The sequence below is a fragment of the Camellia sinensis genome, chromosome 4 (genome assembly GCF_055761805.1).
Source record: "Camellia sinensis isolate YWXY chromosome 4, ASM5576180v1, whole genome shotgun sequence".
Taxonomy (NCBI): Eukaryota; Viridiplantae; Streptophyta; class Magnoliopsida; order Ericales; family Theaceae; genus Camellia; species Camellia sinensis.
The window spans coordinates 175,273,543-175,345,631 of record NC_138964.1 but is presented as its reverse complement, the minus strand read 5'-3'; the positions used below and the strand labels follow the sequence as shown (position 1 = coordinate 175,345,631).

Below are 72,089 nucleotides of genomic sequence, written 5' to 3'. Positions count from 1 at the left end.
AATTAGTATACAGTATGATAGCATATTTGCATTCATTCATCTGTTTTGCATGCACCGGGCTCGGTGCATCATACTAACTGCATTGTATTTTTAATTCCAAATTGAATACATGTTAGCTGTAGCATTTCATATGCCATGTCTAGAATAGCCGAGCCTGCTATAAGTTGCACTCTTGCATGTGTTGCATTAGGCATTTCTGTATAATTAGGATCATGCATGGATTTCTAATTAGCTTCTGTTTTGGCTTGGAGTACTCGGTAAGTTTTATGCTTTACCATCTTTGCATGCATGTGAGTGACTGCCATGAATAGCATGCTTACCATGAGGCTATATGCTTATGTGATATAACTGCCTGAATGCCTGTGGGTGAAGGTTGGGTTATTTGGATTGGAACAATTCATCAATTGTGAGTTTTAAGCCCACTAGATAGTGGCAAAATCATGTTTTCTAAGCCCACCCGAGGGTGGCAAAATCTGCATTTTAAGCCTACTTGCGAGTAGCAAACCACTTTCAAATAAACAAACACGAGATGTTTTGTTCCAATTCAGACGATCCAGTCTATACTTGTATGCTGTGCGCATCACATAGTAAATCTAGGCTAAATAACCGGAATAAGAACGCATAATGTCTTCAAAAATAGATATCATGGTTAGTAGAGGCCGGTCTTTGATCGGGCGAGCGGGGGTGCTCACGAAGTGACCTTCCCCAATCGTACCCAAGTTCCCGAGCCGAGGCAACTTTGGTGATGACGGACACGTGGCCTTAGGCAACGAGTCAGGGTTTCCTAAATTTCCCCAAAATAAAATATTTAGGTGGCGACTTTGTATCTGGCAAAGCAGTCCATGTTTGGCACTTCTTTCAAAAAATCTATTTTCTCAAAACGATTTGCCGGATTTGGACTCTTTGGTTCAGATTAAGAACCGTGACAATTTGAGAGTCCTAAACTGTAGTGAACCCCAATATGAACAGAACGGGACTCATCCTCCCGGGGCGTTCGGGGACGTCTACACTCTTGTGTAGTCCCATTTGGTAGCCTTGTGCCTTAGGCCCTCTCGCATGTTATGCTTGTGTTGTTTAGATGATTTGGCATCATTTCACATGATATTTCAGTGCATATAGTGTTGTTGCACTTCCATGTTTGTCACTTCTTAATCATGTTTGAGAGCTATGTTGTCATGCTTAGTTGATGAGCCATTGCATGTGCACGCATTATCTTGCTTTTCATGCCATTATTTCATAGCATTTTGGCCACTGTTTTGAGCATGATTGAGGTCTGTCCATATTCAGTTTAAGTCCGTATAGCATGTTGTTGCATTGCATTGTGTTCGCTTGTTGTTTACATGTTATTACATTACATTGTTGTTTGCATGCTTATGTTGCATTGCATTGTGCTTGCATGCCATTAGCATTGCTAGGTTGATTATGTTGCATTAGTATTGTTCGCATGCCATTAGCATAGATAAGTTGTTCATGTTGCATTGCATTGTGTTTGCATGCTGATGTTGCATTGCATTGTGTTTGGATCGGGCGTTGATCCAAATACGAGAAACGAGGGACGTTTCATACTTGAAGTGATGAAACGTGCCTCAATTCTCGGTCGCCGACCCTCTTGATCATGCATGATAGAGGTTAAGGCCCTTATGTGTTTTCTTTGTGCATTCATTCACATTGATTCTGCAATCTTGGCTTCTCGGCCATCGTGCATTGCGATGCTCGGTTGGTGGCCCGAGAGTCGAGAACTACACTCCCTTGAGCTTAAGAAATGATAGGGAGGGTGGTTGTGCACACATATCTTGCAAATACACTGCCATGCCCCTTCTTGTTCTCTGTTGCAGCAAACCGGAGTTGTGCAGAATTTTCTAGTCGGCAGACCAGTAAAAGTGGCTGGCCGACCACTTTTTCTAGTCTGCAGCAAATGTAAGTGGTCGCCAGGTGGTCTACACCACCAATAAGTGGTCGGCAATGCTCCTGGAGGTTCCATATGGAGTAGAAGCTATCTGGAGCTTTGTGCAGTGTTTTGAGAACAAATGCAAATAAAGGCAAGTTGGGGCATCGCGATGGATTTCCAAACGAGGCCACCGAGCTTGCATGCACTTCTCGCCCTAAGGACCTTTTCTTTTACTGCTTTACTTAGCTTCTTTACTTAGCTAGCTAATGCTTTGGTTTTGTAGTTAATTAGTGAATACGCTTAACTATTCAATTTGTGTTGTGTTAACTAATTAGTTAGCTTGTCGGTTAATTAGTTTTAATTTGTAATAATTAGTTTAATTAGCTTAGATTAGCTAGTTAGCTTATTATTCGGACCCTCCGTCGAGAGGGCACAACTGTTGTAATAAGGGTGTGTGTGTGCGATGCATGTTTTCCAACCTCCATTTCTTTCTCCCTTTTACTTATCCGCTTTTGATGGTTAGTTTAAGGGCATATTACGATTAGCATCCTTATGCTTCGCATGCGTGCATCATTCATCTGTTTTGCATACACCGGGCTCGGCGCATCATACAAACTGCATAGTATTTCAATACCAATTTGAATACATGTTATCAAGTTGCATTCACATGACATCTTAGAATAGTCGAGCCTATCTTAGTTGCATTTTGCATGTGTTGCATTAGGCATTCTTGACATGGCTAGGATCATGCATTGATTACTAACTAGCTTCTGTTTTGGCTCGGAGTACACTGTGAGTGTTTATGCTTTAGCATCCTTGCATGAGTGTGAGTGTTGCCATGACAGCATGCTTGCCATAAGGCTACCTGCTTAAATGATTAACTGCATGAATGCCTGTGGATGAAGGCTTCATTGCTTGAATTGGAACAATTCATCGAATGTGTGTTTTAAGCCCACTTGAAGTGGCAAATCACCATATTTTCTAAGCCCACTTGAGGGTGACAAAATCCGCGTCTTAGCCTACTTGCGAGTAGCACCTTCAAACCATTTTCAAACAAACAAACATGAGACGTTTTGTTCCAATTTAGGCGATCTAGTCTATACTTGTATGCTGTGCGCATCACGTAGTAAGATTAGCTAATTAACTGGAATAAGAACACATGTGTTTTCAAAAACAACATATCATGTTAGCAGAGGTCGATCCTTTGATCGGGCGAGCGGGGGCGCTCATTGCATGACCTTCCCCTCTCGTGCCCAAGTTCCCGAGCCGAGGCAACTTTGGTGATGACGGACACGTGGCCTTAGACATGAGTCAGGGTTTCCTAAATTTCCCAAAACAAAACATTTAGGTGACGACTCTGAAATCTGGCAAAGCAGTCCATGTTTGGCGTTTTTTGATTAAAATTGATTTTCCAAAACAATTTGCCAGATTTGGACTCTTTGGTGATTTATCAGTCTTACATTGCACTTTGTGAGATTAGATTCAGAACCATGACAGGAGTCCGAACCGTAGTAGCTAAGAACAACGATTCGCACCCTCGCGCGCGGAGAGGAGTTCCGGGCGGTCCACAGTTTCTGGCGACTCTGCTTGGGATTTAGAAAACTTGACTTGAACTCATGATATGTTATTTTTTTTATACTTATGTGTTTCTTTGCATTTTATTTGCATTGGTGCGCCTAGGACACCGTGTTTGCTGTCTGCTATTCCTGAACGATTTGCTAGAGGCTTGCTTTGAGAAGTGTGCCATAGGGCTGACCGGTTGCGGGCTCTGCCACGATGGGAACACAAACCTCGGTTTTTACCAGGGACCCTTTTTGATTATTCGACCTAATGCATATCGGAAACTGTAGTGACCATTCCAAACTAGGACAAGTTACTTACCCGATTATAGGTTGTTGAAACCGCTGCGTGCGTAGTAAATCCCTAGCTCCTGACAAGATAGGACAGGGAAACCTTACCCCTCCATAGGGGTGTTTTGGCTCTTACTTGCTTGATATGTGCTGTCAGAGTGTGTCTCTACATGTTGTATGTATCAGTTTGCAAGTCTGGGTATCAGGCCTGTGGGCACCAGTATTTGAGGGAATCAGTTTTACCAGAGGGTATCAGATTTGAGGTAGTGATTTTGGGGCAGAATTTAGTAGAGAGCACAGTCATTCAGCTATGCTCAAATCTGTTCTGGTGAAATTAGGCTGAGGTGCTGTCTGTTTTCTCTTTTGCTAGGTAGTCTTGGAACTATAGCTTCAGACGGCTCTAGTATCCCCCGAGTACACCGGATTTGTGTTGATAGACTTTGTCAGGTCAGAGATTGAATTCAAGGGCAACCAGTGTTCCTTCGCTGAGGCAAGGCAAAGAAAGGCCAGTCAGGGCTCACCGATTCATCTGATCCTACAGTCACCAGTCACATCACCTCTGTTCAAACTCAACAGACCGTGATGGCACAGAGTCCGAAAGAAGTTGTGGCCATGACAGCGGCATTAAACCAGGGAATCGCCATGCAGGGTGAGGCCAATGCTGAAATACAACGCCTATCTGGGGCACCTACCACACATCCAGTCTCGGAACCCCAATTATCTCAAACCCATGAACCCACTACTTCTGAACTGTTGAGAATGATTGAAGACCTTTAGAGAACAGTGGCAGATCTGGCCTTTGGGATATTGGCTCCGTCATCACCCACATCGCATGCTAGGAGTTTCACGCCAAAAGGCTCCCCAATCTTGGGACGAGCTGCCTTTGAAGAAGGCCAATCCCTTGGCAAAGTGGAGGCAGGTGGTAAGAACAAGGTAGGGGCAGGCATTGGTCCCCATGAACACCTTCAATGGGTTGTTGAGGCTTTGAAAGCCGAAGGGCTGAATAAACAGCAACTGATTGCAGTTGTTGCAAAGATTGTGGATGACACTTTTACCACTCAGAATGAAAGTAGTTTGAGTCAAGGGGCAAGCCGGGAGAAGGGTCGTTGTACCAGAAACGTTCCTTTCAGCTCTAATCCTGCACTCGGAAGAGATCAGCAAACCAAGTCAGCACCTGCCGACCCCTTTGCTAGTGCATCCAGCAAAAATCCATAAACCTCGAAATACCAACCCCGAGGTCAAAAGGTCTTCCATGCCCTCTATATGCCTTTGTCCAAAGCTTTCCAAATCCTTGTTAGACAAGGCCAGCTCAAACCCCTTAAGCCTCAACCTCTCTCGAACCCCCTTCCAGCTAAGCATGATCTTGCCCAATACTGTGCCTTCTATCAACAAACCAGTCATGGCACTGACATGTGTTTTCGTCTTCGCCACGAAGTACAAGATTTGATTGATAACTAGGTCATCGCCGCACCAGGTCCTGCAAAGTCTATCGGCATCGGATCGATGAACTTGGGGGATAGTGTGATGTGATCGGAGGGATGAACCACCTACGGATGGCACTCAGTTTACTCCAGATTTGGGGACTGTTTTGAGCATTTGCGAATGCTGTTTATTTTACTTTCTGACTTGGGTATTGAGTCAGTTTTGTTGTGTTGTATTGAGTCAGTCTTTTTGTGCTGAGTCAATTGAGTTTGTCTTGTTGTATCGAGTCAGTCTTGTTATGTTGAAGTCAGATGATTTCAGGGGTGTTACCTCAGACTTCACTATATTGTTTTGTGTTTGTCTTTTACACTCTTTCTTTTGAGTCTGTTTCTGCCATGGAGCCAGTTGCGCTAGAAGATCTGAATGAAACAGCAATGATTTTCACTCTTTCTTTTGAGTTTGTTTCTGCCTTGGAGCCAATTGTACCAGAAGATTTGAATGAAACGACAGAGTTTTTCATCTACTTTTCTGTGCCTTGAAATCATTGCATTGACCTAAGTTTTTAAAAACTTTTTGAACACTGTGGTGAAAACAAAGAGGAAGAAATTCCTCGGGATTTGTAAAAATTTGACCAACTGAGAGGAAGAGAGGCGTGCTAAGCCCTTAATGAATGAGATCATGTTTGTTAATGTGAGTACTGAGAAGGATCCTGGCTTGATCTAGATTGGTTCTACATTGTCTTCCCCGCGAACGATTAGTCGCTTTCTTAAAAGACTTCAAAAAATGTTTTGTGTGGTCTTGCGAAGACCAGTGTAGAATTGCTCTTGAGATTGTGCAGCTTAGGATCGCTCTCAGCCTTAAGACTCGACCCCTTTGCTTTCAAACCTTGAACTTGGATTTAGAATGTTCAATGGTCAACCACAAAGGAGGCCCACCAGGCCAGATTCGGAGCAGCCCTCGAACTAGGGGCAAGAAGGTCAGATATGATCAAAAGAAAGCTTGCAAAGCTGGATGAGAAGCAGCCCTTGAACTAGGGGCAAAAAATGTCAGATGTGCTCGAAAAGTCAAAAATTGGGACATTTCTCAAGCTAACGAAGATCGGCAAGAATGCCAAATCCCAGAAGGGAGGAAAGAATAAAGTTTTTACCGAAGGACAACTGAGTTCCTATCCACAACACTAGGGGCAAATTCAGCCCCATTGGATGGACTTCTACATCATCAGTGAACAGCAGCCATTCTCCTAGATTCAGATGGCTTCGAGATCTCAAACCGATCAACATGGACAAAGCTATACTTTTACCCTTGAGAGGCTCGTTGGGCCGAAAATCCAGAAGGGCGACCCAGGAAAAAGTTAGAGCAAGAAAAAGAAGAAAAATGAAAAGAAAAGCAAAAATGACAAAAAAGAAATGAAGAAAAGAATAAAAAAAAGAAAAGAAATGAAGAACATAGCTCGCAAGGTTGAAAACCCGAAAGGGCGGCCTTGGCAAAAGTTAGAGCGCAAAAGGAGAGGTTAATACCCGAGTGTACCTTAACCCGGAACTACGTCAGGCTTGATTCCCATCTTTGGGATACGTAGGCAACTTCGTTCTGAAGTCCAGCCATAAACACTTCCAAATCGACTGTGTCCATGTAATGGTTCTGATCATCTTTGTCTTCTCTGTATCCGAGAGTTTGATTGTGATCATTACTTTGAGGACTGATTACAGTGCGTTGTGGTGCCATTCAGACAAGGGGCAACTTTCCGTTGCCATGCAGTGCCATTTAGACAAGGGGCAATTTTTTCATTGTTTTGGATCTGAGGTTGTGCATCTCAAGAGTAAATTCTGTGTTGGTCGAGCAGTGGCCATTTGTAAAAACAGTTTTTGAGAATTTTTTTTATGAGGTTGACTAATTTTCTCAAAAAGTATTCCATTTTTCCAAAACTAAACCATTTCTTGGACCCAAAAAAAGGAAAATTCTAAGTGTTCATAGCTTGGCGTGCATGATTTTGAATCAAAAAGTTGAACAAGTGTGTTAATCTAACTCTCATGTTGGTAAAAATTGTTTTAGTAGAAAACCAAAAAAAAAATGGTCAAAATGATGAACTAGGGGCACAGTTAAGTCAAGCTTCTTGTCTTTTTCCCGTTGTCAATGCATTTATCAGAAAGGGCACCGTACTTGCCGAAAAGGGCACTTTACCTGCCAGAAAAGGGCACAAATTGAAGCTAACAACAGAGGGCCGAAAGCTCTCTCATCCTCCGAGCAGCGAGGTATCAAGCTAAGTGCGAAGCACGAACTGGAATGGATCAAGATATTCCACTCCCTCATCTGGACAGGTCTGATTACATTCAAGCTAAGCCAAGGCATCGTCAACCAGTGTCAGTTGCAGATCCGTTGCACATCTGGTCGCATCGCAACCCCTCTATGGGAGAAGTTCACTGTTATGAGCGAAAGAATGAGAATCTAGCAGAATGTTAGAGGCAAGAGCCTGCAACTTCTTGTTTATCCATCAACCACCCAGGGAGGGATAAAAAATGAGAGATTGAAGAATAGAGAGATGTGTGCTGAGAGAAAAAGTGAGGAGAAGGGCTTCTTTAAAAAAATAGAGCCTGAGGGCCGAGTGATGTGAGAATCACAAATGAGAAAGGGTGGAAAACAATACCAAAAGAAACTGGCTCCTCGTGAACTGAGAGGTCTCTTGCCATTGGAACACATCTGAGTGTTGTGTATGTGTGTGTTTTTGTTTGTCTCGATTCTTGTTTTGAGTCATTTCGGGTGTCTATAGATGTGTCTAGGTTGTTTTACCTTGTCTTTCTCTTTGTTGAGTCGTTTTGGTTGTGGTCAGTCGTAGGCTCAATACCCAGTTGAGAACCCTTTTCTTATTTCAATTTCAAAAATAAACTCATCTTGTGCTCAGAGTGCCATGTCGTTCTCTACATGTGTGCAAAATAAGATTTGTTCTTTCATAAAACTGCAGGGTTCAACCCAGGTCATGTGAGAATAGTAAAACCAGGACCTATCTGAAGTTACATTGGTTCCAGACTACAAACCAAAAGAAAAAAGGAAAAATCGAAGCATCTGAGTTTGTTTCAATTTCAGCAAATTCCGAGATTAGATTCTGGATATACCTCCTCAGGCCTTGTCAATGCTCCGAAGTATGAGTGTGCCTCTACCTCAAGTTCAAGCTCAAGCTCAAGCCTGCTTCAAAGCCAGAATGACAATCAGAAGTGCTCTCCCTGAGTACCATTCCTCGCCAGAGTTATCTCGGCTGTGTTTGCAATGAGTTCCTAGGAGACCAACTTCGACGATGGAAACTAGAGTTCGAATGGTTGATGCCTAAAACACAAAGGTTTGGAATTTCCGAGACTAAAGTCTGGTTTAAATATCCAGGGGTGTATCCTCGGCTTAAAATCTGTATGGAAGCCCCACAAATTGAGATAGCATGTGTATGCGCCTCAATTCTGGATACTGAACCAACCTAGTCTGTCACCCCGTTGGAGAATAGGGAAAGTTGTGAACATGGCCAGGAAGGAAAGGTAGTAACTGCGGTTTGGAAGTATAATCAAGAAAGTGCAAGAAGAACCCACTTTTCAGCTCAAAATGTTTCTACGAAATTTTCAACTCATGTCTTCGATGCGTAGCTCATCGTCAGTTGGCATGCACGAGGTGTATCCTTTTGAAATATATTGTAATCCCTCCGAGAGGTAAATCGGAGGTCACAACTACATCAGCCTTGTCGAGACGCGCATTTCTTCACTGAGCATACTACATCGAATATGCATTGAATATTGTGCATAGAATATGTATGCTGCCTTTTCACTTGCATTTGTTATGCACGTTTCACTTGCATTGTTATGCACCTTTCCAGTTGCATTGTTATACACCCCTTTCACCTGCGTTGTTATGCACACTTCATTTGCATTGTTATGCACCTTTTCATTGCTATGCACTTCTCATGTTTGCATTGTATATGCACTTCTTACATTTGCATTGAATATGCACCTTAATATCTCGCATGGAACATGCCTTGGTTACTCCTGCATCGGACATGTATTCATTGTTCTTGTATAGAATATGTATCTCGATATTGCATGGAACATGCATTTGTCGTTTTTGCATTGTATATGCACTTCTCACATTAGCATGGTGCATGCTGTCAACCTGTTTTGGAACATGCATTCCTATCCTGCTGTATCTGTTAAGTTTCTTTCTTATGTAGGCACGATATTGTATGTACGGTTCATTAAGAGGAATTCTAGGTAACACCATTTTTCTCCCTTACCCCGTTGCTTAGAAACACCCGGGTGCGCCCGGTGTTTACACTAACACCCTGTTAGAAGCATTTGGACTGTGTGCCCGATGCTTGTACCTCTTTGCTTTGGTTAAGAGCATTTGGAACGTGTTCCGATGCTTATACCACCCCGAAACACTGGGACGTGTCCCTATGTTTCTCCCTCTTTGGTTAAGAGCATTTGGAACATGTTCCGATGCTTATACCACCCCGAAACACTGGGACATGTCCCTATATTTCTCCCTCTTTGGTTAAGAGCATTTGGAACGTGTTCTAATCCTTATACTACTCCTTTTCCGTTCGCGTGCAATGCGTTGGAATCTTGTTTGAGACCTCGGATGTGTCCAACGGTCGCTTTTAGTCTTTCCTGCGTGAGCCGTAGTTAAGATTGCATAATTTTCTTGTGTCTTTTCTGTGTGAAATGTGGTTTGACTTGTGAGTCTCGCGCGTAGCATGTTTGTATGTTTGTATTTCTCATGTGTGAGATTACCTTATTGGTTTGCTTCAAATGTTGTATTTACTTTGCATAACATTTGCATCTTGCCCCTGCCTGCGGGCGCGCCTCTTTGTTATTTTGCCTGTTTGTCTAAGTCTTTGGCCTTGTCAAAAATGGGTCGTCTCTGGGCTTTGACATTCATTCCCGTCATTTCATGACTTTCGAGCTCTGTCAAAGAGGGGCAACTGTAGACACCCCACTTTTAACCGCCCTTAAGACTTGGGCACTACTGATGGTTTACTCAGTGATGAAGTTATGTAGTGCAAAGGGTCGATTTCTTCAGCAAGGAGAGAGAGTCAAATCCCAACCTCACAAGCCTTTTCGGACCAAAGCTTTGTTGACCAAAGCTTTTAGACCTTAAAACCCTCTCTTTTAAAATATTTTTGAAAAGAAGTTCCTATGATGTTTCAACGCTCGCATTTTGTTAAATGTTGCGCTTTTCGATAAACCGAGCGAGGACAAAGTGGAAATGAATGAAAGAGAGATGAAATCTCTGAAAAATCTTTCAAAACACCTTGTTTAGGGGTTTGGAGTTGAAGAAAAGAGGAGAGGAGAGAAGCAAACTAGTTTGGGAGAAGTTCGGCATGAATCCAGGTAGGATCAAAATTGAGCAGCTTCACCAAAACAGGCATAACTTTTTTTCACAGTTGGTATTTTGATGCAAGGCTGCCACCATTGGAAAGCTTACTTCCGGGGCTTCAATTTGGACACAAGAATGACCTGAAAAGGAGTCCAGATGAAGGAGTTATGCCCATTCGAAGTTGGACCTGGAAAGCAGAATTTTGCCTGCCGACCAGGAAATTGGGTTGCCGACTAGAAAAGTACCCAGCTTACCACCTAGGTGGTCCACAAGTGGTCTGTAGTTGGAAAAAAGTGGTCTGCAGCCGTGCCACCACCTTTCTCTCTCTGTGCAGACCACCTCCCCCCTTGCCGACCACTTTCTCTTTCGACAGACCAGAAAAAGTAGCTGGCCGACCAGTACAAGTAGCTGGCCAACCACTTCAACTGGTCGGCAGCTTTCCTGTACTTTCTGTAGATATTTTCCATGCCAGTTGTACCAGCTATTGGGCACAGAAGGCATCCTTCATACACGTGTATGGAGGGATTGATTCAAGTTCCTAGCTTGCTCAACAAGCTTGAACCTTGCTTTTCTATAAAAGATGACATCCTCCCTCTTGTCTCAGGTTCAGAATTTTGTAGAGAGAGCTATACGTACACTTCTATCTTTATATTGCTCCTTCTTTCTATATTTGCATTGGTTTTGTGCTTAAAAGTGTCATTTCTTCACACTTTTGCACACAAACACATAGTGGAACACCTTCAATCTTGGGCTGAGGTTCTTGGAGGTTTGTTTGAAGCTCAAGGTTTGGTTTTTGTCTCAGAAGTTGCTTTGTTGCTTTGATTCTTCAAGGGTGAGTCTTTAATCCTTTTAAAGCCTTGTTGTAGTTGCTTACTAGGCCAACTTTGCATGCTTTTTTTGGCTTAACTCTCAACTGTAAAAAGCTTCATTGTTAAGTGTTTGAAATGTTTGTTTAAGGCTTTGTTGGTGTTAGGGGTGGTCTACCCGCTTTTGTGCCTTGCTTGGCCTTGTTTTGGGCCATGACTTTAGGCCTTTGTGATCACTTCCTTTTGGCCTTAAAACCACTAAATTCCAGAGGAATTTCAGTGGTGGAAAGGTAGTTTTGAGGCCCAAAATGGGAGGGGGTGGTCCCCTCCTCCTCTTGTCTTGTTTGCATGCATTGATGGCCTATCAAAAGAGCATGTATTTCTATCTTCTTGAGGCTTTGTTTGAGCACTTTTTTATGACTTTTAGGACCTGCCATAACTATGTTTTGGGCTAGTTTGGTTGTTGCTTGCATGCTCTTTTACACTTGTAGTGTAAACCTTGCTCACTAACTTTGTATGCTTGCTATTTTAGCCTATAATTCTAGTTTGTCGTGGCTATACTCCATACATGTTTTAGCATTATTTTGACATGCTTTAGGACTTTTTTGGGCTACCTTGGTCATATGACTCATGTTTTGTATAGCTATAGTGCAAATGCCTTGACTAGTCTTGAGTTTTGAGGTCCATACCATGCTATACTTGTGATGTTTGCATGCCTCGGCATCATTTGGCATGGAATTTCAGAGCTTATATCTTTTCCATAGTCTCATGTTTATCACTCTTTCAATGCTTTTAGAGGGTTGTGTTTTATGCCTTAAATATGAGCCTTTATGTATGCCATCTTGCTTAGGCTTTTGAGCTGCCATATCAATGTGTTTTGGGTGTTATTTTGCCATAATACAACTATGATTTTTGTTGGTGAAGCCATCTCATGCTTGGTTTTGGTAGGTGTAGTGTAATCATGCTCATTGGCCTAGCCTACTTGATGTTTTGGCCCTTCATGCTAGCTTGTTTTGGCTTTGCTCCATGCATGTTTTAGCATCATTTTGGCATGCTCTAGGACTATTTTGGGTTGCCTTGGTCATATGGTTCTTGTATGGCATAGCTATAGTGCAAGTGCCTATGCTAGTTTCAAGCTTTGAGCCTCCTAACATGCTTCATTTATGACATGTGCATGATTTGACATCATTTATCATGATATTTCAGCGCATATAGCATTGTCATGTTCTCACTTCTTTCACCCTTTGAGTGCCTTTAAGGGTCATGCATTGTTGCCTTGTTTGTGGCCTAATGTGTATGCATGCATGCCTAGACCTTTGAGCTCTCATCTCAGCATGTTTTGGTCTTTTTTTTGACCTCTTTAAGCTCTGTCTATGGCTGGTTCATTCATTTATGCCATGTATTGCATGCCTCTTGTGTAGTCTCATTTGGTAGCCTTGTGCCTTAGGCCCTCTCGCATGTTATGCTTGTGTTGTTTAGATGATTTGGCATCATTTCACATGATATTTCAGTGCATATAGTGTTGTCGCACTTCCACGTTTGTCACTTCTTAATCATGTTTGAGAACTATGCCGTCATGCTTAGTTGATGAGCCATTGCATGTGCATGCATTATCTTGCTTTTCATGCCATCATTTCATAGCATTTTGGCCACTGTTTTGGGCATGATTGAGGTCTGTCCATATTCGGCTTAAGTCCATATAGCATGTTGTTTGCATGTTGTTGCATTGCATTGTGTTCGCATGTTGTTTGCATGTTATTACATCACATTGTTGTTTGCATACTTACATTGCATTGCATTGTGTTTGCATGCCATTAGCATCGCTAGGTTGATTATGTTGCATTAGCATTGTTCGCATGCCATTAGCATAGATAAGTTGATCATGTTGCATTGCATTGTGTTTGCATGCTCATGTTGCATTAGCATTGTTTGCATGCCATTAGCTTTGATAAGTTGATCATGTTGCATTGCATTGTGTTTGGATCGGGCGTTGATCTAAATACAAGAAACGAGGGACGTTTCATACTTGAAGTGATGAAACGTGCCTCAATTCTCGATCGCCGACCCTCTTAATCATGCATGATAGAGGTTAAGGCCCTTATGTGTTTTCTTTGTGCATTCATTCACATCGATTGTGCAATCTTGGCTTCTCGGCCATCGTGCATTGCGATACTCGGTTGGTGGCCCGAGAGTCGAGAACTACACTCCCTTGAGCTTAAGAAATGATAGGGAGGGTGGTTGTGCACACATAACTTGCAAATACACTGCCATGCCCCTTCTTGTTCTCTGTTGCAGCAAACCAGAGTTGTGCAGAATTTTCTAGTCGGCAGACCAGTAAAAGTGGCTGGCCGACCACTTTTTTTAGTCTGCAGCAAATGTAAGTGGTCGCCAGGTGGTCTACACCACCAATAAGTGGTCGGTAATGCTCCTGGAGGTTCCCATGATGGAGTAGAAGCCATCTGGAGCTTTGTGCAGTGTTTTGAACAGAGGCAAGTTGGGGCATCGCGATGGATTTCCAAACGAGGCCACCGAGCATACATGCACTTCTCGCCCTGAGGACCTCTTCTTTTACTGCTTTACTTAGCTTCTTTACTTAACTAGCTAATGCTTTGGTTTTGTACTTAATTAGTTAATGCGCTTAACTATTCAATTTGCGTTGTATTAACTAATTAGTTAGCTTGTAGGTTAATTAGTTTTGATTTGTAATAATTAGTTTAATTAGCTTAGATTAGCTAGTTGGCTTATTATTCGGACCCTCCGTCGAGAGGGCACAACTGTTGTAATAAGGGTGCGTGTGTGCGATGCATGTCTTCCAACCCCCATTTCTTTCTCCCTTTTACTTATCCGCTTTTGATGGTTAATTTTAGGGCATATTTCGATTAGCATCCTTATGCTTCGCATGCGTGCATCATTCATCAGTTTTGCATGCACTAGGCTCGGCGCATCATACAAACTGCATAGTATTTCAATACCAATTTAAATACATGTTATCAAGTTGCATTCACATGACATCTTAGAATAGCCGAGCCTATCTTAGTTGCATTTTGCATGTGTTGCATTAGGCATTCTTGACATGGCTAGGATCATGCATTGATTACTAACTAGCTTCTGTTTTGGCTCGAAGTACACTGTGAGTGTTTATGCTTTAGCATCCTTGCATGAGTGTGAGTGTTGCCACGACAGCATGCTTGCCATGAGGCTACCTGCTTAAATGATTAACTACATGAATGCCTGTGGATGAAGGCTTCATTACTTGAATTGGAACAATTCATCAAATGTGTGTTTTAAGCCCACTTGATGTGGCAAATCACCATATTTTCTAAGCCCGGTTGAGGGTGGCAAAATCCGCGTCTTAGCCTACTTGTGAATAGCACCTTCAAACCATTTTCAAACAAACAAACATGAGATGTTTTATTCCAATTTAGGCGATCTAGTCTATACTTGTATGCAGTGCACATCACGTAGTAAGATTAGCTAATTAACCGGAATAAGAATACTTGTGTTTTCAAAAACAACATATCATGTTAGTAGAGGCCGATCCTTTGATCGGGCGAGTAGGGGTGCTCATTGCATGACCTTCCCCTCTCGTACCAAAGTTCCCGAGCCGAGGCAACTTTGGTGATGACGGACACGTGGCCTTAGGCACGAGTCAGGGTTTCCTAAATTTTCCAAAACAAAACATTTAGGGGACGACTCTGAAATCTGGCAAAGTAGTCCATGTTTAGCACTTTTTGATTAAAATCGATTTTCCAAAACGATTTGCCGGATTTGGACTCTTTGGTGATTTATTAGTCTTACATTGCACTTTGTGAGATTAGATTTAGAACCGTGACAGGAGTCCGAACTGTAGTAGCTAAGAACAACGATTTGCGCCCTCGCGCGTGGAGAGAAGTTCCGGGCGGTCCACACCCACCATTCTGCAAAAAAATAAAGTTAGTATAATTTAATCATAAGTGAATTGCTGAAGAAGTATAAAAAAATGCACTGTTTCATACTTAAATAATTCGAATTGACCAAAACTCAAAGAATAAAAGTTGTATAGAATCAAATTTTCTAAAAGGCCACGTGAGCGAATTTAGTAAAAACTGAACAGGTTGATAGAAAAACTTAATAGAAGAACCTAGACGAAATGTGATCAAAAAATCTGGAACTGAAAGCAAAAAGAAACTGCCCTAAAATAATTTTTTTGGGAAAAGTTCAAAACATGAAAGTGTTTAGAATAATGTTTTACTTCATTTTATGCGAAATTAATAAAAATGAACTCATTTTGTGGGTTAAAATAGCATCTAAAATCTACAATGCTAAAATGAATAAAAACTATTGTAACCAAGATCATCCGATTACAAGTTCTAATCGATCTTTTTAGTAAAAAGTTTAAACACAAAAGTTGTCTAGAATTGCATATACATGCCTCTGCTCAAATTTCGTAATTTAACAAGGTCGTTTACTATTTTTCAAGATGTACAAATCAATACAATTCAAACTATACCAATAAGTTCATATATAATTCTTTATACCTTAACTCCACTACTTCAGCTCTTTACTTCTGGCCTACACATATATGCCATGTGCCTCCTATATACCTAACACCACTCCGAAGCCAAACTTGCACAGGAATATCGTCCCGAGTTTGACCCACACTCCCCGGATGGTTAGCATATACGTACGCGCGTAAATCAAAGCACTCGTCTACTCTTGAGAACAAGGCAACAATATATATATATACACAATCTCTCATCTACTCATGAGAACAAACATAACAATACCAAGCCTAAGGCATTCAAATAAATATCATAATCCTCACATTTTGTTTTATACACGTTTTCTCACCAACACTCAAATAAAACAACAATCCATGAGATCATGGTGAAGTGTAAGGAATTTATCTATGGGTTCCTAGTTTATTTTAATTTCATATATCCATGAGTGTGATTACATCCATATAATAAATACTTATAAAAACCCTAAACCTAGCATACACACATAATCAAAATAATTAAAATTAATTCATTATCTTCATGCAAATACAATATCAAACCAACATCAAATAAATAAAATTAAATAAATAATAAAAACAAAATAAACGCAAATCAAGAAAAGTGGATTTTGCACTCACAATTATTTTTCGAAGATCAACGAGTTACTTATAGAATTAATAAAACTCCCAAAATAAAATCCTAACCCTTTTTTTTCCCTTTCCTCTTCTTAGGAGCCTCTCTTTTTATGCTACACACAACACTCTCTGTTTTCTTTGATTAATCTCTCTCTCTCTCTCTCTCTCTCTCTCTCTCTCTCTCTCGGCTCTTTTTTTTTTCTTTTTTTTCTAATGCAATCTCTTATGATTTAACCTAATTGACTATTATAATATATTATACAAATAAATCATAAATACAACATATATAAATATGAATATCCTATATAAAATCAATATAAATAACTTCTTTTTTTATATATAAAATATATATATATATATATATAATTAGATTAATTATATACAAATAACAACTACATTAAATTTTCATGTAACTACGCAATTAATAAAGTCCAAAAATAAAATAAAATAATAATAATAATAATAATAATAATAATAATAATAATAATAATAATAATAATAATAATAATAATGACTTAAGAAAAATAAGGGTCGCTACAACAACCTCCTTGACATAGGCTATCATCTTCTCATCTTGGGCAGCGTACTCGCATATTGCTTGATTTACAATGAGTTGGGAATCACAGAAGATTACCACCTCGTCGACTTCCATTGTTACTGTTAGCCTTAGTCCAACAATCAGCGCCTTGTATTCTGCTTCGTTATTTGAGGCCTTAAACCCCAAATGGATGGATTGTTCTATCATTTTCCCATCTAGTGATACCAAAACCATTCTTGCCCCCGCTCGTTGTCAGTTTGAGCTGCCATCGACAAACAGGCGGAAAGAGTCACCGATGTAGATACTGCAGGATTTTTGTCCTTCTTCTGTCTTCTTCTGTTTTGCCGACATGGGGTTCCATGGCCCCAGTTGGTTTTCCGCTTTCTCTCCTGGACATGCTAGGTCGCAATTCACTGGAGCTCACCTTGGAATCGCGCCAAGAGAAAATTCTACCACAAAGTCAGCCATAATTGTTGTTCTCGGCCTGAATTCTAAGTCATACTGACCTAGAACTACTGCCCATCGAGCAACTCTGTCTATTAGGTCTCCATGCTGTACCAGGGACTTAGTGGATGTTCAGTTAGCACCGCAATCTTGTGGGCTTGAAAGTAGTGGTTCAACTTTTTCGAGGCCATTACCAAGGCCAATGTCAATTTCTCTAGAGCTAGGTACCTAGTTTCTGCACTTGCTAGGATCTTGCTGACATAGTACATTACTTTCTGCTCTCCTTCTTCTTCTTAAATTACCACGACACTCACGGCGTGGTCTGAAATTGCTTGGTATAGGAACAATTTTTCTCCTGGTACCAGGTTCGACAGTACCGGTGGGGTTGTCAAGTATTTCTTCAAGCCGGTCAAGGTGACTTTGCATTCTTTTATCAACAGAAAATCTGTGGCCTTCTTCAGCAAACCAAAAAACTGTTTGCACTTATTCGAACTTTGACTAATGAACCTATTCAAGGTCGTTGCTCTTTCAGTCAACATTGTACTTGCTTAGCTGTTGTCGGGCTCTTCAAGTCGATGATGGCCTTGATCTGATTTGGGCTTGGGCTTACTTCAATGCCCTTCCTAGTGACCAAGTATCCTAGGAACTTACCAAATCCAACTCTAAATGCACATTTCGAGGCATTGAGTCAAACCCGATATGATCTCAAGATGTCAAAAATTGCCTTCAAATTGGTCAGATGGTTCCCAAGTTTCTTGGTTTTGACAACCACGTTGTCTATGTAAACCTCTACTGTCCTCCCAATCAAATGTTTGAACATCTTGGTGACCAGTCTTTGGTAGGTTGCTCCTGCATTCTTCAACCTGAAAGGCATTACTCTGTAACAATAGAGTCCTCTAGAAGTGATGAATGATGTCTTCTCTTTATTTGGGACATACATTGCTATCTGGCGATAGCCTTTATATACGTCCAGAAAACTCATTCCCCCATGCCCTGAAGTGGCATCTACCAGTTGATCAATCTTAAGTAGTGGGAAACTGTCATTGGGGCAAGTCTTGTTCAAGCTTGTGAAGTCCATGCAGACTTTCACTTCTTATTTTTCTACTTCACCACTACTATATTAGATAACCAGGTGGGATAATTTACCTCTTTGATGGCCTGTGCCTCTAGTAGCATGTCTACTTCTTCCTCAACTGCTTGCACATGAATCAATGTCGGCCTTTTTGCTCTCTGAATGACTGGTTTTGCTGACCTATCCACGTTAAGTCTGTGACAGGTGACCTCGGGACTGATCCCTGGGATCTCATAAGGTATCCAAACAAACACATATATGTTTTCTCTCAAGAAAGCCTCCAGTTCTCTTTCTTTTTCCTCGGCTAAGCTAAAGCTGAGAAAGAAGAAACGTTCATCATCCCCTTCCTGCACTAGGACCTTTTTCAGTGGTTCTTCACTCTTCTCGGTAGGTTCTTTGCCAACATCATCCAAGACCTCACGGTCTTCGCTTTTAATTTCTGCACTTTCTGCTTCTTTTACATTACAAGTGTACTTTATTACTTCTATAAATAATTTTTTGCCTGTACTTGGTCCCCTCTAACTTCTTCAACCCCTTGATCAATTAGGAATCGCAACAGTTGGTGTCATGACCCGAACCCGCCCCTATGGATTAAGGTCATAACCGGTCAGTAATCAAGGGATTACCTGCGGCCTCAAACCGAATAAAATATACTCTATCAGAATTAAGGGGCCAAACGGAAGCAACTTAAAAACTTTGTCCATAGAGCTGTGCTTACATGGCACATTATAACATTTCACATATATTCGTTAATAACTCACATCAAAAGGAAATTAACCCAAAGTTCTATACATACAGGATCATTCAAGTCTAAGTCAGTCAAACCCAAAGTTTATATACAAAAGTGGTCTAACGTTTTCGCCAATGTAGCAAAATTATAACAAAAGAACAAAAGAGGCGAAGACAAGTCTCGTGCGTGAGACATTTGGGCTGACTCTTCAAAACCTTGACTGTTTCTCACATATTTCACCGAGGCTAGTTTTGGACATCTCTTAGCTCACCTACATACACATGAATGAGTGTGAGCGAAAGTCTAGTGAATAATATCAAATAAAGAAAATACATGAATGAAGTTCGAAATAGGTATACATATATCAAACGGCCTTGGGCCCATCTTCAGTTTTATCTAATATATGAGACGGCTTTAAGACCGAGAATATCAGACAGCCTCTGGCCCATTTCATTCATGTCAAACGGCCTCTGGCCCAATCAATCATATCAAACGGCCTTTGGCCAAATCATTCATATCTGACGGCCTTTGGCCCAATCATTCGTATCAAACGGCCTTTGGCCCAATCATTCATATCCGACGGCCTTTGGCCCAATCATTCGTATCAAACAGCCTTTGGCCTAATCATTCATATCCGACGCCCTTTGGCCCAATCGATCGTATCAAACGGCCTTTGACCCAACCATATGGCGTAACAAATATTTGTCCACAATTCAAATTAACAAGTTTATAAGACTTATATAGAAATAAGCAATAGGACAAATAACATACTTCAAAATATCTTTACTAAGATATTACTTACAGTGTTCTGTCGGTGGATTCGTCCTTGTGCTTGATCCTAAATAATACACAACACATATGGGTCACAAACGATTCAATCCATTCTTAACTCATACATTCCTCTTAGGTCTCTTTCTTATCTTCTTAGTCTATTTACAATGCCCAATGCATGCCTAAGAGTATTTAGGAGTGAAAAAGAATGGAAACAGAACATAAAATCATCTCTACAAAATTTCTGAAACAGGGCTCCCCGCTCGAGCGTGGCTTCTGCCCCTCGAACAGACCTCTTTGGTCTGTAAAAGTACTGGTTGCCCCACTTTTACGTTCGAGCGTGACTTTGGGCACTCGAGCTTAAAGTCAAACTACGTGGCTTGGTGCTCAAGCATGAATCTCCTCGCTTGAGCAGACATAAAAGTCAACAAAAGTTCTGGGAACTAACATTTCACGCTCGAGCGGCCCTTTCCCACCTTGAGCGGACACTCCAAATTCTGGAATTTCCAAAATTGTTCTTGAAGCTCAAACTCAATGTCCAAGGGTTCAAAACTCAAGTTTTTGGACATAAAAACATATAAAACACATTACATACTATGAGAACATAACCAATATGAAGTCAATTGTTCAAAATCTTGATCTCATTCCCAAATTAATCAACATTTCTCTTGTATGATCAAAACTCATGCATTCAAACCTCATACAAGCTTCATATCTCCATTAATCAAGCATGCATGTTAATTTTTTACTCTAATTCCATTTCAAATGGCTCAAGTGATGCTTACACACATGAAACTCATCAAAACTATGCTTGCATGTATGATCCAACACTCAATTTTTCATAATTAACAAGCTACATGTTAGATTATACAATTCATGGCAATTCTATGCATGCATGTGCATTCTAACTTCATATTCAACTTAACTCACACTTTTGATTATAATCTAACATCAAATTCTCAAAATTACAACCTCAACTTATGAACCAATGCTCAAACACTCACCTTGAAGTTCCAAGCTCCCAATTTCTAGCTAATTCTTGGAGTTAAGCTTCCAAATTCACAAACTTTGAGCCAAGATACACAATTCTCTCTCTTTCTCTCTCTAGAACCGGCTCTCTCTCTCTAGAGTGTGATTTCAGCCAAGGAAGAGAAATGAGCTAAAAAACAAGGCTCATAAATGTAAATAAGCCGCTTATATATATTGGCCTAATCAAATTGATTAAGGCTAAGTAATTAAGCCTAATTTAATCGTTCTGAATCTAATTATTTTAATCCGAATCAATTTTCAATTAAATTTCACCATAGGCTCTAAAAATTACGCCAATCACAATGGCGTAGTCAATTTCAATTTCTGTGGCCGATAAGGCCTTAAATTTCCAGTTCATAACAGTAAGTTGAACAGATTTTCCTACGGTGAACAGATAGAAGTTCAAAATCATATATAATCGTATAAACGACATCCAAAATCATATTAAACACATAATCACAATCATAATTAAGATTAATTAGCATAATACAGAACAGGGTTATCACAGTTGGTGCAGTGTGGAAAGAGCAATCTTCATTGCATGCAACCAAAGTCGTCCCAAAATGATATTGTACGATGAGAGAGTATCTATCACAGTGAACTCAGTTGTTACCTTTTTGCTCCATGTCTGTACCTCCAGACTCGTGGCTTCCAAAGGCCATGTCGGCGTCTCATTAAATCTAATCATTAGGCTGTCGGATTGCTCTAAATTATCCTAATAGAAGCCAAGCCCCTTGTAACATTTGATGTACATGATGTCACAAGAGCTGCCTTGATCGATCAGTATTCGCCTCACCTAGTAATCTGCAATCTTCAAAGTTACCACCAAGGCATCATTTTGTAGATGTTACATTATATCTAAATCGGCCTCAGTGAAAGAAATCATCGGTCCCTAATATTCATCTATTTTGGGCGTCTTTTGCTTGACCTGATATACATGTTGCAGGTGCCTTACTCTTTGGGTCTCCCATTGTACTTCATTCTCATTGACCTTCAAATGAATCACATTGATTATCTGAGATCCCTCTGCTTGTTTCGGTAGTGGTGGTAGAGGTGGTGCTGCTGGTGCTTGGTGCAGCCTCGCATGCTCTTCTCTTGTCCTCGTCTTATCTACTAGGTCTTTCAGGTGGCCTTGTCTGACCAGATCGTCCAGATGTGATTTCAGAGCCCTGCATCTCTGAGTCAGGTGCCCATTCTCATTATGGTAAACACAATGCTTTCTAATGCTCCTTCCCATAAACTCGTTAGGGATTTTATCTGGCGCTCTGTAATATGGCTGGTTCCTGATCCTCTCCAAAACTTTATAGATTGAGATCCTGAATATTGTGCTGACTACTTACATAGCTCTCATTCCTATTTCCTGTCTGTCAACGCCGGCATTTCCTCAGCCTCGCTTAGGCGGCCTCGCTTCAGCGAGTCGTTTCTCCTTTCTTGCTTTAGTGTCCCCGTTCCTTGTGTGTCTTCCTCTACTTTGGCATACTTCTCAATTCGTGCCTTTAGCTCTTCCATGCTTTTCGGTGGAGTTTTTGCAAATGACTTCTGAAGCGAGCATTTATCATTCAGGCCACTCTTGAAAAACACGACCGCCAATTCTTGATTATAACCCAGAATCCAGTTGTACACCTCATAATATCTCTTGGCGTAAGCCCTGAGGCCTTCGTCATCACTAATCTTCAAAGCTAATAGGGAATCTATCCTCAGTGGCTGCGACTTGTTCTTAACAAACCTGGCCACAAACATCTCGGTCAGGCCTTCCCAACTCTTCATAGTTTCTTTTGGCAACTTATGAAATCAATCTGATGTTATCTCCTCAAAGGATAAGGGGAATACTTTGCATAGTTTTTGCTCATTTCCATTTCATAAAGCCATTAAATTTAAATACAAACCAACATGAAAGTTTGGATCAGACTTACCGTCATAGATCTGAAGCCTCAGCATCCAACTCCACCAAGAATGGCGTCTTCGGCTTGACGGTAAATATGATCTCGGCGTTGAGTCACTTCCTTTGGAGGTACTCTCTCAAATCCTCCTTCGTCCTACCAGAAGCTTAGCTATCAATAGATTTCAACTTCTTTGGTGTGGACTTCCCTTCGTCCATTGCATTAAAACAGAGGCCGTTCCTTTGGATATGCCGAGATTCTTTGACATAGATCCCCTTAGTTCGTGGTGTCTTCTGCAATACATATTGTATTAATTTTGTTCACTCGATATCCTGTGAAGACTGATGTGAATGCTTCTGTCCCTTGCCATGCTGCGGGACTACTGGGACCATTTTCTATCCCCCTCTCCAGGAATTAGTCTTGGTTGCTTGTGCCGGCGTGTCCTATAACGGGAATGGTGGTTACATCACGCTGTTTTGCTTCATATAGTTGATCACTGATTGTAGGTCTGCTAACTTATTTGTCATTCCTTTCGTTTCTCCATCCCTCCTCAGACATCTATCATTCCATACTTGGAGGTCACTTTCATTGTAATACTCATCTCGGCCTCCCTTCTTCGGGATGTTACGCTCTTTGTCGGCGTTCTTTTTCTTGATATTTGGTTCCTGTACTCCTTCATTATGGTTTTTTTCCCTGGTATTAGGATCCATATGTTCCTCACTCTCACTGTGTATGTCGTCCCCAATCTTTTCTTCCTGTCTGTTGTTGGTCATCTATTTTCGTTAAGTTCCTATAGACAGCACCCAATTATGGGTGTAGATTTCCGACCACACAACCAAAAGGAAAACTCAGCTGGAGAGCACTGACAGAATAGATTAAGCCCAACAACCTGTAACAAGAATATGAGAATTCAGCGGTAGTTCGTCCACTTGGGGGCACTCCGACGATCAAGTCAATAAACTATATCTTTCACAAATAGCAAATAGTTCTCAAAACTCACAAGAAAGAACTTACCTGAGACCCACAAGAATGCCTCACTTTTACAACCAGTAGTGACCTGATCACCTAGAAGCCTCAATTCATTGGACTCAAGCTCAATACTCATCCTGAACTCTCAACTAGATAGGGATAAACACCTCATAAGCCTTATCCTTATCCAGACTGAGATCCTCCCCCGTTCTAGGACTCTTATCCTTTATCTGGATACCTCAGCATTCCAACATTACCGCAGAACATCTTGGCAATGTTGTGATCACTTCGGCACCATGACTCATCCATGTGACACCTTAGTTGACATCCCAGGATATCTTGGCCACGTGGTGTCATTCGCAAAATACTTTCCCAAAGGATTGGGATTGTTAGTCAATGAATTCACAATCCTATGTTTGATTGTAAATTTTATTAATCGGATTATATGTATAACGGATATTTAATCCAATGAAATTGACGAATTTTTAATATTGAAATATGTTAGGGATTCATAATTTCAAGTATGAAAAAAATAAATATATAATAAATGATTGTCTCACTAATTTAATTGGATAATGAATCTTATACTAATTCATATAATTATTAATTCTTTCATTATTAATCATGCTAATCAAATAATGCCTAAAGGTGCATATAGTATAGAATTTCCCTTGTTTGAGATCAAAGCTTGAGTTGAGCAGGGGGCATTTGGCAAGGATACAATCCGAAAATACAAACATTAAATTGGTCGTGTTCGGGTGGAATACGAGAAATCTGAAATGGACATATTTGACCCGTATAAATATTTGTGTTGACACATTAACACGAACCCACTACTAAATCGCATATAACTCAAATGCAACTTGAATTTAGTAATTATAAGATTTTGAGTAATTCATTCTCATCCGTTAGATTTAAATTTAAATCTCTATATAATATATATATATATATATATATATCTAATGAAGTGCAACTCTAAATTAATAATAAATTGACAGAAGTCAAGGTTGGTAGTTTGAATGTGTGGCAGCAGTGTTTTTGTGATAGAAGTTAATGTGAAAAAATCATAATAATGTTAATTTGGATGTGACATAGCTGCTACATTATTATTATTATTATTATTCTCAGTTTGTTATTAGATGAAAAATTATTTTACTTTTAAAAATTTATTGTATATTTAAATATTAATGAGTGACAATAGTTTAGATTTTATGTGTAATGGATAAGTGATGCATATTTTTAATTATTTTCATATATATTATCATTGTGTGTCAATTTGTAAACAAATAATTCTTATGCATATGATGTGAAACAATGCTTATTTATTTAAATAAGCAGTACAATTTGCTTATAATATGAAATATAAACTTTTGCTAATCATATTAAGCGTGTCATGTTAAGATTAATATAATTATAAGTAAATTCGGTCAATATCAAGATAATTAACATATTTAATTAAATAAATTATATTAATATTAAATTATTTTAAACACAATACAACATAAAAATGACACGTTACGACATATTCCCACCCTAGACCGGTAGTTAAGGCATTCGTGAACTAACAAACCCTCGTGTTTAGAACGCGTGATACAATGCGCTCCGTCTCTGAATTGTTGTTGACTTCTCATCTCTTCTTGAAGTTGAAAGGTATTTGCCAAAAACAAAAATACTTTTGGTTAATTACAATTAATTAATTTAGTCAAATATTATAATGTCCCATCCTCACCTTTTTTTCCTTTGAAAGAATTTTTTTATTAAAATTGTATAAATTAACCAAGTTATAATATATTTAAAACTCTCTAAAAATTTGAATTCAGTGTAAATAGTCTACTGCTGGACTCAAGCTTGACTCAATTATTTGAGAATAATGCCAAATATATATATATATATATATTAACATACTTTAAAATTTAAATAACTTCCTCATCGATTTGTTTGTGATAAAGCTAAGACAACAATGATTTGATTAATAAGTTGAAATGTCAAAATTCTTTTTGTTATTTACCTAAAAATAAAAATAAAAATGTCCTCAACTTTTCACTAAAATAAATTATTTTAGTAACATATTAAATGCAGTAATAACTAGTATATTTATTTTGAAAGAGAAAAAAAAATAACGAAAAAATTTAACTTAAATTTTCGAAAAAATTAGTGAAACATCCATCTCTAACTTTATATAATAAGAGAAGTCTAAGATATTTTTTTTTATCAATTAAAGTCCCTCAACATTTTCACAGAGAAAATTTAACTCAGAGATATTTTGCTCGACTTAGAGAAATTTCATCCGACTTCTAGAAATTTTGAAATTTCTCTTGTATGATCACAGAGAAATCTCAAAATTTCTCTGAGTCAGAGCAAAATTTCTCTAAGTCAAACAAAATGTTTTTGAATCGAATTTTCTCTGTAAAAATGTTGAGGGACCTTAACTACTATGAAAATATTGTTTATTTTTTATCTTATAAAATTTTAATATCATGGACCTTAAAAAAAAATTTCCTATATTTTATTTATATTGCTCTTCACATTTTTATTTTAAATTTTTATGTAAATTTATGATTTAAAAACTACTTTAAAAAATAAATAAAAAACTAGGAAGATTTATTAGAATATCATTTTTTAAGTATTTGTATCCCAATTAATCCATAAGATATTCTTGTATTCCAATATGTCCTATTATTTGAACATTTGATCTACCAAATCCTAATTCTCATATTTAAAGTATTTTATGGACATTTCTACCCTTACAAATTTTTTTGAACGGTTAGCAATTTGATGATATAAATATTCATATTTTACAATGTTAATATTTATATTGACATGTGAATGTTCACATTGATAGTGTGAACATTCATATTGATATATTTAACATTTACATTGATAATGTGAACATTCACATTGACGGTGTGAACATTCACATTACGAAACATTTACACTGTAAATGTGAATATTATTAAGGATATTTTGATAATTATGTCACTCATAAGATTTATTAAAATATAAAAAAAATAATATAAGTTAAATAAAATATAAATAAATGAAAAGAAATTTATAAAAAAAGGTCTATTTTTCTTTTATTAAATTAATCGATTATTATAATTGGTGGGGGCACGAACACAATAACCGACTGGTGGTGAAGTAAAAACAGTCCAACCCAAAAGGACCCTGAGCCAAACCAAACCAAACCAAACCAAAAAAAAAGCAACAACACTTCTCAGATGCAGTCTCCTGCTTAATTTTCCCCCAATCTCTCTCTCTCTCTCTCTCTCTCTCTCTCTGGGTTCGGTGGAGATGAATCCGGGGGGCAGCGATGGAGTCTCTGAAACATCTGCTGCTGCTGCTGCTGTTGCTGCTGTCAAGAGAAAGAAACCCAAATGTGCATTTACTTTAACTCCATCCTCTTTTCTCTCTTTTTATCTTTAACTTTCCTTTTGCTTTTGTCTCTTTTACTTTAACATTCTGCAATTTTTATTATTCTTGATGTTTTCTTGAATTTTGTTATGTTTATCAGTGTTTCTTTAATTCAATTTTTGTGAAATTGTATTGGGTAATTCTGCATTGAATCAGTTCATGGTTGTATTCTTTTAATCAATTCACACAATCACTGTGTAGGATGATACTGGGTCATTGCTATATCTATGTTTTGTTTGCAAGAACTTGTACTAGGCTGTGAATGAAGAACTTTTGTTTTGATACACTTGAAATTTGTGGTAAAACAGTCCACTATGTATGTGCTATTACTATATATTTACTGAAGATTATTCATTATTGATGCCGAAAACTGTGCCGAGTTAAAATACATGCGCGTATAGGGTTCTATTGTTCTTGATTTTTGTTTTGGTTGGGGGATTTGGAGAGGGATTTGGGAAGTGAAAGGGGAAATGTGTGTGAAATTAGGTAAAATGTAGGTATATTTTATTCATATTTTACCTTCCTTTTTTCTTTTCAAATCCCTTCTCAAGTCCCCAAACCAAACACAACATAAAAGCTGAGCCCATGTTTTAAATTGGATATTTTATGCAGCAGTGTGATGTTGGGTGAATTAAGGATGATAAATGATTATGTGAGTAAACTATTGATCACCGCCTTATTCGAGTGCTTAGAAGTTATTAAAATACACAGAGTAGCTATATTCCACAAAAATTGCTAATGCTCTCTCTTTTTTGGTTGTTTTTTTTTTTTTTTTTTCCAAACTCAAAAATGGTCAGTCATCTTTTTAAATTCGATGTAGACAAAAAATTTTGAAGAATGATTGGGTAAACCAACATTTTCAAAAAAACAAAATAAAAATAAGGCAAATCAAGGTGAAGGTATCATGAGGACCATGGACTACTTGTTTTTCCTTTGTAGGTCTTTTGGATCTTGTTTCAATATGGCCCTTGTTATTTCTTTCGTTTGCCTGCTTAAAGTTGATATCCCTCTCCTGGCTCCATGTGCACTCTTTTTCCTCACCGATTTCTTCTTGTTTCTGAGGGGAAAAAAGTAAATAAATAACCCAAAAGGAAGGAAGATGGTGAAAGAAATGGAATTATCGCATAAAATCCTAAAATTTTTGCCTTGATAATTTTGTATTGGATTTTATTTTGAGGACAATGACAAAGTGCAGCATCCTTTACCGAGTTATTTACTATTCTACTCATGAGCTGTGTGTTAGATTTTTCACACTGCTTAATTTGTTGAGTAAAGCTGTTTTGAATTGTTTGAGAATCCCCCCCCCCCCCCCCCCCCCAACTGCTCAATATGTGTCCATGTGCAAAAGTGGTATCAATTTCCTTCATGGTACTGCTAAATTTCTTATCCCGGTTGAAATTCATTTACTTTGATCATTTGCTGAAAACCATCATTTCTTGTGTTAAGAAGCTGGATGATGAAATGTGCTTTAGCTCCGTTACTCAGTGAGAAATTCATGAAGATCTTATTTTGGGGTTCTTTTTTTATTTATTTTATTTTTTTATATGTGGGCACGGACACATACATGGGACATGGTGATTTCAAAAAAATTAAGACATGGACACGGCGCGGGGACACAATAATAAAATATTTTTTTCTTATATTTTTATTTGCTATGTAGATTAATACATCAACAAATAATCAAAATTAACAAAAACTAACACTAATTCTATATTTAAAAAAAAAAAAAATCATGTTTTCAATATCCATCATCCATTAAAAGCACTAAAGCAAGTAGGAAAAAAAAACTAGTTGGTGTGTCCTTGGCGTGTCCCCAAATTTCCCAGCATGTCCCTTGAAAAAATAAATAAATAAATAAAGAGACACGCCACATACGTGTCCCCATCATGTCCCCGTGTCCGACGCAGTTGCGACACTTATTTTGAAGTGTCGGTGCTTCATAGTTGATTCATATATTGTGTATAAGATTTCGTTTTAGAAGCACATTTAACATTTGAAAAGAATCTGGGAGTTAGTTGGAAATCATTCTCAGTGAGTGGTGGGTTTTGAGGACTTCTGGCTTGTCCTTTTCCAGTTCAAAGAATGTCATATGTGTATTGGAGAGTACTCATGATACAATTTTGTGAAATTACTGAATAATAAAGGATAAACTTGGTAAAAATACATTTTTCATAATTTTGAATGCTGAGAAAATAAAGAAAATACTCTCTCTCTCTCTCTCTCTCTCTCTCTCTCTAAGTATGTTATAGTTGTATCTTGTGCTTTATGCTATTCCCACTTTCCAAAATTGTTGCACAACATACTCCTATCAGGTGCACTCGGGTAGTGGTTTCGTTCCCTCAGATCCCAGATACTGGAAAACAGAGATTAAAAATTTTATGTTTTCTGAGACAACCAAAGTACAACAATAATGAAATAGTTGTGTTATATTGCTTTTTTTAAAATAGTCAGAGATTTTTGTTGCAAATATTGTAGACTTTATCAGTAGATTTACTCAATCATATTCTGCTGGTAACACGCATCATGTCTTGTCATCATATAGAGTTATATCAAGATGCAAATGGTTCTTAATTCTTATGGTCTCACTTTTGTCAATTTCAATATGAAATATTGTGTTTATTACTTTAGTTGTAGAAATAAATGTTCCCTTTAATGGTGTTTGTTATGTAGTTTCTTTCATGACTACCATTCAGCTGATATTTATTATATGTTCTAGATTCGAGGTTCACACAACAAGAGCTTCCCGCTTGCAAACCAATTCTAACTCCTGGATGGGTACGGTTGATGGTTATCTAGCTGAATCAACTCTTGTGAAATTTATTTTTATTTATTTTTTGTGTAATGCTCTTTCTTCTCGCATGGTTTCAGGTCATTACAGCATTCGTTCTTGTTGCCATCATCTTCATCCCCATTGGCCTTGCATCCTTGTTTGCATCAGAGCATGTAATATATTCAATTCTTTCTTTAATTGCATTGGTGAAGTTTTGTAGTCTGCATCTGATTGATGTTATACATCAACTGTTTCTTTGTTTGACATGTAGGTGGTGGAAATTGTAGACCGTTATGACAAGAGTTGCATTCCTTCAAATTATAGCAATAATGTGCTTGCATATATCCAAAGCGCCCAAACTAACAAGACCTGTACCAGGAGTTTAACTGTTAGTCCAATGCCCCAGTACTGATTATTTCCATTTGTTTCAGGATTCTTCTTCTTCTTCTTCTTCTTCTTCTTCTACTTCTTTTGTGTGTGTGTGTGTTTTTATTTTTATTTTATTTTTCCAACTATTCTCTCAGCTCGACAACAAGCTGATGGGCAAAATTGCATTATTTAAAAGTTGAAAAATTTTCAGGTTCCGAAGCAAATGAAAAGTCCCATTTACATATATTATCAGCTTGACAACTTCTACCAGAATCATCGCCGGTAAGTTATGTACTTTGGTTGATTTATGTGGTCTGAATTTAGGTGTTCCTTCTCTTCATTGGGCAGCACAAGCTCTCTCACCAAGCCATGGTCCCTCCCTCATGCCTCATTCTCGTAGGGCATCTGCGGAGTGGCCAGGAGTACCACTCGGCCGAGCCAAGGTACCTCTGATTTGCCAATCCCACTTGGTAAGCAACATGGTCTAGCTCTTGGCTTGGCCATGTCTTTCTACCCCCAAAGCTTGGGCTTCTATGTATGATCGCTATTACTATTGCCATCACTTCGGTTTCCTAGACTATGAGTATAGCCTAGGTATCCATTGCTCGTGGTTTAAGACTAGGACCAAGGGCTTGTTAAGATTGCTTGGCTTGTTCCCCTAGGGAATGACCCCTCCTTGATCACTTTTAGAGAGGGATGTTGACCAAAACTTGACACCTCGAAAGAAGTATCATGCCTACCACCAACATTATGCCATGATACACTTTATGAGGTATCATACCTAATTCTGCAGCTCCATGATACGACCTCTAAGGTTTGAATCATAGGAAGCAATGGTAAAATTGATACCTCCACTTGTTGGGCCAAGGGGTGTTAGCCGCTTGTCCACAGGTGAGCTAGCCTCCAACGTTCTTAGAGGCTATAAAAAGGGATATCCATTGCACGTAGACAACACACAACTCTGGTCATCTTCTTCCTTACACTTCAGTGAGAATGGTCTCTTTTACTCCCACTCTCCCTCTAAGTCAGCCTTTGTTCTCTCCTCCTCTGCCTCTAGCGACTCCTGGCCATTGAAGTGCCCATTATCTTTCCATAGGTCCACACTGACCACCGCAACTACCAATAAGGCTATGTTACACTTCTTTGCTATATGTGTAGAACTCAGGACTGTAATAGATTAATTGCGATAGCTAGAAATGCATATCAAGTACTGTGACATGTAATCATGCTGAAGTCAACTTCTGAGGGCAGGATGTACCTTACTATCTCTGACTTGTGACTACAAAATTTCAGATATGTCAAAAGTAGAAGTGACAATCAATTGCGCAGCAGGGCATATGAGTTTGATACAGAAGACTGTGAACCTGAAGCAAAGACAGACAAAGGTCCAATCGTTCCTTGTGGCCTTATTGCTTGGAGTTTGTTCAACGATACATATGGGTTTATGTTGCAGAACAAATCGCTTCAAGTCAGTAAAAAGGACATAGCATGGAAAAGCGATCAAAGGCATAAATTTGGGTCTGATGTTTATCCTAAAAATTTTCAAAGTGGAGGTCTGATTGGGGGTGCAAAACTCAATGAGAGCATACCTGTATGTGCATGTTTGATTTGTTCTATCCACTTCTTTCTGCCTATTTTCATTTTCTAGTTATTTTTAATTTTTTATCCTTCTTTCACTTTTCCCTGCAACTAATATCTTTGTTTTCTTTATGCTGCATGCAACAGTTAAGCAACCAAGTGGATCTTATTGTTTGGATGCGAACTGCGGCATTACCAACTTTCAGAAAGCTCTATGGGAAGATAGAGGTGGATCTTGAAGCTAATCAAAATATAACAGTAGTGATACAGAACAATTATAACACGTATAGCTTTGGAGGGAAAAAGAAACTGGTCCTTTCAACGACAAGTTGGATTGGTGGAAAAAATGATTTCCTGGGCATAGCATACCTTACAGTTGGTGGACTTTGCTTATTTTTGGCAATGAGCTTCATAGTTTTGTATGTTGTCAAGCCAAGGTGAGTGAAAGGTTCTCATAATGTCTTCTAGTTTTGATCTACTTAAGATTTTTTTTTGGCTTGCCCTCATTGCCTTATGCTGTTCATGCAGGCCACTTGGGGATCCATCCTACCTGTCATGGAACAGAAATCCTGCTGGGCATCTCAACTAGACTTCTTCAGTGTATATGTGGCCCATTCATGACATCTATTCATGAACCGCCATTCCATGCTGAGTTTCAGTCTCATAAATTCTTCTCCACAAGAATTTCTACCTTCTCGGCTGCTTACTTCTTCATGTTTGAAGACCTATCCGTATTAGTGCTGTTATTGGATGTCCTTTTTTCAATTGTGTGCAATGCCATACAACGGTTTTTGTACCAAAAAAAATGGCATGCATTGGTTTTGTGCTAGACAGAGCTATAATTAATATTATTTCGCTTTTTAGTTTTACGTTCTTATCCATAAAGAAGGCAACCTCAGTAACACTGTTAGCTATTGATGATGCAATTCTTTGGTCATACAATTTTCGGTCACTTCCATTTTTCCCATTACAGATCTCTCATACATTCTTGATTGCTTGCAGAAATTGCTGATGATTTTTGCTCAGTCAAATGATCGTTTAGGGTTTCAGCATTAGTATTCACTGTGCTGTACTACTGCAGTGTTTCAGGTGTTGTTTGTTTGATTTGACGCTGGCGTTTAATTCTCGAAGCACTTGGGCCACTTGGTTTTCTGAGGTACAACATCACGCACCTCCAACAATTTTTGATATGTTTGTCGTTGGGCAGCTGGTTTGGCATCCTGAGAGAAAGTCAAAAAGTTAAAAAATTACTCAAAAAATAAAAAAATTAGCACTAGTCATAAATTAAAAATATAAAAAAAATTAATTTTCACAATATCAGTCCAATCCAAAAAGTTATACAGTGATGGTACTGAAGTGATGGGAAATTTACACAGTGATGATACCAAAAAAAAAATTAGATATATATATATATATATTCATTAAGTTAGAGGGTATTGTTGGGCCTGTGGGGGCCCACCACAGATCTCGTTTTGATAATTCAAACAATTTAATATGTAGAACTTGTTGAGTATTATATGTCTGAAAAAAATCACATTGATCGGATATGGATAGTTATGTGATCAAATCGGATTTTTTCCAGCTGCTTATTTTTCATCGTCCATTTTTCTCATACAAAACTGTTTTGATCACATAGCTATCGATATTTAATTAAAGTAATTTTTTACAAGCATATAGTACTCAACGAGTTCTACACATTGAACGGTTTAGATTATCGAAACAGGACCTGTGGTGGCCCCCACGGGCCCAACAATACCCGTGAAGCCTCATGCTATATATGCATATGGTTCAGATGCTTCTCACCATTTCAACCATTCCCTATGGTCCTTCTGCAGCACTGTCACTGATGAGCCTAGAACATAAGGGTAAAAATGTAATCTTGCTATTTTATATAATATTTTAATACACATTTTTTCATAAAAAGACAAAAAGCTATCCCAAACAACTATTTTTTTTCCTTTTTACTTTTTAGTCCAAAAAGTTAAAAATGCAAACAATCCCCTCACTCAAAACGCTTCTTTTTGCCTTAGAAATTGAATTATACATTGTAGAGTTTCGAGTGCTTAAGTTCCTTTGTTACATTGAAAAAATTCAGTACATTAAACCAGTGATCCCACCTCTTAAGACGGTGAACTGCCACGGTATCTGGAATAAGCTCATGTGAGCATCTTCCATTAGTTCCTGGATAGTCATACATTGCAGGCTTATTCGAAAACCTGTTCTTTGCCTTGTTCCCCATGTTTAGCCATTTTCCAACCAGCTTATCCTCTGGTCCAAATGTGTCATTTACAGGAATACCTGAATTCCCAATCCACTCAACAAGGTCCCAAGACAACAGAAAACCCATCCCCGACATGTAACCCACAAACGGGTTCAAGCTAGTGCAAGGAATGACAAAGCCGTAGTACAAATCTATCCTTGGTAATGGTTTGAGCGACAATGCCAGCGGTGCAAGCCGGATGTAAACATCGTCATCAGCCTTCATGACGTAGTCGTAACGGCTTGGAACGATGCGGGGGAGCGAAGAGAAGTACGTGTAAGTTTTGCCGTTGTTCATATTTTCGGAACAGTTGAGGATGATGATGTCATTAAACCGCATGATCTCAAGAGCTACGAGAACCCTTTGTTCGGGCTTGGTGAGACTGCAAAATACAAACTTGACATCGATATCGGCTATGGGAGAGGACTGGATTCCGTAGACAAGGCGGAGGAAGTGGCGGCGATCGTACAAGTCTGCACGGGTAAGGATTCCGATCAAGAGTGTGAATCGATGGTGTAGGCGATGGGTTTTGTTAAGGGCGATGGTGGTGTTGGAGGGAGATAGAAGAGGCGATTTTATGCGGACACTGAAGAGGATGAAGAAAACGCAGAGGATGATAGAGAGATAGGGCAATGTTGCTAGAGCTAGGTGTCTCTGCAACATTGTAATGTTCGTTTTTTGGTTGTAAAATAACTTTTGAGAGAGAGAGGTGGTGGTTCGTGTAGAGCCAGCAAAGAAGAAAATGGTGGACAGTCATTCTTTACTTGTTCATGGCTGGGCCTTTATATGTTTAGCCATTCTAAGCTTTTTGAGGAGTTACTAATAAGCTTGTCATGCTTTCTCTATGTGAAAAAGTTTTTGAAGATGGACTTCCTCGTGTCATGTTTGCATAGAGAAGTGTTAACAAAAGTGTCCATAAATAAATAAATAAATTATTGTAAATTATACTGACCATCTTTGAAATTCAAAAAAAATATAGTAATTTTTACAAGCTTGACATTATTACATTGGGTTCTTTTAAAGTTTTAATTTACATGACAATATGTTCCCTTTTTATCAGTAATTTTTAGTCATATAGATAGAAAAATGTTGTCATATTTTTTTTTATGTTGAAATGTATATTATATCTTATTTATCATTGTATTTTTAAATGATCTGTATTAATTCTGGTTCATTTGTTGGTGTAACTGTGTCAGAACAATGAGACTAGTTGTATTTTTTCAAACTTCAGAAGAGATCAATATAATTTACGCCAAAAATTAAAGTGTTGCTAGATTGGTTATGGTGTGATATCCACTAATGTTAGAATGAATATAGGTTGCACATTAATAAAATAGTTCATGATGCATATGAGTAGACAAATTAACTTAATTATGTTGGTCCACAAAATCTACAATCATAATTTAACTATGGTTTGAAATATACAAAATTGAAGAATAGAAGTAAAAACATCAAAAACAGAAATCGGATATTTTAAAACCAAGCAGGGCTAATTCAATTGGCTAAAACCCTTGAACCTTTGGACCTCATTAGGAGTTCAAAGATTTGAGTCTTGCCACACACAAGACTCCATACTATGGCCTCCGAAATACTAAAAAGAAGAAAGGAAAAAAACAAATTGGATACTGAAAATTACAAATCATTTAAATTCACACTGTAAATCTTTAGTTGCAAGCTATAATGGTAGGCTCCATGGCAATGGAGGTATCCCTATTACACATTTGGGGAGTGATGCTTACAACTCCTTCCTGCAATTTAGAAAATATAATTTGAGTAAAAATGATTCACTGAAAACAAAATTAATATGTTTTTCTAATTTTTGTTTTTTCAAAACAGAGCACCCTACCTTTGCAAGATTTCTGAAGTATGATGTTGTGTAATTTCCTGATGGAAAGAAAGCCTCAATTAGGTCTGCTAAAACCAGTTGAGGCTGCGACACTGCTCCGTCGTTCCAGTCTTGGTAGTTCACAAACAGAACAAATTAAGCAAAATTAATCATCAGCAAAACAAAATTATACATATCTATCATTTTTATGTATAATTAATTAACCCACTCTACAAAACACAAAAAGAAAAGAAAAGAAAAGAAAAGAAAATTGATAAAGCAATGAGAAGAATGGTGGCTCACCAAGAGTGGTGTTGTTTTGGATCCTCTTATCATATCTCCATAGGCTTTGATTGGTAAGAAAAGTACAACAAGATTGATCATCAAAATCAATATTTTGGAGAAAGGTGGACAGAGTGTATCCCACTGGATCAGAAGTATTGGTTTCATCAATCACTACATCCACAGTCTACACAAAGGAAAATTGAATCTCAACAAGTATTATAATGGAAACACAAGAATAGGTATGTCTATAAACGTCTCTTTCAGTTTTTAGTTTTTATTATTCCGTTCGGCAACCTGTTTCCAAAACCTATGGCAACCCACATTCTAGGAAACACTAAAAGCTTGTTTTCAAATTTTCGAAAAACTGGTTTTGAACAAAAATGAAACTGATTTGAAAACTATGGATGTTTTCAAACTTTTTTTTAATGAAAACATGAAAAACAAAAATGATACCAAACAAGCAGAGTTCATGATGCAAGAATGCAATTAAAATCAAATTAATTAGAATTCAAAAGACTTTGAATTGACTCACAAACAAAATAGCATGAAATTCATCCAGGTCGTCGGGAATAGAGGTGTTGTAGGTATATTTGTTGATGGAGTTGTCAATATTCTCCCCACCTGCATCTTCCACAAGCTGCATCCAAGTTTAATCAATCCAAAGTAAACACACTCAAAAAAATAAATAAAATGATCTCAAATATCTTAAATCTTGACTGCTGAATGCTTAAATTTTTCGAAATATTTGATTTATTTTCATTGTTCAACCCTAAAACTCCGAGTAGATCACACTGAACTTACGCACATCTCTTCTCAATTTTTAACCCAAAAAATGCTTAGGATCTTAAATCTTGACTGCTGAATGCTTAAATTTTTCTAAATATTTGATTTATTTTTATTGTTCAACCCTAAAACTCTGAGTAGATCACACTGAACTTATGCACATCTCTTCTCAATTTTTGACCCAAAAAATGCTTAGGAGGTGTCAAACATTACTCTAAGGGTCAGCTTTGGCTAATTAGCCATGCTAAACGTGCATATAAAAAAGATTTCTAAGCCCGTTATGGAATGCCTAATTTTTGAAAATTAAATTTGTACCTTTAATTTGTATTTATCCTTTGTAAAAGACCATTCACCCTGCAACATTAAAAGGAGAAATATTGTGAATGAACAAGTAATTTGGATTAGAGTAATACATTATTTCTTCATTTCTTTATATTTTGTGTGCCCATTTTCAATTTTAGCATAAAAAGAGAACATCACAAACACTTCACAGGTGTATCTGTATCTTATCTTATATCATATAAGGATGATGAATCAACTAGAGTGCTTTAGCAAAACAAAAAAAAACTAGAGTAAGATCACTTGAAGATAAATGGATTACAACATTATTTATTGATAATCAATTAACACATACATTGTCGTACTTCATCCAAGCTACTGTTGGTTTGAACGATGTTGTCTTGCTTGCAGCTGCTTTCATCAAGCACATATAGTTCTCTTTAATCTGTAAAACATTAGCTAATTAAACTCCTGTTCGTTTCAGCAAAAAACATTTCCATATTTTAAGTGTGTGGTCAAACAGAAAACCGAAGTAGTAATTTGCCATTAAGTTTTACTAAAGTAAATCAGTTTTTTGGTAAACTTAAGCCATAGACTTGAAAGAAATGAATGTATTATGTCTTCACTTTTTACTACTACGACTTCATAGACAAAAATTCACTTTCAAACATTTTGAGTTTTAAAAAAAAAGAATATTAAGACAGTGAATTTTGATAGAGTTGTTTGCATATCAAAATCAATAACTGGAGATAATGAGAAAATCAAGATGTATTAATTAACTTTAGATAGTGGTAAATAAATGCGATAATTTGTGTACTTACAGCATCATAGACTTGATTTGCTCTGGTTTCCATGTTAGCAAAAACTCCTAGATACTTGATCCACTCTGCTCTCTGAGAAATGACAATATTAAATTGGTGATCTGATCCATCACCACCATGGATACATAATTTCCTAGTAAATCATATGTTCATGCATACATCAAGTGGCAATGTACATTTGAATTGCTCATATCCAAATGTTAGAACTGCTTGATGATAGACAATTCATTTACTTCTAAATTGCAGTTAATGCACTCAACTGGTTAGAACTTAGAAGTCAGAACATAGAAAGCGTTTCACTATGTGGAAAGATGGATATGCTACATGTTTTGGGTGTCTTGAATTCAAATTGATTTATGTTTAAAAACCCATTGGTGGCCCGTGCAATGGTTATTTTTGGGTTCTAGTTCTTTTTTTTTTTTTTGGGTCATGAAAGTTTCTGCAAAGAGCGACTCATTGTATTTTACACTTTCATAGTGAAATTTCTGTGTCATTCATCACCCGTGGACATGGACTTTAAGATGAACCAAGTAAATTGTTTTTCTTCATTGTTTCTTGATTTCTAATTTTGCCATATTACATGGGTGTAAGTAAGATAGTGTTAGGTCCCTATGTTGTCAAATCCGGAGACAAAACATTGTGTTGATTCAAATGTAATTTTTTGTGTTTTTGTTCTGTCCGCTCGAGCGGATCCTTGTGAGCTCGAGCGTAGATTAGCAGGTCTCAGTATTTTGTCAGGGCAAGCAAAAAATACTGGTGGGTGTGATTTTACGCTCGAGCGGATTCTCCTACGCTCGAGCGCATCTCAGTTGGTTCGCACGCAGTTTTTGGTCAGTCCGCTCGAGCGGGCTGTGTTGAGCTCGAGCGGAGATCGCGGATCCAGATTCCTATTTAAAGCTGTTAAGGGTGTTTTTTTGAAGGAGTTTTTAACCTGGCTCTGATACCAATTGAAAATCCTACGTGATTTGTGATTAGATCAAGATTAACTTATTCCAAATCCCAATTAATTCAAAACACTCAACCTAAAATCATCAAACACTTACGAGAGTGATTTTAGTTTGTTTGTTTTTGAGAATAAACAATAAATCGACACAAACGATTTTTTACGTGGAAAAAACCACAATTGAAGAATCTTCAATTGTAATCAAAAACCAAAATACTGAGACCTGCTAATCTACGCTCGAGCTCACAAGGATCCGCTCGAGCGGACAAAACAAAAACACAAAAAATTACATTTGAATCAACACAATGTTTTGTCTCCGGATTTGACAACATAGGGACCTAACAATCTCCCCCTTTGTCAATTCCCGGACAAAACCTTTCTAACCATTGTTCCTTACACACACGCACTATAAAAGTTTCAAAACAAATAAACAAAACATTCTTTTAAAACCCGAAAACACACAACTTGAGAAAGAATTCATTCATTCAACTTCATCCACTTATGCGCGTGTTCCATGAGCCTGAAAAAGAACACCCAAACACAAGCCAACCAAAAACAGGTGGAACTGTACCAAAAAAGTGTAATCAAAAGCTGTGTAATCAACTAATGTGTAATCAACTGATCAACTGTACCCAGCTGTACCCACACAAGCAATATCACACAAGCAACATCACTCCCCCTTTTTGGCCGAGGATCAGAAATCATGCAGCGGGTGGCCGTGGAGACTGAATGAGACAGGCGAGATGGGTGAGAGTCTCCTCAATCTGACCAAGACGACCATCAAAGGCATCGAAGCGAGCATCCAAAAAATCCAAGCGTCTGATCATGGCCTCCGCGAACTGCTGAAACAGAGCAGGAAGATCCGGAGGGGGAACAGGAGCCTCATCATCATCACCGGCTGCGGTGGCATCAAACTCGGCTTCTTCAGCAAGACCAGCAGCAACTCCTGCAGAAGGACCAACCCGGGATGACTCCCCCTTAATATGAGCTCGACTTTGAGACATAGTTTTCTTGGTAAAAGGGCGAGAAGAAGAGGCAAACTCATCATCTTCTAGGATAGGGGTCCCAAGGTTAGAGAAAATTCGGTTGATCAAGCAACCGTAGGGAAGGCCAAGCTTTTTATGCCCATGAGCACCGATCATCTTTTTTATAATAAGAGAGGCGAGATCAATAGACCGGTGACGGGCAATACAGGACAAAATGAATCCTTGGTCTTGTTTGACCTCGGATGAGTGTGTGGTGACAATGATGTTGGCGCAGACAATCAGATTAAGCAGTCTGAACTCCGGAAGAAGTTCAAACTGTTTAATCAAACCTCCTTTAGGCCAATGACGGGCAACACCACACAGCTCCAAAGCCACATCATCAAAGTTACAAGTAGGACGGTCAGGAACAGGGAAAGGATAGTATTTGGGAAAGACTTGCTCAATCTTAAGAAGTTGGCGAATCAATACAGGGGTGACGGAAATGGATTTTGACCGAACCCATGTAGTGAAAGATGGCTCATAATCACGAATACCCTCCATATTACAATAGAATTCTCGAACCCAATCGAGATTCTGACGCCCAGAAAACAATAAAACAAGGTCACCACCTAGAGGGTCGAACAAAGAACGAATGTGGATGGACTCAAATGTATCAGGTTGAACATTCCGTTCTAAATGAACTGTGCGATTCACAAAAGATTTGTGGAAGGACTTGGATTGTGTGGCCGACTGAAACCTAACAGGGTTATAGGGAGGGCGAGAGACGGTGGCCTTTCGGCGTTTAGGAGCAGGAGCAGACATGACGAAAAAGACACTATAACACCCAACAAACCAACAAACCCAAAACCCAAACCACACCAAAACAAAACCAAAGCAAATCATTAGTTCAATAACCAAATTCAAAAAAAACAGTGTCTGGGGGGGAGCTTCCGCATTTACTTAACAAATACCCCGTGATTCCTAGTGGTTTCACTTTTCTCTGTGATAGTCAGTTACTCGTGTCGGAGGTCCAGCCATCCGATCACTACTAGGATTAACTCTAGCTTTGTGGCTCTCAAGGATTGCACACACACACATTTTTTACATGAGCTCTCATGTGTGTTTTTGAGTTATGCATTCTCATGATGCGTGTGGCTTTGATTTAATACTATCTGTGTTGTTCATGAGCTGGTGTTTCATCTCTTTTCTCAAAATTTGCAGGACTCATAATTTGATGGATTTTCTTGTCTTTGTGATTTAGTCTACACTTGCTCTTCTTGCTTGTTACAGGACTTTCTAGGTGTGTTTTGTTTTTTTTTTTTTTTAAAAAAAAAAAAAGGGTTTTTCCGCTCGAGCGGAATGTTTTACGCTCGGGCGCGTTTTTCACTCTTGCAGTAGTTTGTTCGTGTTTTGGCAGTTCTGAGAGATGGGTTTTTGAGCTCGAGCGGCCCTATGCACGCTCGGGCGCGTTTTTCACTCTTGCAGCAGTTTGTTCGTGTTTTGGCAGTTCTGAGAGATGGGTTTTTGAGCTCGAGCGGCCCTATGCACGCTCGAGCGGGAGTCTGCTTGCATTGTTTTACGCTCGAGCGGTAACACGTACGCTCGAGCGGACCATTTTCATACTTCACTACCTCTCTCGACTCTTCAAGTCATTTTTTTTCCGTTTTCATTCTCTCGATCTAGGGGTTTGTTTTGTGGCTACATTATGGTCGATTTTCCCTCTCATCCTCCATCCTGCCTGCCGATTTGCTCTTTGGTAAGTTTTACGCTCTTTTATTTTCGTTGATTTTTGTTCTATTTGGTTATAGTGGGTGTTGGGTTTGTGATTTTGTGGGTTTTGTGTGTCGTTTTTGTGATTCTCTCTCTCTCTCACACCTTTTCCTCGTCCTATTGTCTGATTTTTCTGTGTGTTTTCTTTATTGTGTCTGTGGTATTCGGGTTTATCTGTGTTCCTGCTTTCATGTCTTTATGGGCTGTTGAGGTCACTGTGCCTGAGTATGGGTCTGGTCTTGAATACATTGCTTTGATTTTCTCATGATTCATACTTATACTTTGCAATTTCTCTCATATTGGGTGTATTAGTTGTGAGTTCTTCAATACCATGCTCCTCTTTGTTCCTGCTTGATCTTTTGCATTGCACATTGAGGATTTCATGCCCTGTTTTTTTTAAATTTGGTTATTGAACTAATGATTTGCTTTGGTTTTGTTTTGGTGTGGTTTGGGTTTTGGGTTTGTTGGTTTGTTGGGTGTTATAGTGTCTTTTTCGTCATGTCTGCTCCTGCTCCTAAACGCCGAAAGGCCACCGTCTCTCGCCCTCCCTATAACCCTGTTAGGTTTCAGTCGGCCACACAATCCAAGTCCTTCCACAAATCTTTTGTGAATCGCACAGTTCATTTAGAACGGAATGTTCAACCTGATACATTTGAGTCCATCCACATTCGTTCTTTGTTCGACCCTCTAGGTGGTGACCTTGTTTTATTGTTTTCTGGGCGTCAGAATCTCGATTGGGTTCGAGAATTCTATTGTAATATGGAGGGTATTCGTGATTATGAGCCATCTTTCACTACATGGGTTCGGTCAAAATCCATTTCCGTCACCCCTGTATTGATTCGCCAACTTCTTAAGATTGAGCAAGTCTTTCCCAAATACTATCCTTTCCCTGTTCCTGACCGTCCTACTTGTAACTTTGATGATGTGGCTTTGGAGCTGTGTGGTGTTGCCCGTCATTGGCCTAAAGGAGGTTTGATTAAACAGTTTGAACTTCTTCCGGAGTTCAGACTGCTTAATCTGATTGTCTGCGCCAACATCATTGTCACCACACACTCATCCGAGGTCAAACAAGACCAAGGATTCATTTTGTCCTGTATTGCCCGTCACCGGTCTATTGATCTCGCCTCTCTTATATAAAAAAGATGATCGGTGCTCATGGGCATAAAAAGCTTGGCCTTCCCTACGGTTGCTTGATCAACCGAATTTTGTCTGACCTTGGGACCCCTATCCTAGAAGATGATGAGTTTGCCTCTCCTTCTCGCCCTTTTACCAAGAAAACTATGTCTCAAAGTCGAGCTCATATTAAGGGGGAGTCATCCCGGGTTGGTCCTTCTGCAGGAGTTACTGCTGGTCTTGCTGAAGAAGCCGAGTTTGATGCCACCGCAGCCGGTGATGATGATGAGGCTCCTGTTCCCCCTCCAGATCTTCCTGCTCTGTTTCAGCAGTTCGCGGAGGCCATGATCAGACGCTTGGATTTTTTGGATGCTCGCTTCGATGCCTTTGATGGTCGTCTTGGTCAGATTGAGGAGACTCTCACCCATCTCGCCCGTCTCATTCAGTCTCCACGGCCACCCGCTGCTTGATTTCTGATCCCCGGCCAAAAAGGGGGAGTGATGTTGCTTGTGTGATATTGCTTGTGTGGGTACAGCTGGGTACAGTTGATCAGTTGATTACACATTAGTTGATTACACAGCTTTTGATTACACTTTTTTGGTACAGTTGTTCTCTGGTTACACAGCTTTTGATTACACTTTTTTGGTACAGTTGTTCTCTGGTTATCCTTCCTTGGTACAGTTGGATTTTATATAGTTTTTTCTTTTTGGTTATATTTTGGATATATGTTTATGGATGGATGGATATATGTTTATGGATGGATGGATACTGGTTTGCTTATGATTGGCTTAATGGTTTATTATTTAAACTGGTTTGCTTATGATTGGCTTAATGGTTTATTATTTAATCCAGTTCCACCTGTTTTTGGTTGGCTTGTGTTTGGGTGTTCTTTTTCAGGCTCATGGAACACGCGCATAAGTGGATGAAGTTGAATGAATGAATTCTTTCTCAAGTTGTGTGTTTTCGGGTTTTAAAAGAATGTTTTGTTTATTTGTTTTGAAACTTTTATAGTGCGTGTGTGTAAGGAACAATGGTTAGAAAGGTTTTGTCCGGGAATTGACAAAGGGGGAGATTGTTAGGTCCCTATGTTGTCAAATCCGGAGACAAAACATTGTGTTGATTCAAATGTAATTTTTTGTGTTTTTGTTCTGTCCGCTCGAGCGGATCCTTGTGAGCTCGAGCGTAGATTAGCAGGTCTCAGTATTTTGTCAGGGCAAGCAAAAAATACTGGTGGGTGTGATTTTACGCTCGAGCGGATTCTCCTACGCTCAAGCGCATCTCAGTTGGTTCGCACGCAGTTTTTGGTCAGTCCGCTCGAGCGGGCTGTGTTGAGCTCGAGCGGAGATCGCGGATCCAGATTCCTATTTAAAGCTGTTAAGGATGTTTTTTTGAAGGAGTTTTTTTCCTAGATCTGATATACAAGCACTAGGGTTGTGTTTAAAGTTTTCTTTGGAGATTTTTCATAGTTTTCCTTGATGTTCTTGAGAGAGTTCTGAACTTATGCATTGAGATTCATACATCAAGGAGGTTGCTTCTTAAGTTTCAAGTAAGTTCTCTTCGGTGGATTCCGAAGATTAAAGCGTAGAATCCAAAAGGCGTTTGATTCTGCGCAGTCGTTAATTCGACAAGTGAAGTTGTGGTGTGGAATCAACTTCAGGATCAATTCCGTGACGAAGGTGTGGTGAAAGAGTTACAGAAGATTCAGAGACAAATTGACTGGGTTGGGTAATTTGTATGGTATCTTTGTAATCTTTTCGTTCTTCGGTAGTGGATTGATAGTGGCGGTTCGCCCGTGGTTTTTGATTACAATTGAAGATTCTTCAATTGTGGTTTTTTCCACGTAAAAAATCGTTTGTGTCGATTTATTGTTTATTCTCAAAAACAAACAAACTAAAATCACTCTCGTAAGTGTTTGATGATTTTAGGTTGAGTGTTTTGAATTAATTGGGATTTGGAATAAGTTAATCTCGATCTAATCACAAATCACGTAGGATTTTCAGATAGGGGTACACAGATAAATTGCTGATATAGGATTTATTATCTATTATACATCATAATAAAATTTTAACTATCATTTCATGTAGAGAGATGAGTAACTTTATTATTTATATTATCAACACATACCTGGAGAGGAGTGTCCTCCTCCATAGGGAGAAAAGTAGCGAAATTGCAAGATTGGGCTTGATCGGTGTTGCTAATGAAGTGGGCTGCAAATTGTGTTAGCTGCTGTGGCTCACTCTTGTTAATGAACTCTATTTGTCCCTCATTCAACAGTTTGAGCACGCACTCAGAAGCCACTAAATCTGATGTTATGCCCTTTAAGTTTCCTAGTAAACCTAGAAGCTGTCAACAACAAAATAATATATATACATATATATAATGATTATTAGTAATACCCAACAAACTCAAAGTTACAACACTAAAATAAAATTCATAACATTGTATCCTGTTGTGAAGTTAGGATATTCAATTCTTTCTGTTGGCAGGGACAAAAAAGGGGTTGTAAATTTGAAGTTTCTTGGAAATTTGGCCAACAATGACTAAAGTATGAACCTTCATATATATCATAAGACTACATAAAGTGAAGATTGGATTGGTTATGTAGAGCCAAGTTTAGATCTCCTGTCCCCATCTCTCCTATTTGATTAATGATAGAATCACAAAAATTTTATACCAAATTGTCATATAATCCCACTTCTTTTGTGTCATTATGCATTGTACCCAATACTGTAATGACACATTAGTGCATCTCCAATGGTCGTGCCATTGATTATGCCAAAACCAAGCAATGGCTTGGCTTTACAAAATTGGTGCACCCATACTGTGCCATTGCTCTGGTCAAAAAATGGCAAAACCAAACCTCGAGCCAAATTTGTCTTAAGGTTTGACAAAATCATCTTACTGCCAAAATAAAAATTGATATCAAAATTAATTGATTTTCAGAAATCAACAATAATTTAATACCAAAATTAACTAATTTTAAGAAACTAACAACAATAAAATCAGTTTCACAATTAAGTGAAGTTTTTGCTGAAACTACACAGCAAAGAAGACGGAGGTGAGTCGGCACAGGTCTCTCGAGTCTTCGTCGGAGTACGGAGATGATGATAAGCCGTCGAAGAAGAGAACAATCCGCGGGGAAAAGAGGAAAGTGGTGGTGATGATGAGGAAAAAGAGGGTGGTTTTTTATTTTTATTTTTATTTTATTTGTATTATATATATATATATTTTGGATTGGTAGAATAAAAATTGTTAAAAGCATGGTTGGAGAATGATAATTGAAAAGTTTGAAATGTAATAAAAGTTAAATTATTGATAAATTTAAAAGTTAGTTGAACCTCACAAATGATTGTATTAAGATGGTAAGTTTTCATTGGAGGTATATAGTCAAAAATTAATTTCTAGGGTAAATTATAAAGAGTAATGATTCATCCCCCTTTTCCCCCCACCCCCTTTGACCCCCTCTCTCTCTCATTGGTTATCTTTTCTTTTTCTTTTTCTTTTTTTTCCTGCTCCACCAATCACCCCCTGCCACGTGGCAAAGGGGGGTGAGGGGGTGACCCCAAAAGGGGGTCCCAAGCATTATTCAATTATAAATTCACTATCTGAGGTTTGATTAAAATATTAATTGTCTTAGAAATTATATTCCACCTCCTGAGATTTCTAATTTCATAACAAATTATCTATTTTATTAATAAATTATCAAGTCAATTAATAACTTTTAATAATGTTAGAAATGTGTTTTAATTAATAATTTAGGTAATTTATTATTATATAGGAGAGCAATTATAATTTTTTTTAATTAATTCGGTTAAATAAAAAATTCTAACAAAGGGACATTTGTAATTTTTTAAACTACAGGAAACAATCTGTACTTTAAGTAAATCTCAAAGGTTGTATTTGTAATTTACCCTAATTTTTATTGTTAACAAATTTAAATTTTTGACATAATCATTTGTCAAATTCAAGTAACTTCTAAATTTATCAATAATTTAACTTCTATTACATTTTAAATTCTTCAACTACCATTCCCCCGTCCAAACTTTCAACAATTTTTATTTTACAACCCTCAAAGATGTATATATATATATATATATATAATTAAAAAAAAAAAAAAAACAACCACCCAACCACCTCTGTCTTCTTTGTCATGAAGTTTAAGCAATAACTTCAGTTGATTGTGGTATCGATTTTATTGTCGTTGGTTTCTGAAAGTTAGTTAGTTTTGGTACCAAATTGTTGTTGATTTTTTAAAATCAATTAATTTTGATACCAATTTCATTTTGGTAGCAAGATGGCTTTGCCAAATTTTGAGTCAAAATTTAACTCAAGATTTGACTTTGCTATTTTTTTACTGGAGTAATAACACACCATTGGAACACTAATTTTGTGAAGCCAAGTCATTTTTTGACTTTGACATGACCAATGACACAACCGTTGGAAATGTTTAGATGGTGAGTAAGTTTGATATATAAATTTGGTCATCTCAACAGTACTTATTTTGTACTGATATTCCAAATCACTTCTCTACCATACAAGATTAAAACCAGTATGATAAAGAGATGAATTGGGACAAAAGAACATGAAAAAATTAATATATATAATGTTGTGTATAATAATGCTGCAATGACCGTATTTTATTTATTACTAGATGTGACACATCCACATCTATTAATATAATTGATCCCACGCGAATCTCACTAAATCTAATCACGGTAAGTGTCCCACATCAAGGACTAACTAAAATATTATAAAATATGTGATAAATCTAGCCCAACGCGAAACTAGAGAGGGTTAAAAGAAAAATGTTTTAGAACTCTAAAAGAAGAGTTTTAAAATAATTTTAATTTGTCTTTTTTTCCCTCTTTGTTTTTTTTGTGTGGTGCATTGCCAGCTTAGTAGAGATGCTCGCTTTTGAAGTTTAAGTAATAGCTTGAGTTGATTTTGGTATCGATTTTATTGTCGTTGGTTTCTGAAAGTTAGTTAGTTTTGGTACCAAATTATTGTTGATTTTTTTAAATCAGTTAATTTTGATACCAATTTCATTTTGGTAGCAAGATGGTTTTGCCAAATTTTGAGTCAAAATTTAACTCAAGATTTGACTTTGCTATTTTTTTACTAGAGTAATAACACACCATTGGAACACTAATTTTGTTAAGCCAAGCTGTTTTTTGACTTTGACATGACCAATGACACAACCATTGGAAATGTTTAGATGGTGAGTAAGTTTGATATATAAATTTGGTCATCTCAACATTACTTATTTTGTACTTATATCCCAAGCCACTTCTCTACCATACAAGATTAAAACCAGTATGGTAAAGAGATGAATTGGGACAAAAGAACATGAAAAAATTACTATATATAATGTTGTGTATAATAATGCTGCAATGACCATATTTTATTTATTACTAGATGTGACACACCCACATCTATTAATATAATTAACCCCAGGAGAATCTCACTAAATCTAATCATGGTAAGTGTTCCACATCAAGTAATAACTAAAATATTATAAAATATGTGATAAATATAACCCAACGCGAAACTAGAGGAGGTTAAAAGAAAAATGTTTTAGAACTCTAAAAGAAGAGTTTTAAAATAATATTAATTTGTCTTTTTTTTTCTTTTTCTTTTTTTTTTGTGGTGCATGGCCAGCTCAGTAGAGCTGCTCGCTTTTAGAGTAGCTCTACTAAAGCTCTCTATCATATCTGGGGTTAAAATATGAGTCTTCTTCTTTGTAGATTTTTTTTAATATATAAATATATTTTTACAATGGTATAATTTAAAAGCATAATCAAATACTATTTCTTTTTGGAACTATTTTGTATATGAATTCTTGATTTTTGACATTACTCTTTGGTTATATCAGATTATACAGAGCAGCTAGAAAATATTGGATAAGCAAAAAATTAGGAGGAGATTTCAAGAAACAACATAAAATTATTTCAATTTTGGGAAGATCAAACCAAATTCATTTGGAATTTAGAGGTCAATAAACTAAATATATTAGAAGGCCAAGTTTGGCAAGTCCAGAATAAGTTAAAAAGTCAAAAAGTTACTCAAAAAATTAAAAAGTTAACACTATTCACTAAAAGTCAACAATTACGACTGCACAACTCCCAATTCTAATTTTCTCTTACAAACTAATTTTTACAATTTTTTATTACATATTTTTCCATAAAAAGTCAAAAAGTTAACCCAAACATCTATATTTTCTTCCTCAATTTTTTAGTTCAAAAAGATAAAAAGTGCACTTATTTAGGACACCCCAAACAACCCCTAAATGTTTCCGATTACATAGAAATATAAGTTGAATTTTTAAATTATATAAGGGTATAAGTAGAATTCTCAATTACACTTCCTGACCCTTTAGTAGTTTCGCCACTAAATACTACGATGTGCACAACCCGTGCCAATGAAAAGATTTGTAACATTATCATGGAAGAGTGATGATTGAGACTCCCACTCTTCCAAGACCTCACAAATCTAAATTACTTATGAAAGAGTGATGATTGAGACGCCTATTCTTACAAGACCCCACAAATCTAAATTACTTATGATATGGACTCTACACATACATGAGTGTGTCCTACATATATATGGAAGGCCATGATCACTTCAAATGTGAGAGTCATCCTTAAAGGAGGTCCCAAACATTTTCCATCATAGAATATGTCCACGCTTAAAAATTGATTGCATATCAGTTTTTTGTGTCGTGTTATATAAATAAATGTTACAATTTTTTATTTCATTTTATTTAAATGAGTTGTGCACATCATATTATTCTGATGAGTTTCATTTCAAATACTAAAATTCTATTATTACATATGACATTATTAAATATTAAAAATTTTAAAATTTTATTCGTTTCTGCAACCTTTTTTTGGTCTATCCACATTGATATTCTGTCAAAAACAATTCATTACAAAAATATAAAAATAAGAGTTCATTTTTTTTCAGAATAAGTGAAGATTGGAATATTGGTGCATTCTCAAATGTTTCTAAACTACTCCATGGGCTGAGATTAGATTATCTGTCTCCATCTCTCCTATCTGTGTAATGATATAATAACTAAATTTTTGTATAAAATTTGCTTATTATGTGACACCTTATTATCTATCAAATTTCTGTATCGAATTGGCTTATCATCTCTGTAATGATAGAAGCTCTTATCTGTCACTACTTGAGAAGCTCTTGGAGCATTCTCCAGAGGTGCATTTCTAAAAAGACTAGTTAAAGTCATTTTTTTGCAATAAATAGTGTGCTATATTTTGACCAATGTTATTCTAATGGTGCAACTATTTCTTTTATTTCCTCACAAAAACTAAATCAAAAATCTCATTTGAGAGCTAGAGAGAAGAGGTCTTGCCAAAATCTAGTTATTGCTAAAGTTTGTGCCAAAAGGATTTTAATTAGCCATTTGAGAGCACAATCTTAAGTTTCAACAAGCTCTTAGAGTAGTTCTAATAATTCAATACTAAATGACTAGACATTGCTGCTAAAATATAGCATAGGATTTAGTTAGTATACCAGAGCTCAAAACCGAGCTTTCTGCGATGAACTTTTTTATACCATAGGAGAAGCTCTTACATATTATTCATCACTATTATACCTATATTATATTTTGAATTGTGTACAAAGAATTCCTATATATAGGGGAGAATACATTAGTGATAGGTGTAGTAGGTGTAGTAGGTGTAGTAGTAAATATACTATGCCATATGATATATATACATTAACACTATATTAAAATATATACACTAACATCGTCCCCCCAAACTCATGTTGGTTGATGCTTACCCTCCTTGAGTTTGAGGGACGATGTTAGTGTATATATTTTAATATAGTGTTAATGTATATATATCATATGGTATAGTGTATTTATTACTACATCTACCACACCTACTGCACCTACCACACCTACCATTAATGTATTCTCTCCTATATATAAGAGCTCTTTGTACACAATTCAAAATATAAGATTTACAACATAATCTTCTCTCTCTTTTATCTCTCTCTATACATTATTCTAACAATTACAACATTACTTTTTATGTTCATATGTCTCAAACCACTTCTCTACCATACATTTAAATATTGATTCATTGTATGGTAAAGAGATAGTTTGAGATAAAGAAACATAAAAAAATGGTGACAAATAATCTCATGTGGTAATGTTAGAATAATTATATTTTTAATCATATTTTATTTACCATCAAATACGACAATTATAAATGTGTCATATTAAGTAATAAATAAAATAAAAAGTGATAAATATAGCATTATTAAATTCTGTGTTATGGGCCTTATTGTGGGTCATAGACTTCTGGGGAAGCCTACCCATCCATGGATCGCCACTTAAAAAAATGATTGCATATTGAAGTAACTCCGGTAATGTGTCAAATTCTTAAGTAAAAGTTATGTTTAACTAAACATTTTTCAAAAATCCTTGTTCATAGTGTGCCAAAACTTAAAATTGAACCAAAGTCAAATTGTGTCAATAATGGCACAAGATCGGCACGAGATTAGATTTTGCCAAATTCATATAAGCAAAGGCTAAACATATTTACTAGATGTTTTTAAGAAATAGATTCAATTGTCAAAAATTGATATGAGAGTTGACTATACTAACATAGCATGGGCACCATCTCTAAGGGTTCAAGCCAATATGACCTTGTCAAAATCACTTTTTGATTTGCTATAATTCAAAAAATTTCATGTTTTAACTATATCACTTCGATGGTGACTTATCATTTTGGTACAATTAGGGTCTGTTTGGTAACGTTTACGTTTTCAGTTTATATTTACAAAAATTTTATAAACTGGTTTTTGTTTAATTTTTGTTTATTTTTAGAAAAACATAAACTACAAACGCGTTTGGTAATAATTGACAAAATGTTTAAAAAAATTTAAAAATATAAAAAAGAGTGAGAAATGACAAGTGGTGGCAAGTGGCGGCAGAAGACGGTGATGGAAAGTGGTGACAGTAGGTGGTGGGTAACTGATGGTAGTAGGTGGTGGTGGGTGGGTGGTGGTGGGTGGGTGGGTGACGGTGGCAGGTGGTGGGTGGTATCGAGTGAGTAGTTGTGGTAGTGGTGGCGAGTGGTGGGTGGTGGTGGTAGGTCGGTGGCGAGTAAGTGGCGGGTGGTGGTCGTGGTGGGTGGGTGGGTGACGGTGGCGGGTGGTAGCGAGTGAGTGGTGGTGGTGATGGTGGCGGGTAGCGGGTAGTGTGTGGTGGTGACAGGTGGATGGCGGATGGCAGGTGGTGGTGGGTGGTGATGATGGGTCGGTGGGTGACGGTGGTAGGTGACGGGTGGTGGGTGGTAGCGAGTGGGTGGTGGTGGTGGTAGTGGTGGCGAGTGGTGGGTGGTGGTGGTCGGTAGGTGGCGGATGACGGGTGGTGGTGGGTGGTGGCGAGTAGGTGGCGGGTGGTAGTGGTGGTGGTGGGTAGGTGGGTGACGGTGGCGGGTAGTAAGTGGTAGCGAGTGGGTGTGGTGGATGGTGGGTGGTACTGGGTGGTGGATGGGTAGTGGGTGGCGGGTGATGGTAGTGGTGGTGGTGGTGGTGGTGGTGGTGGTGGAGGATGGTGGTGGCAAGTGAGTGGTGAGTAGTGGTGGCGGAGATGGTAGTGGCGGGTGGTCAGTGGTGGCGGGTGGATGGCAGATAGGTGGTGGGTGGTGGGTGGTGGTGGCGGCGACGACGAGGGGTGGCTGGTGGGTGGTAGTGGCGGGTGGTGAGTGGTGGTGGTGGTAGGTAGTGGTGGGTGGTGGGTGGTGGGTGGTGGTGGCGGAAGACGGTGGTGGAAAATGGTGGCGGGTGGTGGCTAGTGTTGGGTGGTAAAAAAAAAAAAAACTCAAAACTCAAAATGGAAACACATTTTTTGTGTTTTCATTTTTTGGCCCAATTTATAAACTGAGACCACTGATTTATAAATCAAAAATTTTATCAAACAAGTTTTTATTTGAGTTTTTAAAATTTTTGTAAATATAAACAGAAAACTGAAAACGTAAGTGTTACCAAACGACACCTTAACTTTTAAATCCGATTAAGTTCAAATCAATCTTCTTCTTTTTTAATCTTTTTATCCGATTTTGTTTTGGTTTATTGGGGGGAATCTTGAGATTTTGGAAGAATTATAAAATAAAATGAGAAAAAAAAAAATGTTTATTAAACCATGATTATAATTTTTCCACTCCACAATGCTTTGGTTTATCTGAACATTGCCAACAGTTCAATCATTAAAGCACTTTCACAAATTTGTGCAAAGTTCAGTTTTTATAATTTACTGGAAGTTTGATTATTATCTGATAATGGTTCAAGAATCACATACGAATTTTTATAATTTTTTATTCAGTCATGCTAGGGGGCTCGAATTTGGAGCCCCCGAATCCCCCGAATCAACCAAGAAGAGAAGAAGAAGAAAGAAGGAAGAAGAGAAGGAAGAAGAAGAAGGACTGGAGGGGGCCAATCAGACTGGAGGGGGCCAATCAGGTTGGAGGGGGAGGCGGGGCTGCGACGAGTTGTTGCTGCAACGATCGGAGCTGCTGCGACGATCGGCTGCGATGGAGGCACAGGAGGGGCCCTTCTCTCCTCTCCTCCTCTCTCTTTCTCCCTCTCTCCTCCTCTTCCCCTCTCTTCTCTTTCTCTCTTCTCTTTCTCTCCCTCTCCCTCGTCCTCTCTGCGTTTCAGACTAGAAAATGAAGGAAAAAAAGAAAAAAAAGGAAAATGTCCAAAACGACGTCGTTTTGGGCATTAGGGGGATTCGAGAGAAAAAGTTTCGAGCTATGAAACATTACTCTTATTCATTATTGTTCATATGTTGTAATTTTTGAAATTTTATGTAGCTTTAGGATTTCTATCAATTAGGTTCTTGGTAGGAAAATTGATGTGGCAAATAATGACTTTATTAAATTTTGAGTCAAATTTGACACAAGATTTAATTTCGCTATTTTTTGACAATGGCTTTGAGTCATTATTGGAGAGGGGGTTTTGTGAGTTCTAGCAAGTTTTTTGGCTTTTGGCAAATCGATTGGCTTAATCATTGGAGAATTGTATAGCTAAAATATAACATTTTTTAATTTGTTTTATTTTTACACTATAGCAAGCCAAAAAAATAAAAAATAAAAAGACTTTGGTAAAGTCATTCTAACTTAAGCTATTATAGTTGCTCTGAGCTTTTTTGATTAATGTTGTACAAATTAACAAATGTTCCAAAGTTCTTCATTTGTATGAGTCATGCATATCATAGTATTTTAAAGTAATTTTTTTATTTTATAAATTTTATTTAGAAAAAATTTCTCATAAGTCCCATATTGGAAAATATTACTCCATCTAGTCTGAGTGTTTTTTTTATAAACCATTTAATCCTTTTTTAACATCATAACATCATTATCAAAATAACATCAAACATTATCATTAAAATAACATCAAACCTCACAACATCATCATCAAACAACATCAAACATCGTCATCAAAACAACATGGCTCAACAAACAGCATCATCAACACATGGCTCATCCCTCCCATTGCAGCGCAATCACCATCAGATTTGGCTAAATTCAAAACCCAATCACATAACATTATTCTCTCTCTCTCTCTCCATATATATATATATATATATTTCAAAAATGCTTTGGAACCCCAGTTTTGAAGGATCCTCAGTGACCCCCAGTGATGTGATAGCATGTGATTGGTTGAAATTTTTTTATTTTTTTTTTTTAAACTTTCCCTTGGTCCACAGCCCCCCACGTGGAGGTGGGGGTGCTGGGGTGCCTCCGTACTGGGGTGCCAATCACTGCTCATATATATATATGGAAAATTGTTTGAGATCACTAAAACAATGAGTTCTAATAGCTCTAAAAACACTGTCCCCCTAATTGATTTGATGTTTTGCTCTTTGTTTTTTTTTTTTTTTTTTAATTTTCTAGATTGTCAGCTCATTAGAGCTGGCTTAGTGGTCCATTTTTAGTCGGATCTATCACCACTGATATATATGCTATGCATCTAATCCAGATCTCGATTTTCACTACGAATCGATCAGATTTTGAATTCTCTCTATAATGGCGCTTCGGATCGTGTACGGTTTGGTCTTCTTGTCAGTCTCCTGCGCTTGCTTTAAAGTCCTTCACCTTGTTCTTCGCCCCGTCTTCTACCTCACCTCCAGATCTCCTCCGCCACTCCAACTCCGGGTTTCCGGCGGATTTCACTCCTCGATGGCGGTTTTCCGGCTCTCTCTACCTCTCTTCAGTGGCAATTTCTCAGGAAAAAATCAAACATCATCATCAACACATGGCGACGTTAATGGCGATGTTGTGATGTTTGATTGGTATTCTGAATTAGGGTTCTGTTGTTTTCTGAATTGAATTGGCTTTTAGGATGGATCTTGATGTTTTGTGATCTCTGTTGGGGGTTCAATTGTTTCCATGTTTATGGGGTTTTCATGGCCAATAAGAGTTCAATTAGGATTTTGCAGAAAATGTTGGTTAAGTGTGACAACCAAATGGGTTTTCTTTGATAGGAGATTTATGGGTTGTATTATTTTTTTGTATCTCTGTGCTCGCAAGAAAGCTTGATGATGGCGATGATGTTCACAACGTTAGTTTTAATTTTGCTAATGTTTGATGTTCTGACGTTTGATGATCGGGGTTAGTAATTGAGGGGTAATGTTTGATGTTTGATGAATCATCTTAATGTTTAATGGTTCAGAATCTGTGTTTGATGTTTGATGAACAATTCTAATGTCTAGTGGTTGATGTTTGATGAATAATCCTGACGTTGCTAATGTTTACTGTTGGATGAATAATGTTTGATGTTTGAAAAGAACGGAAATCATAAAAAGGCCTATAGTAAACTTTTTGGGAAATAGGACTTATTAGTTTAACAAAAAAATTTCAAGACTAAATGGATTAACATTCCCAAATTTGAGATTTATTTGTACTTTTCCCTTTTATTAATTTATATATAAAAAAATTCAACATTCATTTTGATTGTGCTGCATGGACAACCTCAGTGAGGTAAAGCAACCCAACAAGCAAAGCCCAGAAGGTATAAAAAGAACATAATGTGACCAAATAAATCAAACTATGTCATATGATGAGTTTAGTTTTATAAAAGGCATCAATCCTTACCTCAAAAAAAGAGACTGCAATTTCACAAAGAGAAGATCAAGCCAGATGGAAAATAAAAAATGTTAGATTAAAAATAGTTAATATATATATATATATATATAACTGAAATATATTATTTAAAAAAAATACCTGGAAAATTATAATCCGCATCCAATGAATAGTTAGACAATGGGATGACAAATGATTTGATTCTTGCTGTGCAATATTTTGTCCTTGTCGCCATTCTCGAGTTATTCTGTCATAAAAATTTCATTACCCAAAAGAAAAAAACAATCAAAAAATCAAAAATAACAAGTTCCTGCGAAGCTATCTTGTGAATTGTGATTTCCAGAAAAGTAAAGTAAAAATGGAATTTTTTTTTAGCTTATATTTCATTCATATCTACCTCACCGTTATCCTTTCTTTCTCTGACTCTTGATCCAAATCCATAATTCACATAGTACCTTAGTGATTGCAATAATGGTGGTGGTAGAGCAAGAGGATGGTATAAATTTAAGTAGTTGTTTGGAATGTGCTAAAGTAGCACATGCTATTTTATTTAAGCTCCAGTTTATAAAAAAAAAAATAGCACATGCTATTTTAGCACGTTATCCTATTTAGGTCACAATCATCTTATTTAAGTCACATCGTCTTTCTACCACATCACTTCAAATCCAACCCGTGTTTCATGTTTTTTTGTAAAAAATCAAAAAATATACTAATCTAACACTTCCCAAGCAATCCCTAAATTGGGTGTGATGCTGATTACACTCAAAATAAATCTAATTCAAACATTTTGAGTTCTAAATATTGTTTTAAACATTTTCTCTATGCAGAGTAGTAGTTGTTTATTTCACTTTTATCTCCTAAACTGCTTGTCAATTTTATTTTTTTTTTAAATTTCATTCTTAAATTATTAATTTCATATATTTAGTTACTAAATTTTTTAATTTTAGCTAATGTGATCCAATTGGAGACGATCGTTCAATCAGTCTAAAGCCGAATTTAATGAGTAAAAAGTTAATTTTACAATTTGAATAAATTAATCGATACAACCAAACACCATTTTTTATTCACTATTTTGAAATGAATGGTGGAAAAGAAAAAGTGTGTTTGCTGTAAGAGGTAAGTTTTCTAATATAGTGTGATGTGAGTAAGAAAATGAGCATTTGATTATATAATTTAAATTGTTCAAATTACAATATTATCTTTTTATTCATTATGTTAGGTTTTCATCATTGTTTGAACCGGCACCAATTAACTCTTTAAACTTTAAAATCATAAACTTTAAAAACTAATTAAATAAAATTGATAGCTTAAATATATATATATATATATATATTGAAGTGATAAAAAGTAAAATTAACTCTTCTTTTTTGCTAAGGCTCTGTTTTTTCCTTTTTTTTTTTTTTATATGTAAAATATTTTATTTTACATAGTATTTGATCGAACAAAAACTAAGTAACGTCACTGCCGAAAATTTTTGGATGGGGTCATTGAAAAAATTTAAGCTCCACAAATTTAAAAAAAAAAAAAAAACTTACAAGCTAATAATTAATATTTGAACTTCTCCACTTTCAAGTAAAATAAATTTTTAATAAAATATTATCATCTTAACAAAATAAAAAAATACATAAACTGCTCTAATCGTATTTGATGAGTTGTCATTTTTTTGAATTATTACATGATGATCTCATTGTCAATAATATCAAACCCAATTTTATATATATATATATGTTATCAAACAACCATTCAACCATTTGATTTGAGTATTAAAAAGAGAAACATAATAATAAAAAAAAAAACCTAAGTTTCTAAGGGGGGTTATGGTTTGTAATGGATGGGATCTTTTTATTATTATTATTATTATTTTTTAAAATAGGATCAATTAGTTGCCAAATTAAATTTTTATTAAAAACAAAACAAAAAAAAATTCAAAAGACTTTTTGGTAGGATAATGGGTGGATGAGACCCATCACCACCTTAATGGCGTTGCCTGAGTAAAGAAATCATTTTCCGTCATAATTCCTAAAATGACTTAGTAATAAAAATTTCATAAACTAATTTTTAAAAAATTCACTTTTAATTCGGTCCTTTCAACAGATTGATCATTTTAAAGGTGAAAGAGTAGTTTTCCATTGACCACCATCTTACGTTGGAATAACACTACTGTTGCACCCGTGACCGATTGGCACGTTTGGCTACATGACAAAACTGTTTTAATGAGGGGGCTACTTATGCTAGTTGCTCACAATTAGGGGTATTATAATAATTTAGTTATTATTATTTCGGAGCTGCTGCAGAGCTGTCCATGAATTAAAAAAAAAAAAAGTAAAATAAGAGAAAAAAAAAAAAAGACAAATTAAAACTCTTTTAGAACTCTTTTTTAGAGGTCTAGATTATTTTTCTTATTATTTTAATGAAAATAGTAATTTAATTTTAAAATTGCCATCGATCTCAAATCAATTACGAGATAGTTTACATAATATTCACATAGATTTAGGACTTATGCCGCGTGGAACCTACGTAAGTCCACACGCATGTAAGTATTATATAAAATATTTAAAGATAATTACATGAAACAAAAAAATATATATATTTACAAAAAAATAATAAATATTAAATATTAATAATTAAAATTATAAAATTTTTAATTTTTAATTTTTTTGTAAATAACTTTCCTTGACGCCGTGATATATTTCTTAAATTTCTTTTTACACAAGCTATATGTATTATAATTTTTAGATAAATTACAAATATATATATATATATTTTAATTTATTTAAAATACAAATTGTTCCTTTGTAATTTTGAAATTAAAAATACCCTTTTGTCAAAAAAATTTATTTAACAGAATTAAAAGAAAAAAAAATCCTAACAATAAAATTATTAGAATTATTAATTAAAATATATTTCTGACATCATTAAATATTATTAATTGATTTAATAATTTATTAACAAAAAGAAAAAAATTATGCGATTAGAAATTTGAAAGAATGGGATGTTCAAAACTATATGAGATAATTCGTATTTTAAGTAAATTTTAAAGGGTGTATTTATAATTTACTCTAATTTTTATATCTTAAGAAAAAAATTCTTACACAAATAAATATAAGAATATGACAGAACCATCTCATTGGACAGTTGTATCATGTTTTCTGCTCAAAATTTGTACACATAAGACAATAGTAAATGTTTTATTTAACAGCAACCGTCTTTGCTTCCCAAATCAATTTGGGCCATATTATGGATTTCTCTAAATAATTGTATAATACTTTGATAATATTATTTTTAAAAAAATTAAGTTCTCCTTTGGCATAAAGGTTTTTGGGGTTAAAAGGTTAAAATAGTCAAAACGATAAAATAAGTTAAAAAGTTAATAAAATAAAATATTACATCCAAATCATAATCATTTCACTTTTTTTCTCACAAAAGTCAAAAAAATCAAAAAACCTAACCCACTTCTTAAACGAAGCCTAAGCTCAAGCTGGTAGCAAATTATAGAATTCAAATGATATTTGTGGTACATTTTTTTTTTTAAAATTTTATGTATATTCATGCAATAAATTGTATGTATAAATATAAGATTCATCATATTTAAAACAATAAGTCCAAGTGTGTCCAAAAATAAAAATAAAAATAAAAAATCTAAGTGTAAATAAGACCAAATATAAAATATGACACGGGTGTTTTCAAAGTATAGGTCCTATAGAATGAAAAGGCTTATTTAGTGCGTTTGCTTTCAGTTTTTTAAAAATTAAGGCATCATTTGGGAATAGGTTAATTTAGTAATTTTTTGACTATTTGGCTAAAATATGAGCTAAAAAAATAGTAGTATGTTTGAGATAGTTTTTTGGCTTTTTACGAAAAGATATGTAAAAAGTAAAGAGAAAAGAGAATCTTTGACTTTTTGATATGGGATGTTGGCTTTTTGAATTTTTTAATAACTTTTTGACTTTTTGTCTAAACTGGCCTGTTGACAAACGAGACCTAAGTTTCTTATTTTTCATGCTTTTTTGTTTTTAGTAAATATTTTTAAAATTTTAAGTATTTTTTTTTAAATTTTTTTAGATGCACCTTACTTAGATGTATCGAAATAGTAAAATATTTATAAAAAAAATATTTTAAAAAATTAATAAATACATAAAAATATGAAAAATGTACTGAATTTATATATATATATATATATATATTGATATTTTGTAAATTTTTTAATGATTTTTTTTTTTTACAAATATTATACTTTTTAAATGTATTTATATTAGGTGTATTTAAAAATTAAAAACAAATTGAATTCATTAAAAATATAAAAAATAAAAATGTAAAATGTAAAATTTTTTAAAAAATATTTTTTGAAAACCAAATCTAAACAAGCTAATTTGTTTTGGAGAATAGGGGTCGGGAGGGGATTGTCAAAATTTGTTTGCAAAGTGAAGGTCAGTCTTTAGGACTACAAAAGCTCTCTCATAGATTAGTTCTGAAAATTAAAAATATCCCATTTTTCAATACCGGGGATATTACGCTTCAAGTAATTATCAATATTCGACTCTATTTTGAATTTGCATGATATGTTTGGAAAGTCTTACAAAATGAACTATTTAAATGCCGAATAATGCTTGGGATCCCTTTTTGGGGTCACCCCTGGCCACGTGGCGGGTGGTGATTGGAGGAGCAGGAAAAAAAAAAAAGAAAAAAAAAATATAACCAATGAGAGAGAGAGGGGGTCAAAGGGGGTGAGGGGAAAAGGAGGGATGAATCATTATGTTAAATGCCGAAGAGAAACTCAAAATAGGCCCACGGAAGGCTGCACTAAACTACCAATTAGATATCCCAACTGGAGAGCATCCAATCCCTTTGAGAGAGAGAGAGAGAGTACCTGGATGAGAAGATAGCTTTTGCCATCGACGAGATTCTTAATGACTTTGAAGGTTTGGCCGTAGTATATACGGAAATCCACTGCATCTTCCACCCTTGATATGTTACCAACCTTCACGGTGGCCGCAGAGGCGGCAGCGGCATTTCCACCCTCAAGCTGCTCAAAAGTGCAGAAGAAGAACCCACCAACAACCAACAAAATATGCAGCCAAAAACTACATGAAGAAGACATGGCAAATTGTCAATTGATTTTGGGAGTGAAGATGGAAACCCCTTCTACTCACTCACTTCTAACATGCATATAATGGCATGTAAAGTAACCCCCAAAGTTGCCTTTGCTCTTTTCAATCCCCAAGCCCCACCAATCCCCCAAAGGAGAGAGAGAGAGAGAGAGAGAGAGAGAGTTGCAGGGTTTGGGATGGTATGGCATGGTGAGGCGAGGCCATATGGGGCAAATATGGGGCAATGGTGGGGTCATAGCATTGGATCAATGGGCTTGAAAGGAAAACACTACAAACACACACACACACACACACACAAATATTCCTACAAAATTGTACCAAATGCCAATGTTGGCATGCTTTTAGCTATAGCCCACATTGGTCACCATCTCTAGCCTTAGACACAAAATTTCACTCAAATTTAAATAAAAGTTTTATTTTATATGAATTATTTAGTGCACGTGTAAATTTAAGTAAAAATTTTATTAATGGTATAGCATTGAAATTTTGAGTAACATTTAAGTTGTCTTTGATTTGGGTTAAACTCAATTTCTTATAGGGCTTTGTAAACAAATATATATACCTCCTATTGTTTTCAAACACCCAACAATATGCCCTTATGCCATTATTTTTCACCAATTATAAAAGTAAAAAGTACCATATAGATATACCTTATTCACATATAAAAATCACTCGCCCTTAAGGCACTAGTTAAGATTGCATTAAATGAAATCAACTATTTTCACTAACATAGAATTTAGATGAAGTAACGAATGTTTCATTGGAAATAATTTAATTCTTTTGTAATAAGAGGAAAATTTTCTCTTTTTCCTTTTGAGTCATTTTTTTTTTAATTTTTACTTTTTAGGTCTCTTTTTTAATTTTTTTTTATGTTTGGTTGAAAACAAATATTTTTTTTACTTATTATTATTTTGCATTTTTAGTTTTCAAAAATTATTGATTAAACTTGTAAAATCTAACTTATTTACCATATCCTTTTCAATGAATAACATAAATATATTTTTTAAAAAACAACAATACTGATTTTCTGAAATCATGTTTTAAAAATGTACATTTTTTATAAATGGAAGAAAAGTGTTTGATTTGGTAATATTTTTACAAGAAAGAGTTATTTATGTTCTTAGTAAAAAAAAAATTTAATTTACTCACCTTTTAATTTTTTGTTCTCTTTTCAAATCGTCTATTAATTTTTTGAATTTATTTGAAAAATATTTAAAAAATAAAGATAATTTAATTTTTGCAAGCTTTTTTTATATAGAATTTTATTTATTTTCGTTTTTAATGAAAAAAATTTGAATCAGCTTTTTAATTTTTAAAATTTTATAGTTGAAAAATGGATCTAAAATATTAAAAAAAAAATTGACTCAAAAGAGAGAATATTTTCATTTTATTATAAAAGAATTGAATTCTTTCCAAATTACTTTTTGTGAATTTCATATTTGTGTGGGAGTGATTGACTTCATTTAATGAAATGTTAACTAGTGCGTAGGGGTCATTAATCAGACGGTTGGGCTTACCCAATCTGTAATTATTGTGTCTAAACTTTATATTTTAACGATTTTTTTTTATTTTTGAGTCAATGGGTTAGTACAAAGGGCTGTTCAAATCGGTAATTCGGATCGAATCAGACTGAATCATACGGTTTGGTACAGTTCTATTAAGAATTGATTCGATTTTGGATTAAGAAATATAAGAATCGTAAAAACGGTTCGGTTAATGAATTTTATGAAAAAACCGTGGTTCGAACCGAACCGAACCGAATTTTAAAAGATATATATAATATCAAATTTTATTTTTATTAATTGGTTTTTTATAATTTTAATGATATTAGGATGGTATATATATGTAATATTAAGTAATGCCTTAATATTATTAGTTTTTATCATGAGTTAAATGTAATTAGTTTGAGTAATTATTTTGCTAATATTCACAATTTATTCTTATAAATAGAAATTTTTGAAACCATAAACCAAACCGAAACCGAACCGTTTTTTCGGTTTGGTTCTGGTCCGGTTTTACAAGTGTAACGGTCTAGTCTGGTTCTCAAAATCACAGAACCATTAGGATCGGATCGATTCGGTTCTTGGATTTTCTCAGAATCGAACCAATCCGAACCGTGTACACCCCTAGTACAGGTCGAACTTATTTAAAAAAACTATAATCACGTTTCACTAAGTTCAAATCTTAGTAGTCAAAATCAAACCGAGCCGAGTTACATATTTTTTATTCACATATTTTCAATATTTTCATGAGTTATTTTTCTTGTTTACTTTTTAACATAATTCAAGTAATTTGAATTTTTTTTTTTTACCATTTTACATTTCATATAATAAAAAAATAATTAAGTAACATATAATACCTACAAGTAGAGGGTAAAAAAAGGGAAATAAAAAAAATAAAAAATTTAAATATGAGAAAAAAGAAAAAGAAAAAAAGAATCAAACTAAACATTAGACTATGCAGACTCTTACGAGCCAGGTTTATGAGCAGGCTCAAGTTACAAACCTTTGTCTAAATCCTAAATCAACTTTTATGGGTTGGGGCGAGCTGAGAGGGATTGGTTGGATTAGATAATATCAGATTTTTTGTCTACAGGTCATTTGGGACACTTACTAGCGCCGTAAGGACACTTGTTAACAAAATACTTTGCGGTAAGTTTGAATCATAGAGTGAAGTTGTATGCAATTATTATTATATAATTTTTTGTTGTTTTTTCTATGTTTATTGTATTACTCTACTTTATTTGATTATAAAAATCTATTGAAAATGTTGTTCTTTTGTATTCAAATATATATTCATAAAAAAATACAAAATTTAAATATTTCAACAATGATTCATCCCACTAAAAACATCACCACTAATAGCACTAATGCATTAAAAAAGTAAAAAAAAAAAAAATACAACTCCAAGACCAAAATATCACATCATTAATGACGGGATCCACTGCCACCTAATTAGTGGGAGCACTAATTAGTACTTCCAAGTATTTTTCTAAATATTTATACTGGATGAGATTCACACTAAAATTTTTGTTTTTGAGTGGGATCCATTAGCAATTAATGTGTTTGTTTAGTGGTGAATAGTATGGACCCGTGAACTCAATTTGGACATATTATTTGTCATCTTCTTTTCATTCTTTAGCTGTTGTTATAGCTCGCTGTCTGCACATTTCATTATTAGCACCAACCATGTGCTCCGTACTGCCATCACCACCTTATATTAAATATAATTTTTTATTTTATTTTTGTTAAATTCAATTATAATTATAGGTAAATTTTCTCAATTCCAAATTTAAATTCTAAAAAATTTGAGGGATCATGAAACTCTCTCATTTTGATTATTCAAATGGTTTATTTTATAGTACGAATATCATTCATAGAAAAAATTAAGTCGATCTAATAATCGTAAAATTTCTATTTAACTATGTTTGTCTTCCAAAAAATAAATGATTTGTTTTAAAAAACATCCTTGCTATCTATTTTTTAAAAAATAAACATAATAAAATGAAAAAGATTACCATTATCAAATCGATATATTTTTTAAAAAATAATTTATATATACAAATAGTTTGATAAAATAAACAGTTAAAATTTAGGTACTTTGTCAAGGAGGAGAGATTTTCTCCTATAAGTGTTAATCTAATAACTAGCATCTAACATTTATCGATAATTTTTTTTTTGTCAAAATGGGACCCGAGAAATCCCACGAGCCCCCCAAATTTTCCATATTTAAATTTAAACGTAAAAAAATGGGTAATCATATAATTATATCTATGCTCATGTGATGTGTTCTCATCACATCGTCTATGACTTTATCTAACTGGGTTGTATCCATAATCAGAAATCACGAGTCAAAAAGTAGACATACAGATACAGTTGAGAAACTTGAAACTCTTCTTGCTTATTATTTGATTTGCTTTGCTACTTGTTCAATCAATAAGGTAAAAGAAAAGCGAAAGAATTGATGAACTGTATGGTGATCACGGGCTCATGTTTCTTTTTTTCTTTATAGGATAAATTATAAATATATTTTTTAAAATTTATTTAAAATACAAATTATTTTATGTAATTTTAATAATTATAAATACTCTATTATCAGAATTTTTTATTTAACAAAAAAAATAGAATTCTGAACTACTCTTCTATACAATAATAAAATTATTTGAATTGTTTATTGAAATATATTTATGATATCATTAAAAATAGTTAATTGAATTATTGATTTATTAATAAAAAATTATTTATCATGCAATTATAATTTTAATAAAATAAAATATAATTTTTAAAATTAAAAAAAAAATAATTCTTATATTAAATAAATGTCAAGGAGTATTTTATTAGGTCACGATGATAACAGAAGAGAAAAGACAAAAACAGAAATCAAAGTTTTAGGTAGCTCACAAAAAAAAAAAAGGTTTTAGGTAAGGTGTAGTAGGCACGTTCAACCCACTTTTGCGGCTAATATTGGAAGCATCTAGCTAACCTGCTTGTTCACAAGCTAGGGATGGGATAGTGGAAAAAAGGTCTAGTCTAAGGAATATTTATCAAAGGAGAATAGGCACACAAAAGCAATTAATTACATATGGTGTTTTGGTCTAATTTAGTGAAAGTTAAAAACTGGTAACCACAAATTAGAAGTTAAAAATATTTTTTTCTATCAATTTTTAGATATATATTTTTTAATTTATTTAAGTTATTTTTGCTTATATTACTATTCTAGCTAAAAAGTTACTATTTTTTAAATCGAGTAATATATATGGCAATCTATTATAATATTTAAGATAATTTTTTTTCTTATATGTTTTTTAATTATTAGCCAATCATATCTTTTACAGATGGCTAAAGTGAGTCTAAAAGTTGAACTTGTATACCATTTCTCTTTTATCTAATAAATTATAAGTAAAAATTAAATCAAATATTTAATCTACTGCAAATACTCCAATAAATTACCTAAATATAATTCAAGTCATATATATTAGATGGTGGGACTACCATGAAAGATAATGCTTCCCCGAGATTGCTCCATTATGTTTTGTGTAGTCCTGGCAATTGGGAGAGGCTGTTGCACATAATGCGCAAGAGTCAATGTTGTGCATTCACTGAGTGCATTTTGGATCTTACTTGGCTGCTTTAAATGGTTGATTTTTTAGATTATATCTATTACAGTTAATGTATAGAGAAATAGGGAGAATGAATTATGTATTGATTTATGTTGTACAATGGTTCAGGGGCTCCTTATAAAGGAGAAGTTTACAAACAATGCACCCAAAAGCAACCGAAAGCAAAGATATCATGATTACAGCTTGGACACTTTACAGCTAATAACACTAACAGCTAATAACATATTATACATTAACAGTCCCCTTTAAACTCAAGGATGTATTATATGTTATTAGCTGTTAGTGTTATTAGCTGTAAAGTGTCCAAACTGTAATCATGATGTCTTTGCTTTTGACGGATCTTCGTCGAGCTCGTAAACAGTAGGGTTAACACCCATGCCGTAGAAGAGGCACTTGATGGCGTGAAATGGATCTGACCGGAACAATACTTGAGGATGAGCATGTATTAGCTGATGAGAAGAAAGAAGCTGGAGAGGATTGAGGCTGAGGCAACGATGACGCCGGAGGGATGAGCAGCGACGGAGACGACGCCGAGGCAGTGGCCGGTGTTGGTGGCGACGCTTGTGAGCTCGTCGGGGCTCCATACCCTCACCGTTTCATCCAGTGACCCCGTCAGAATGAGCGCTGGCTGCTCATCCGTGGCTGGGACCCACCTCATTGTCCACACCGAGTCGTCGTGGTCATTGTCGACCGATAAAGGGATTGTGGTGGCAGTGATGAGGCTACAGGTGGTGAACGCGAAGCAAGCTGTGCGAGCTGGGTATTGGCTGACTGTCGCATGGGCCGACAGTGTGCAAGGTGGCGTGGGTCGAAGGAGATAAAGTGGGTGGTGGTGATTTTACAGAGTGAGGTTGCAGAGATGATATTATAGCGAAAGTGACTTTCGACATGAAGGAAGTGCCTACAAGGGTTCCACCAGATAGCCCTTTGGCACCTCAATGGTATAGACTAGAGCATCGGAAAGGTGAGACCAAGGTGAAAGGAGAGGAGGTATGTATTGAAGGTTTCAATTGGTTGAGGTCCGGCGGGCGGTTAAGGCAAGGTTGCAGCCCGCCAGAAGGCAAAGAGCACCAAGAGCTTAACCTATAGCTCTGATACCATATTAGAGTTGATGTATAGAGAAATAGAGAGAATGAATTATATATTGATTTATGTTGTACAATGGTTCAGGGGCTCCTTATAAAGGAGAAGTTTACAAACAATGCATCCAAAAGCAACCGAAAGCAAAGACATCATGATTACAGCTTGGACACTTTACAACTAATAACATATAATACCTTAACAATATCAAATAAAACATATCTTTAAAAAATTAAGTTGATCATATGCTAATAACTCAAATCACATATATATTTTAAAAGTGAAAAGTTTATATCAACAAATTGACTCGGAATAAGTTTCGTTATATGAACAACAGTAACTATTGTACATTCCCTGCAACAGCCACTTCGATTCCTTAATTCTGTGCTCTTAAAATTATTAATAATTATTTTTAGTGGACAATGGATGGCACTACCACAATACTCTGCAATATGAAAATTATTGATAATTATTTATAGTGGACAATGGATGGCACTACCACAATATTCTGCAATATGAATCACATGATGGAATCTCCAACTCATTATGGTAGTAAAAGTTACTCCATTGTTTGGTAATGTTTTAATTTTTTGTTTTACATCAAACAAAGTTTAGTATATATTTTTACTTATATAAAAAATAAAAATAAAAATTTGTTTAGTATAGACTAATATTTTGAAAACAAAAGTATATATATATCTACAAAAGTATATCTATGGTTTCATTTAATTAATGAATCATGTTACAATGATGTTAGGTTTTTCCAATTGGTAATTCCGTTAGATAAAACTTAATTTAGTTATATTTTTATTCGCTCTGTTATGTTTATGAGTTATGAAAGTTTAGATGTGAATCTAACTCAAGTTGTGCATGAGTAGAGGAATTTGTGTTTGACATTTCATATCTTGTTTTGAGCATTCCTTATTTGCCACTTTGTTGGTGGGTTCGAGGCAGCGCCCAAACGGGGTCAAGGGACAACGCCCTCGAAGTCAAGAAGAAGTCAAAGTTGTTTGACTGCTTGAGTGGTCTTTTGTGTGCTTGAACAGTAAAGTGGTTCAACTAGTATCTTTGCCTGCAGTATGAAATTTTGGGAAATGTGTTTTATCGCTCTAGGATAGATGATACGCTCGAGCAGTTGGCCTATATGTGAGCACTGCCTTTACTCACACCGCTCGAGCGGTAAAGTGGTTGCTCGAGCATTCTTCGCGGCTCTGTTTAGTATAAAGAGGGTCGTTTGCTATTTTAGGATTGAACACGCCCACATTCTTAGAGAGGAAGAGAAAATAAAGTGTATCTATATTGGAGGGTGTTTATGTATTGTTTTCCTTAATGATTTGAGGGTGATCGATTAATAAACGAATTACATATTGACAAACATCAACGATTATTTTGTTCTTGCATTCATATAAAGAGAAAGGTATTCATCGATAGATTCTGAAAAACTTGAGTCTGAAACTTTGGTGGATTTTGGAATGGCTCATTATCATGGATTGGATATCGGTATTGTGGATTCAACGTTGGGTAGCAATTTCGAAGTAAAGACGGTAGTGAAAAAGGCACATTAGGTTCGGTTCAATTTGGGTGTAGATTCGTTAGATAATTGAGAGTATGTAATTCATTTGTCTTCTTAGCCGATTGTTTTGTGGTTTTGGCTTGTAGTTTTTTTATCACAATTGGAAGTGCTTCAATTGTTATTTTTTTTCACGTTAAATCGTTGTTGATTGTTTGATTGAAATTGTTATTCATTGTTTAAAATTGAATCATAATCACAAATTAATGTTTCAGGAGTTTTTTAGATTTTTAAAATGAAACTAATGAATTATAATCAGAATGAATCAATACACCATATAACTAATATAAATAAGAAAAATGATCCGAACCCCCACGACCCCTATGGCCTGTGATTGGCCATCTTTTTTTTTTCTTTATTTCCTCCTCCTCCTCCAATCACCAACCCCCACGTGTGTGGGGGGTGGTGGGGAGAGAGGGTCTCAATCACTTCCATATAAATAAATATTTTCAAAGTAAGAGATAAAAATCATAAATAAATACATGGAGAACACAATCAACAGTCAAATTTAGATATCTAAACCTCTAACCTCCTAGTGAAAATGTAAGAATTTTGACTAATAGATTAACCTTATTAGTTTTGCAAAGATTTTGTCAAAAATAAAAGAAGAAGACGAGGTACAAAAAATTAAGACATACTTTGAATTTTAAAAAATTAACTATTTTTTAAATAGAGGTAAAAATGCAATTTATAAAAATTGAGGGGAGACCGTAACCCTCCTCCGCCCGTGATTGTACTACTTTGATTCTCTTTTAGCTTCGTTCAAAATGCAAGCCCTCGTAGATGTAAGTAGTTCCCATGAAGCTATTTCTTATCATATGATCCAAGCAAAGAATCTAAGGACCCAAACCACTAACAAAAAGAAAAAAAACAACATTAGGCACTAGAGACAAAATATAGGAACATCTCCATCCTTCCAAACAAATGATTCACATTAGATCTCATAATTGTGCATAAAAATTAATTAATCTTTCCAAATGATGATGATAAAATATCAAAAGCTCAATAAAAGAAAGTATTCTTTATTGATAATAAATTATCTAACAAAATGTTGAGAAGTAAGAGATTAAACTCGAACAAGACTTGATTTATTAAAATATTTAATTTAAAATTAATTGATAATAAATTAAGAGGCCTCTTGAATATATTAATCAAGTTTAAGTAGCATAAAGAGATAATATGAGACAAGTCTAACAATTGAAAAATAAAATTTACAAAATCTATTTCATTGTTTTGTATCATTTCTTTTAGATATCCACACAAAAAGCAAGACACATCATATTTAAAAGGAATTGACTTCTCTCCTATTGGAGAGAAGCCCACTCTGAGTCTCAATTCACTAATATGAGACGTTCATTTTGTCGAGTTGTAAATCACCCATAATAAATTAAATTAATTTGATAGTTGTGACTACACAATTTTATTATATTTATTTTTTTTAAAATAAATGCTCTATTACAAAATTATATGTATTTGTCTTCCTTTTTTAAAAAATAAAATAAAATAGAAATTTAATAAAACCATATCATTATACTTATCTGATCAATTTGATCATTTTTTCTTGATTATCTATATCTATAAATTTACAAAATAAATAATTTATATCACTAAAATAAGACTTATAGTACGTGAACTCCTGATATTCGGATTCTATTGCAAGAGTAATAGGACCCCACCATAACACATTGAAAGTCATATAAAAGACATAAAATTTTGATAAATATTCTGGTGTATAAAACATATTCAATATTAATTTAGACATTAATTTAATCCAAAAAATCCTCCTCCACTGAACACATAAGTTTCATTCCCTCACATATTACAGGAAATGGATCACTATTTTTGAAATTATAATTATCGTCTATTTTTTTAAAATAAATATGATTCAAATATATAAATATTGATGGCCAATCATTTTAATTTTTTACTTGAATATTCTATTTAATGTGTCTTAAAAAGTAAACGGTTCAAATTACCGAAATTGGTCCCAATTAGGCTTATCAAGCTCAAATTCTCTGTCAAATTGGATAGCTAAATTGAGAGAATTGAATCCCTAAAAAATATGTACTGATATACTTCTGCACTTTTCTAAAAAAAAAAAATAAAGAGAGAAGAGTTACGAAGACTTTTTATGAAAAATGGCATCTCTTGATAGCTAAATTCTTCATACCTTAATGCATAATAAAAGGATTCCTTTAACTGGTTCAACAATTTGCCCATAAATTTTTCATGTACCCTTTTGTCTTTCCTCGTGGCATTAAAGCACTAGATTCTCAAAGAGTTAGAATAGAAATCCTAATCTGGTTCACATTGTTTTAGTGGGCTTGATCAACACTTCTCCCTCTTCAATAATCTTTTTCATTCGATTTTTTTTTTTTTTTCCCCACCACCCCTTCTTCTGATGCCTGTGCAAGAAGTTCTTCGATGATATTCTTTTGACTAAGAAATGTTCGACATTTTCCATTGTGAACCAATATATTGATTTTTTTCATTTATTAGAAATTGGATTAATCGTTGCTCGGTCAAATAAAAGCAAATCGGTGATCCCATTTGATGGCTAGTGACCAAATTTACATGGAATTGTGGTTGTTTTTTTTTTTGTTTTAATCAACAAAACAAAAACTTTATTAATGAAAAAAGCATAATACATGCAAAATTACATCAACAAATCAGGGAAGTGCAGAAAGTATCATAGCTAAACTTAACAATCTCAACTAGGCTGGCACTGCAAATAAAGCACAATCATATGCTAGCACCTAACCCAAGATTAGTGAGAAACCAATCAAAAACACCCAAATAAGAACAGACCAACTATACAAAGCACCAGACACCAACAGTGCAAACAAATACATCAGAAACCACTCATCAAACCAATTAGCCCAATATTAGCACTTCAACTTGAAGACACACATGAAAAACAAGCATTGAACTTTTGATGCCTTGAACTTCACCTAACAAGCACTGCCAATCAACAAATAACAAACCAACACGTAAAGAGCCAACTGATGATGACAAACAATACCCCTAACCAAACATCTGATGCAGACCTCCAGATTTGATCCAG

At 35.9% G+C, this 72,089-nt stretch overlaps 3 protein-coding genes across 7 annotated transcripts; 1 reads left to right on the top strand and 2 right to left on the bottom strand.

Annotated features, from left to right (window-relative positions):
- Positions 1-26,946: 26,946 nt before the first annotated feature.
- LOC114269678 (ALA-interacting subunit 1) lies at positions 26,947-32,855 on the top strand. Of its 2 annotated transcripts, none has more exons than XM_028211039.2 (8): positions 26,947-27,234; positions 29,986-30,044; positions 30,138-30,212; positions 30,311-30,427; positions 30,620-30,690; positions 31,702-31,999; positions 32,134-32,423; positions 32,515-32,855. In XM_028211039.2, the coding sequence occupies exons 1-8, from the start codon at positions 27,150-27,152 to the stop codon at positions 32,573-32,575; spliced, it is 1,056 nt and encodes a 351-aa protein (XP_028066840.2). In that variant the 5' UTR covers positions 26,947-27,149; the 3' UTR covers positions 32,576-32,855. The 2 variants fall into 2 exon arrangements, with proteins under 2 accessions (XP_028066840.2, XP_028066839.2); XM_028211038.2 differs by having other exon boundaries at positions 26,957-27,234; positions 30,605-30,690.
- Positions 32,856-34,024: 1,169 nt separating this feature from the next.
- On the bottom strand, positions 34,025-35,239 carry LOC114269682 (beta-1,3-galactosyltransferase pvg3-like). Its single transcript, XM_028211046.2, has one exon. The coding sequence runs from the start codon at positions 34,907-34,909 to the stop codon at positions 34,025-34,027; it is 885 nt and encodes a 294-aa protein (XP_028066847.2). The 5' UTR covers positions 34,910-35,239.
- A 357-nt stretch (positions 35,240-35,596) lies between these two features.
- Positions 35,597-61,725, bottom strand: LOC114269676 (plant/protein). Of its 4 annotated transcripts, none has more exons than XR_003631701.2 (11): positions 61,016-61,628; positions 56,290-56,395; positions 56,161-56,174; positions 45,155-45,373; positions 38,240-38,311; positions 37,774-37,863; positions 37,455-37,493; positions 36,889-36,993; positions 36,375-36,497; positions 36,093-36,202; positions 35,597-35,994 (listed from the first exon to the last, which is right to left on the bottom strand). XR_003631701.2 is itself a non-coding variant. In XM_028211034.2 (11 exons), exons 1-11 carry the CDS (start codon positions 61,244-61,246, stop codon positions 35,911-35,913), a joined length of 1,236 nt encoding a protein of 411 aa, XP_028066835.2. In that variant the 5' UTR covers positions 61,247-61,628; the 3' UTR covers positions 35,597-35,910. The 4 variants fall into 4 exon arrangements, 3 of the variants coding, with proteins under 3 accessions (XP_028066835.2, XP_028066837.2, XP_028066836.2); XM_028211034.2 differs by having other exon boundaries at positions 36,375-36,540; XM_028211036.2 differs by lacking the exon at positions 56,161-56,174 and having other exon boundaries at positions 36,375-36,540; positions 61,016-61,725.
- Between the last annotated feature and the right edge of the window lie 10,364 nt (positions 61,726-72,089).

Bases quoted from the DNA above. Each gene is read 5' to 3' on its own strand.
- LOC114269678 (XM_028211038.2), top strand. From the start codon at position 27,150: ATGAATCCGGGGGGCAGCGATGGAGTCTCTGAAACATCTGCTGCTGCT. The intron at 27,235-29,985 runs GTGCATTTACTT...TATATGTTCTAG, and splicing joins CAAGAGAAAGAAACCCAAAT to ATTCGAGGTTCACACAACAA. The intron at 32,000-32,133 runs GTATGTGCATGT...TGCATGCAACAG, and splicing joins AACTCAATGAGAGCATACCT to TTAAGCAACCAAGTGGATCT.
- LOC114269682 (XM_028211046.2), bottom strand. From the start codon at position 34,909: ATGTTGCAGAGACACCTAGCTCTAGCAACATTGCCCTATCTCTCTATC.
- LOC114269676 (XM_028211034.2), bottom strand. From the start codon at position 61,246: ATGTCTTCTTCATGTAGTTTTTGGCTGCATATTTTGTTGGTTGTTGGT. The intron at 36,994-37,454 runs GTACAAATTTAA...ACTTGGATGCAG, and splicing joins AGGATAAATACAAATTAAAG to CTTGTGGAAGATGCAGGTGG. The intron at 36,203-36,374 runs GTGAGCCACCAT...TGAACTACCAAG, and splicing joins CCAAAACAACACCACTCTTG to ACTGGAACGACGGAGCAGTG.